The sequence below is a fragment of the Lolium rigidum genome, unplaced genomic scaffold (assembly GCF_022539505.1).
Source record: "Lolium rigidum isolate FL_2022 unplaced genomic scaffold, APGP_CSIRO_Lrig_0.1 contig_28943_1, whole genome shotgun sequence".
NCBI classification, from domain to species: domain Eukaryota; kingdom Viridiplantae; phylum Streptophyta; class Magnoliopsida; order Poales; family Poaceae; genus Lolium; species Lolium rigidum.
Window position 1 is genome coordinate 44,214 of NW_025900101.1, and position 60,948 is coordinate 105,161.

At 44.0% G+C, this 60,948-nt stretch overlaps 5 protein-coding genes across 6 annotated transcripts; 1 reads left to right on the plus strand and 4 right to left on the minus strand.

Moving 5' to 3' along the window:
* Nucleotides 1-12,368: 12,368 nt before the first annotated feature.
* On the minus strand, nt 12,369-24,475 carry LOC124680824 (urease). The gene is made up of 18 exons (XM_047215866.1): nt 24,304-24,475; nt 24,025-24,098; nt 23,228-23,273; nt 22,523-22,628; nt 22,196-22,338; nt 21,242-21,352; nt 20,930-21,093; nt 20,461-20,836; nt 20,266-20,374; nt 19,552-19,691; nt 18,976-19,113; nt 18,481-18,572; nt 17,489-17,618; nt 17,251-17,409; nt 15,391-15,573; nt 14,692-14,826; nt 13,124-13,195; nt 12,369-12,908 (listed from the first exon to the last, which is right to left on the minus strand). The coding sequence occupies exons 1-18, from the start codon at nt 24,427-24,429 to the stop codon at nt 12,687-12,689; spliced, it is 2,526 nt and encodes an 841-aa protein (XP_047071822.1). The 5' UTR covers nt 24,430-24,475; the 3' UTR covers nt 12,369-12,686.
* Nucleotides 24,476-27,661: 3,186 nt separating this feature from the next.
* On the minus strand, nt 27,662-33,235 carry LOC124680815 (short integuments 2, mitochondrial). Its single transcript, XM_047215854.1, has 8 exons — nt 33,074-33,235; nt 32,657-32,761; nt 32,433-32,510; nt 31,702-31,843; nt 31,560-31,630; nt 30,048-30,144; nt 29,647-29,858; nt 27,662-28,123 (listed from the first exon to the last, which is right to left on the minus strand). Exons 1-8 carry the CDS (start codon nt 33,233-33,235, stop codon nt 27,878-27,880), a joined length of 1,113 nt encoding a protein of 370 aa, XP_047071810.1. The 3' UTR covers nt 27,662-27,877.
* A 555-nt stretch (nt 33,236-33,790) lies between these two features.
* On the plus strand, nt 33,791-40,257 carry LOC124680819 (protein KTI12 homolog). Of its 2 annotated transcripts, none has more exons than XM_047215859.1 (10): nt 33,791-33,849; nt 35,534-35,707; nt 35,814-35,917; nt 36,595-36,651; nt 37,260-37,345; nt 37,696-37,781; nt 38,245-38,360; nt 39,061-39,111; nt 39,189-39,272; nt 39,766-40,257. In XM_047215859.1, exons 2-10 carry the CDS (start codon nt 35,554-35,556, stop codon nt 39,928-39,930), a joined length of 903 nt encoding a protein of 300 aa, XP_047071815.1. In that variant the 5' UTR covers nt 33,791-33,849; nt 35,534-35,553; the 3' UTR covers nt 39,931-40,257. The 2 variants fall into 2 exon arrangements, with proteins under 2 accessions (XP_047071815.1, XP_047071816.1); XM_047215860.1 differs by having other exon boundaries at nt 33,829-33,852; nt 35,539-35,707.
* A 222-nt stretch (nt 40,258-40,479) lies between these two features.
* LOC124680822 lies at nt 40,480-43,032 on the minus strand. Its single transcript, XM_047215863.1, has 4 exons — nt 41,518-43,032; nt 41,165-41,369; nt 40,870-41,060; nt 40,480-40,792 (listed from the first exon to the last, which is right to left on the minus strand). The coding sequence occupies exons 1-4, from the start codon at nt 43,007-43,009 to the stop codon at nt 40,689-40,691; spliced, it is 1,992 nt and encodes a 663-aa protein (XP_047071819.1). The 5' UTR covers nt 43,010-43,032; the 3' UTR covers nt 40,480-40,688.
* A 1,322-nt stretch (nt 43,033-44,354) lies between these two features.
* Nucleotides 44,355-46,059, minus strand: LOC124680814 (dnaJ homolog subfamily B member 8). The gene is made up of 4 exons (XM_047215853.1): nt 45,739-46,059; nt 45,437-45,605; nt 44,984-45,078; nt 44,355-44,841 (listed from the first exon to the last, which is right to left on the minus strand). The coding sequence occupies exons 1-4, from the start codon at nt 46,042-46,044 to the stop codon at nt 44,626-44,628; spliced, it is 786 nt and encodes a 261-aa protein (XP_047071809.1). The 5' UTR covers nt 46,045-46,059; the 3' UTR covers nt 44,355-44,625.
* Nucleotides 46,060-60,948: the final 14,889 nt, after the last annotated feature.

The following is a 60,948-nucleotide window of genomic DNA, read 5'->3' on the forward strand; positions in this document are numbered from 1 at the left end:
ACAACGGCGAGTAACTTCACATCCAACGAATTCAAAGATTACCGCAAAGAAGTGGGTATCAAGCTGCACTTTGCGTCGCTTGCACATCCTCAAACCAACGGGCAGGTCGAGAAAGCCAATGGCATTATCCGCAATGGCATCAAGAAACGTCTGTTGGGACCACTAGAAAAAGCTCGACATACCCGGCCCGAAGAACTACCAAGTGTGTTGTGGAGCATCCGAACAACACCAAATACAGCGACACAAGAAACACCGTTTTTTCTCGGTCCATGGCGCGGAGGCAGTACTTCCAATAGAAATAGAGCACGACTCCCCTAGAGTCACAGCATATGATGAAGAAGCGTCAAGGACAGCATTGGAAGACGATGTAGACGCACTCGACGAAGCTCGAGACGAAGTATTATCAAGGGTCACCAAATATCAACAGGACTTGAAGAATTACCACAGTCGATGTTTGCGGCCAAGATCTTTTCAAGTGGGGGACTTAGTTCTTCGGCTCACGCAAAAAAGTCATGAAAAACTCGAGTCACCATGGCTTGGTCCATATATCGTCACGGAAGTAATTGGAGGAGGAGCATACAGGATAAAGGACAAGAAGACAGGGTGGAGGAGCAAAACCCCCGGAACGTGGCGCAACTCAGGCGGTTCTACGCCTAGAGCTAAAATATAGTCCTTGTAAAAACTTCAATGTACCGAAACGCCCACGAGTTTTCGGACGCACTCTTTTCCTTTTTCGGGGCACCGAGTGGGGCCGGGAAAGGTTTTTAATGAGGCGGGCTCGTGGTGCTGCAATATAATAAAGATAGTGGAGATATACTTCTTATTTTTCGACACGCTCGGGGGCTCAACGCCCAAGTCTCAAAATACATACAATATAGATTCACCGAAATATTTCGCCTTGGTACATTAATACCTCGCTAAATATAACAAAATCGAAAGCCAGCAATCATAAATATAGTGTACACATCAAAAATCGTAAGTGCCTTGGTTTAAAAACCTCGCCATATAAATATAGAACTTCGACATCAAAGATACTCGAAGATTGGCAATCCATCCAAGGGACAAACAAGGATGTCTTATTACAACAGAAAAGATAGATTTCAAGGAGGGAAAATAGTGCAACCTTCGCTCAGTTAGGCTCGGGGGCTTCAACAATATAAAGGACCTCAGCAATATACAATAAATTCCTTCGGAAATATAAAAAAAAGAGGAGGGAAAACAAAAAAGAGTGAGATACAAGATTTTCAATATAATACAAGTCAGTTAAATCCCAAGATAGTATCTACGGACAAGCCCCTGGTTGTCTTATGTTCAGCATAAGAACCCTTGGTAAAAAACTCCGAGTCCATCCGAAGAAGTTCATCTATCATCGATTCAGCTACAGGAGCTACCATTGCATCGATTGAGTCAATATCATTTTTCCGACGCGTTTTCTTGGCCAGGCAACCAGCAACAATCTTCGTCAGGTCCAACTTTGGATAACAAATGTTTATCATAATCATGGCAAATCTCGCTCCAGCAGTGAGTTGAGCCCGCACAAAGTTATGGATGCGAGGAGCATCTCCGAATACCTCCAATAATTCGGGAAGAGTTTTTGGAACCTCGTTTCGCGGAAATAGATTCCTATAGACAAGGGTTAATGTCGCCGTGCAAAAGCCGAGAAAATCGCGCACTTGGCAAGCACGATCTTGGAACCTAACAATTTGTTGGGTTCGTTCGAGAGTGGCCCGTAACAAACACCCATGATTAAGGGAGAGATTAACAAGAAGATTTGTCCTCTCATTCACTCTCCGATCTTCGGCGGCAGAATCAAGAACCGAGCCTCGTTAAAAGCGACAGTGGCAAGAAATTGGAAGAAAGGCACAAGCAAGATAAGGAGGAGGCATCAAAAGAAAGCAAAAACGTACCTAGCATATCTCGTGCTAGCTTCCAACGATTAGCTCAAGCATACTATTTTCTCGGGTTGTGGCTCCCTTTGCTTCTAGTACAAGCAAGCATCCCTAGCAGCCATAGCTTCTTTGGCTTGATGAAGAGCAAGTTTTTCTCCTTCAGAGGCTTTCCGAGATTGTTCCATCATGGCCAAAGTTTGTTTCTTCATAGATTGAAGTTGTTGTCGAAGTTCTTGCAAATCTTCCGACAAATGTCCGCTTGATGAACTCTCGAGGAGATTATGGTCGATTAGTACTTTCTTCGAGAAGGAAGATGCAGGCGAAGCAGATGCAGAACAAGGAGGGGTCGAGTAGTTATCAAATATTAACTGGAAAAGAAAGGCCCAGGATCAATGAAAAGCACGAAGAGAAATTTCATTCCTTGCTAGAAAATTTACACAGATATTACAAAAGAAAGTTTTCCAGGGGGACTAAGAGGGTAATTGTCGCCAAAGCTAAAATGGCGACAACAGCAAAAGAAATAGAAAAAGAAACAAGGAGGCATGCAACTAGACCTCCGGCCTCGAGGAGCTAGGAGTCGAAGATGGCTTGATCCCGAGATATGCCAGGATCTTCTTCGTGTTGGGCTTGGCCGCCTTGATCGCTGACTTCCATCTCGACTCGTTCTATTTGATCGCTATCGCCAACCTTCATCCAGTCAAGAGTTTGTTGGCTGTCGGCAACCAGGGCAACAAGTATTCTCGACAGAGAACCTTCATATTCTCATGACGCATCTTCAGTCCAAGGTCTTCCGATGAATTGAAAAGCTTGGCAAGCGCAAGGAAAGTCGAAGGTTCCTCTTTCTTCGGGAAGAAGTAGGGGAACAACGCCGACAAACCTGCACTAGCATTGGCCACGCCTTCACGAATCTCGCGCCCATGGAACTCCGAAGAGAAAGTGCGTCAAGGAGAGGGTCATTGACGGGATTCTCCGGATCAAAATCTTGGTTGGTTTGGGCTGCCACACGAGACAAAACATTAGTCGAAAACCAAGAAACAGGAAGTACAATAAAATAGAGGGGATTGATGATATTACTCAGCGTACGTCGACTTTGCGACTTCAAACGCTTGATGATCCCTTGCTCTCGAGAAGCTTGTGCAGCTTTCTGCTCGTCTAAGGCAGATTCAGCATCTTTGAGCCTTCTCTGCAGTTCCTCGACACTAGCGGCCTTTGCTTTGGCATCATCGGCCTCAGCTCTAGCTTCGCTAGCGGCAAGTTCGGCTTTCTCGCGAGCCGCCTCACTGTGCTCTAGTTTGTGAGCAAGTGCGTCGGCACGCTTGTTGGCCTCCGCAAGTTTCTCTATCAAGATAAAAAAGGGGAAAGAAAGATCAAAAAATAGCGACAAACAAAAAGGAGCAAAATTCAGGAAGGACAGTAAATATAAAAGTTATTACCTTCGGCTCTGCTGGCATACTCGCGGTACCCAATAAATTGGGACCCGATGCGGATAAGATCCTTGATCATAGGCTGTCAAAGAAGAAGAACGAAGGAGAAAACATCGGCATTAAAAAAAAGTAAGGGTCCACAAAAGCAAAATAGAAGAAATATAGACATCGACAAACTTACATCATCCAAGAGCTGCGACGAAGAGCTGCTCAATTGAGGAGGAGGCTCAACGATCATTTCAACCCTTGCCCTTTTTGGCGAAGGGACAAGGGGGCTTGAAGGAGGAGTAGATGTATCAACATTCTGTTGAGGAGGCGACGATTCTTCTCCTTCAACAGGCTTCTCCGATACAACTAAAGTGTGTGACGTGCTCGTCCGAGGAGCTACGTCACGAGGTGGTACTTCTTCCTCGTCATCACTGCGAGTAAGGATCAATAGCATAAAAAGCAAGATAAGAAAAAATTTCGACTACAGAAATAAGAGAAAATCAAGGTAACTTACGAGCTGACGAGGGATGCAACATAAGGATCATAAGTCGCCTTCGGATGGGAAGGAACAACTTCCTCGGCTTTGGATGTGCCGGAATCTTCGACATCGTTCCTCTTCCTTTTCCTTTGTGGGGAAACAGCGGGAGGAGGAGATTGGACTGACGTGGTGTCCTCGGAAGATCCCGCAGACTTTCGAGAATCCACGGGATCATTCACAAAGGACGGAGCTTCTTGATTGTCGTCAGTAACAATGCCCATTTCTTCGACTTCTCCATCCTCAGGAAGAGGAGGAAGGGAAGCCATAGTAGGGTGATTCTACAAGAAAATAGCGACAAAGGGAAAAATAGAGAGATATCAATGCAATGAGATGTAGGGAAAATTCAGACCAAGATAAAATTCGAGAAGACAAAATACCTCGGGGAGAGGATTGGTGGAGCTGTAGGGTTCCACGCGACAAGAGGAAGGAATAGGATCCCTCTTACTCAGCGAGGTAATTCTTCGAATAAGCTTCTCCAAGTCCTTCACAGAAAGATCATTGGAGAGCCTATTGGCGTCATTGGCACCGTAGTACGTCCAAAGGGGATTTTTGCGAGCCCGAAGAGGCTGCACTCTAATCCTAAGAAAATAGGCAGTGATTTGGACACCGGATAACTCTTTGCCTCGAGTATTTTGAAGCCGATGAATACGAGACATAAGAGCTTCGTCACCTTTTTCTCTTCTTCGGAAGCTTCGGCGTCCCGAGAGTAGCGGCGTTGAATTTTTGCATTTCCGTCGAAAGGAACTATGTTGTGTTCCACGGAATTGGCGCTTTCTTCGTGTATATAGAGCCACCTTTTGCGCCATCCTTGGACAGAGTCAGGAAATTTGACGTCGAAATAATCGACATCGGTTCGGACACAGATAACTACGCCACCTATGTTGTAGGTGGCGTTGTGAGCGCCATTGCGGCGAAGGCAGAAAATGCGCTTCCAAAGAGCCCAATTGGGAGCGACTCCAAGAAAGCATTCGCAAAGCGTGATAAAAATAGAAATGTGAAGGATGGAATTGGGGGTCAGCCGGTGCAGCTGAATCCCATAGACAAAGAGAAGACCGCGGAGGAAATCATGGATTGGGGTAGAGAGGCCGCGGATGAGATGATCAACGAAACTAACCCGATACTCCATTGGAGGCTTGGGGTAGCTTTCTTCGCTGGGAAAGCGGATGGCGTCTTCCTTCTTCATCAGGCCGAGCCTCTTCAACATATTGACATCTTGGTTGGAGATTTTGGATCTCTCCCACTCAAGATCTTCAGCGGCCATCTTGGATTCCGGAGTGCTGTGGCGAGTCAGACGCGCACGCGGTGGCATCAACGGCAATGGGCAGAGCAATGTATGCGAGTGCGGAAAATCAGAGAGAGTTGGGCGCAGGGGAAGATTTGCGAAGAGGAACAGGTGAGCGGCGCAAGCGAGGGGATGAACGGAGGTTGAAGACAGGTTTATATAAGAATTGGGCGAAGCAGTGGGCCGTTGGATGAAGAAATCGTGTGGTGAGAATAGATCTTTTAGATACAAGGGCAAAACAGTATTTTTACTGAGATAGGCGTTACCGTACGTGCGCCAGAAAAAGCGGAGGACGTATGTCCCCCACTTGCACGACGTGTCAACGTGGTGGGAACAATGGACCCACAAGGCAGGAAAATTTTGACTATTGACCGAGCTGAAGAGAATTTGACAAAGTAAAATATGTCGGCAAGGAAAATAAAGGAGAATGGCGACAGGAGAAATTATTTGAATACTTCGAGAGCCTTTGGTCAGAAACAAGTTTTTGCCCAAATGCTCGGGGGCTACTTCGATAAAAGTAAAATTTCGACTATGGCAAATATAGAAATTGTGGGAGCCTACAACCAAGCACAAGTTCTTGGCTGTAGCCTCGGGGGCTACTCCCATCGGGAGCGCTGTTCGCGCACCCGATAGATAAAAAAAAGAAGAGAAAGAATGTCGGGAGATAATGGCAATATAGCGACAAGGTGGACTAAAATGATGAGCCTACAACCAAGCACAAGTTCTTGGCTGTAGCCTCGGGGGCTACTCCCATCGGGAACGCTGTTCGCGTGCCCGATGAAATATAAAGAGGAAAAAGAAAGAAAGATAGAACAGCAAGAGAGTATATTTCGAGTTATAATTAACTCTACATATACTCCCATCGGGAGATTAATATAAGTCATATTTGACTCGATAAAATGTGCCATTCCAACAGCCGGAAAAGCACTCGACAATATATTCTCGAACGCCAAGGTTGCGATCAATTTCTGAATGCCGCAAATTTGCGAAGGTAAGACCCCGCATCTATTCTCGCTGGGCGTGGCATCGCCGAAGATCGCGCTCGCTACTTTTATCCGTATCAACGGATACGAAGAAAAATCCTAACGGACGCGTTAGGTACTCAATAAATTTGACCGGGACTCGACGGAATGGTAAGACCTTAAGCGGCACTCGTCGAAGTTTGCACCAAGTATCCCGAGATCATGTCCAGGGACGTGATCTTGAAGTAGGTTTTTGCGGATTGCCACTAGAGCAGTTAACTAGTACCCGATCCGTCGGATGAACTAGCCCCAACTACCAATATCCCCGTACAATATAGAAATTTATATAAAGAAATATAGAAAAGTTTACATTGTGGAATAAGAATAAGCGATGGAGATTTTCCCTGATTCTACGATTCAAGCAAAATCTCGGGGGCTACTGACATAGGCATCCCAAATGGGCCTGCCAAAGATAGTACCCGGGGTTTATCAAAGGCCCACTACCCGAAGAATAAGAAGGTTCGAGAGCCCAAGATATGTTAAGGAAAGTAGAATTGTAATAGGAAGTGTTGTTTGTAAATCGGCGGGATGAGTTAGAAACCGTCCCGGACTCTGTAACTTGCACAAAACGAAACCCTCGGCTCCACCTCTTATATAAAGGGGGAGTCGAGGGACGAGGAGATCATCGAATCATTGTCTACAAACCCTAGTTTTCATAATCGTCGAGTACTTTTCGGCTGAAACCTTCGAGATCTACTTGCCCTCTACTTCTAACTAAACCCTAGCCTACAATCCATAGGCATTGACAAGTTAATCCCTTGTCAACACCACTTCTATTTTCTTTGTTGATTTTACATCATTTTTTGTCTCAAATTTTAAACAAAAAATCATCAAATCAACTACAAGTGAGACGACGACCGGGGGGGGGGGGATCCCACTTGGCACCGTAGACCTAGGTCTCTTCTTTCTTTTCCCTCACTTAGATTAAACTTTAGTGGTAAGGGGAGAGAGATCAAGATTTGGAGATTTAACGATGAAAAATCATCTTAGATTCAAATATTTTCCGAAGTTAAACAATGTATAGCTCCCATGAGTATAAAGTCACAAGGAGTTAAAAACAAAAAAAAAATGCATTTTCTTAGCGGGACGGCCAATAAATTGTTGGCCATATTTTGTTTTGGCTCTATGGCCAGCCAAAGCTAATTCATCCAGGTAAATAATTTTCCATCTTTGGAATTTTGGGCATGCATCATTAAGATTTTATTGTTTCGATTATCCAAACACTCCAGCCACTAAAGAACAGAGATGAGATGCTTATTATTTTTTGTGGACCTACGTAGTTCCAACATGACTGCACAAGGATAATAAAAAATGCACCAAAATCTCCTCTTCCGAGCAATAAAAAAGTTACACAATTATGGTTCTCTCACTTGGTGAAACACAACCCCCTTATATAACTTCTCATAATTTCTAACCATTGTGAGTTTTCTGCCCATCTCCGGAACCTTTGGGGAGGTATGGAGTCCTCAAGAAACTTGGATTACGGGGCCAATCCAGGAGCTTCCTGGACCTACCAAAAATTATTTTTGGAGTATTCGAAATCCACAATCACAAATTGGGGGGGGGGGGGGGGGGGGTTTGATACGTCTCAAACTTATCTATAATATTTTTATGTTCCATGCTTGTTTTACACCAAATTATATATGTTTTGCTCATACTTCGTTGCAATTTTATACTTTTTTCGGCACTAACCTATTAACAAGATGCCATAGTGCCAGTTTCCTGTTTTCTGCTATTTTGTATTTCAAAAAAGTTGTAAAGGAAATATTCTCGAAATTGGACGAAACAAAAGCCGAAGTCAATATTTTTCCGTAGTGAAGACAAAGTCCAGAGGGGGGGGGGGGTCGAAGAGGAGCCACATGGCGGCCACGCCATGCCTTGGCGTGGCCAAGCCTGGGCCCGCGCCAAGGGGTGGTGTGGGCCCCCGTGGCTCCACCGATCGCGCCCTTCCGCCTATTTATTCACGATCTCGGGAAAAACCTAAATACCCGAGCCTCCATCCACGAAAAGTTCTGTCACGGCCGCTATTGCAGAACCCATCTCGGGAGGGTTCCGAACTCTTCCCGGCACCCTGCCGGAGGGGGAAATTATCGCCGAAGGCATCTACATCACCATGTCCGCCTCTGAAGCGATGCGTGAGTAGTTCATCCCTGGACTATGGATCCATAGCAGTAGCTAGATGGTTGTCTTCTCCAATTTGTGCCTCATATTTAGATCTTCTGAGCTGCCATGCATGATCAAGATCATCCTTATGTAATGCTACATGTTGTGTTTGCTGGAATTCGATGAATATTGAATACTATGTTGAGATCGATTATATATACTTGTTATATGTTATTTGTGATCTTGCATGCTCTCCGTTGCTAGTAGATACTCTGGCCAAGTAGATGCTTGTGACTCCAAGAGGGGGTATTTATGCTCGATAGTAGGTTCATGTCTCTAGTTTTCTGGAAGAGTGACAATAACTTCTAAGATTGTAGATGTGTTGTTGCTAATAGGGAGAAAACAAAAATGTTTTATCCAAGGGTAATTCTATTGTTTACTTTACACACATTGCTTAATGCGATAATCTGTTGCTTGCAACTTAATACTGAAAGGGGTTCGGACGATAACCGGAAGGTAGATTATTAGTCATAGACACAGTTGGATTACTGTCTATGTATTATGTTGTAATGCCCAAACAAATCTCATAGTAATCATCTTGTCATGTATGGTCGGTATTCTGTCAATTGCACAGCTATAATTTATTCACCCAGCATATTATTTATCTTTATGGCCGGAGAGACACCTCTAGTGAACTGTGGACCCCGGTCCTTTCCTTTACACTGATAAATTTATATACTGCAATCCTGTTTTGTTTACTTTCTGCAATAATTACTGCAAACACATTTTTCCACTCGATACTTTTAATCCTTTGTGTTCAGCAAACCGGTGAGATTGACAATCTCATTGTAATTTGGGGCAAAGTACTTTGATTATGTTGTGTGCATGTTCCACGTTGTTGCTAACACCGGAAGTGCGCCCTGCCAATAGTCAGCTAGAAACACCTTCAAAAGTCACGCCTTTCTCCTACTGATCGATTAAACATCGATCACACCTTCCTCTTGGGGTTTCCCAACCGCTTCCATCAAGCACCATCACGGGGAGTCTTGGATTTCTATTGGAAATTCATGAGTTTATATCAAATGTGTTAATATGCATTTTCCTTACTCCATTCAAACATCAAACACCCCTTAATAATATTGCTTCCCTATAACTCAAAGGAGAAAAATTTAAATACGGGATTTACAAACATTGTCTTCTTTTTAACCATCTTGTGTAGGGAACTATCAACCATCATGATTCTATCATCACTGGGAACTAAATTCTTACTCTAAAACAACTAGTCCCCTAAATCATTTGGGCATTACCAACAAAATAAACTAAGGGTGAAAATATGTGCTTTCACTTATGTTCATTGTGACATGACTAAGTGTACATATTGAGCATGTTTCCAATATTATGTCATATCCTTCGACTGTATAGTAGCTTGCAATCATTATAGAAGTCTGTTCCATGAATGGAACAATTTGAGTTGATGCAAAAGGCCTTGTTGTACTTTTTCACACCATTGTATACTACAATTTTTCCGGACTTGCATCCATGCTTCAATCCAAATTTATGTCAAAGTAGTTGTTATTGCTACTAGTATCAACAAGAGTTGTATCTCTGTCTCTCTATCATCACAATCAAGAAAACATGTTTTTTGTGTGTAACTATTTCTTTGTACTACATGGACATACAAGTGAACTACCTTTTCATTTTCTACCTCCTTTTCCTGGGTCTACATGATTTCTTCCTCCTCCTCATATTCTAATTTGATCATAACATGTACTTGTCTCTTCATTTTACATTGTAGTGTGTGTCTAGATGAACCATACATTTTTTTTATTTCCTGTAAAGAACTTGAATCTGGGCAGGAACAATTAACTACTTCCCTTGTTATGTGTGATGGCATTGTTAAGTTTTAAAAACTAATAATATATTTTGTATCCCATAGTTGTTTTCTATAAGCTGGTTTATTCCTTTATGTCCCCAATTACAATGATAATTTGTGTTGAAAGGATGAGATATTTACAATCTAACAATCCATTAACCTCCATTTCACGAGTTGAGTCTTTTCATTTTTGTCTAATGTTGCTCATATTCTTGTAGTCCAAAACAAAACGTCTAATGTAGTAACCTTAGTTCTTTGTTGGGATGAATCCTGCTACGCTGGTGGATAGCTACACACCCCTCTGTCAACTTCTAATTCAAGTCATATAAACCTGCTATATATAGCATGTTTTCCTAGTACAACACGAAATTCGAGTGTACAAACGTGGTTTCAGAATTCTAATTTTTTTTATCAAAGTCAACACCGAAACACAAACGTCAACGAAAAGCCAACTATGCATTGACTTTCACCCCAAAAAAATCGAAGCAAAATTTGAGAACACTTTTGTGCACCAGAAATCCGTGTACTGCTAGGAAAACAAGCTAAAACAGGTTTGTATGGCCTGAATTGATGACAAACGCAAAGGTGGGTAAGTACCGTGCATACCAAATCCACTCTCATTCTTTGTTATCTCTCCTCACATGCCTCACCACTGTAAAAAAAAATCAATGTAATCATCTATTGAGCTTGTTTTATTTTCAGAGAACGAAAACATTTGATAACATCATGCTCAATTTTTTCAGCAAATATTTCTATAGTTCCTTTTAGCATAAACTATACCAAGGAGAAAACCATCTATTTCAATTTCCGCACTTTCCAACCATGTGTCATCCTTGCTAGTGGAATATAAAATTTGTATTTCCATCAATGTTCCTCTTTACTTGTGACATTTTGAAATATTTTTCTGCTTTCATGATCCATGCACTAGTGTGAATGCCATCTTACATGGGAAATTCATACTTGGCCTAACTATGCTGCTCTAGAGCCTAGACTAGCTGCAAGTCCGATGCAAAGAGGTGCACTAGCTTGTCCATGAATAATGGACCAATGAGTTGAAGGTTCTCCAATTTCCCATGTGATTACCAAGCACAAACTCCGTATAAGTGATGTGATTTTCTAACTGATCAAAATCCATCCCAAATTCCTCCTTAACACCAGTCTATTGCGTAGACAGTCCCACATGCCCTTTTGCAAAGTCCTCAATTTTCTTTTCTCCCCGCCAAATTGACCCAATTCTCCTTGGTCACAGAGGTAGAATCACTATCACCATCGCCTTCTGATTGTTTATTCTTCCGCATTGCCCAAAAGGACCCGAGACTCCAAATGTTTGGATTCTACAAGAAAAGCGAAAGAGCTTTCCCAACGAACAATTCATATCTAGGATCCAACGCCTCCCACAATACCCCTAGTTTAGATTCAGTTCTAGCTGGCTACGGAGTTTTACGAGAAAACTAGATCGAAAATCCTTGCCAGTACAACTCTACGATCAAGAACTAAGGCCGAGAACGTGGCTCTAATACCAACTTGTGATGATCTAGTTAACTGAAACCGGACACTAGCCGAGTCATATGTAATCTTCAAATATCGTGGTGAGAAAGCAAAGCAAGAGATGAGTGAACATAAGTTGGATGAGAAATAGGGCTAGTCCACTAGCGCCAACAACAAGGGTTAGTGCTTTGCATAAACTGAGTGATATAAGAGTTTGATTACAACCACATCTGGCTTTATATGGACGCTCAACATCAACTGACAAGTAGATGGGAGAATATTAATTGCAACAATATCGGCTATTCGGATCCATCCGATAACTTAACTGAGATCATTGTTGAATTCTTGAGTTAAATTTAGAAATATTCAAGATCATGGTAGTGTATCGTTTTCAAAACAGAAGCTACATACGGAGTACTAAAATGTTAAAAAAAAAATCACAATTTTGGTTGTCCATGCAAACATTAGTGAAGGACCTGACTTTATACCATATTAATGCAGTTGCCCCATGCAACTGTGCTAAAATGTCTACCACACGAAATTATTAATATTTCTACAAACAATTTTTGTATCGTACAACTAAAATAGTAACATGGTATTAATGCCACAAAGAATATTGGCAATAATATCATGGTCACAGACATCTGAACTGAGAAGAGAATCCAGAATCAAAGCTAGGAAGAGCATCATCCATCAAGTACAACTCAATTTTGTTTTGATAAATGGAACAAGGCAGGTATAATTCAAAAAATAATTGAAAATGGCACAAGAAAATGAATATATATAACTCACAAAAAATTTAAGGATAATCATACATGTGATCCTGTGGCGTGAGAGGCCGGTCTCCTAGAGCGCCCATTATTGATGTCCCAAATAACAACCAACTTCCCTAATTCATATGTACTTTGATGAAAGTTCTCTAGACCAAAAGGTTTAGTACTACAAAATGAACAAGTATACGTGTTGTGCTATTACAAGGGAGATGCACCTACGTGAGTGCGCCTTGCGCCATCGCCTTGGATAGCAAGAATGCAGAGTAATGAGTTTTGAGCTTCAAGAGTTGCTCGAGCAATGTTGCTCTAGAAAAGAAAGTAATTCCGAGATAATGGTACTGTGGCTGCTGGCTGGCAGCTCAGAACCTCTCCATCAGCAGTAACGGTGTAGGTTTCAGGGTCTACATTTATTTCTGGAAGTGCGTCATTGAGTTGCATGTCCAATTTTGTTAAACCGCGAACACCACCAACAGCTTCCACCCTCTTTGCTAGTTTGTACTCTGATGCAACACCAGCTTCTTTAGCAGCCTGCGATCATTCATCACAAGATCAACATACTTATTTCACCAAAGGTATCACTACAAATATCTATATTAAGCTCGTCTATAATAACGGAATGTAATGGTGAAAGTTGTATCCAGTTGAGCTAAGTAAACCGTGACACTTTTTCTTGACTGTAGGTGCTATAACCGGATATTACACATCATCCTAAATTTGTTAGAAGAGTTAGTAGTTAGCCTAACCTTGCTCACAAATGCAATCGAGTTAGAACTTCCAGCCTTTCCATATGCGCCAAACATAGGCCGCATCATAACCTGCATCAAGAATGCACCATTCTGCACTGTAAATTTTCAAGCACAACAAACTTGAGTAGGAGAGACATCAACAACAGAGGGAAAATGCATGAGTCTCGTCCGCACATTTCGGTTTCTGCAAATATACATACATAGTTTAATTTTTTTTTTTGGTTTACCACTATACCATCATAATTTAACAACGACAGACCAGACGTCGACATGACCATCTCTACTACCAACCAGAAAGCAGCCTGTGAGCTGACAGGACCTGTGCACCCGCTGACAAAGATCCCATTTTTTTAGGTCATTCAGGTTGTAAATCTTATGGAGTCCAATCTGAACACTTGGCCACAGTAGGGTGTACATTTCTTGGAATATGCCTATAGGGTAACTTAAGTTACATTTTGGTAACTTACCATGGCCATGGAGTTAGTTATCATAGGACACTTGAATTGAGTTCTTTTCTCTTTTTGTGGAGTCACTTAAATTTGCTAAACTAGTTACCCCAGCTGGCCAGCTGTACGATACCTTGTTGCTTTCATAAATAAATTGAGTCCCTCCTCTAAACAGAACACTTGAATCATCAACTTTTTTTTTAACTTAACCACTGACTGGTTAACTTGCTTCACATTCATCTCTCTTAATTTCTAAAATTATTCAGTGGTGTTTCCCTTTAACCATGGACGCTAACCTAGATAGCAACATAGAAATCTGCAAACAAGTTTATTATTTAGTGCAAAATCTGAGACCTAATTAGGAACTATCCAATTAGTACAAGAATTAAAACCTAGCGAAATAGTAGGACTGCAGTAGGACGAACTAAGAAGCAGGAAAGGATAAAATAAGCAGAAGAGAGGAGAGGGAGATGCAGAGGGAGACAGAGATTGCAGTTGTTGTCTGCCTACTGCTAGATAGGTACATGTTTGCAGATCAACCAATGTACAAAGGAACTACGAATGAGGTCCAAGTCCAGGCCATGTTTCTATGAAAAGCAGTGGATAATAAAGAAGTTTTCATTTTATTGAGAAGGCCGCCAGTGTTTGCAGGTATTTGGGGCTATCAAGTTAACCCCCTTGTTCTATAAATCTTTTTCTTGCAAAAAGAGCTTATTTGAATCGCAACTTTTTTCTTGCACCAACATGTGATGCTCTGACAAAAAATGTTTGTCATTGCCAACTTGCTCATAACTAAAATCTGGCTATTTAGATGTAGGCTTAATCATTCTAGCCCCCCAGACATGATAAGTATGGTGGCATCACCTGCTGCCACAAGTTGCCGTCATTTCCTCTTTTGGTCTTTGTAGTTTTTCCTTTCTCTTCTCTGTTTTATACAGATGTGTCTGTCTTTGTTTTGTTGGGATTTTGGTTGCAGTTTCTTGGCATTTGTTACTCTAAGACACAGTGATGCACTTTTTTATGCGTTCATGGAAAAGTGATGTAGGCTAAATAGAAACATCAGGGTAGAATTAGAATAAAGTGTCATATCAAAAGGATCTCAGAGAATGAAGTCCATACAGGTTCAGGTGTTGGAATGCTAGCATTCGGATCACCCATGTTAGCCCACGCAACTGCACCACCTTTTATAATCAGTTCTGGTTTTGCACCAAAGAACGCAGGTTTCCAAAGAACTAGATCAGCTAACTTCCCCACCTGCCAAAGCATGTACTGATAAATATTAAAATGGAAAATAAGAAAAAAATAAGGATAATTTAGCCCTCCTATTGAGATATTCAGAAAAAAAAAATCCTTAGCCAGAAGGATGTCAATGGGGGCGACAGCCCGAAGAATCTCAATGGCACCATGGGTGTGATAGCAATTTTTTTTAAAAAATCTACTCTATTTTACTGTAGAAAAATTTGCATATGTATACATCATAACAAATCCGGAAACAACAATATTGTGTGCTGCCATGGCACAGGGCATTTGTCAGTAGCTATAGTAAATACATATGTTGTTGGAATCAATACTGGCAAAACTATCCAGCAAAGTAATTTCCCTATATTACATGAATCTATCAGGCATACTAACAAATTAGATGCTATTACATTCTAATATCCTCAACTTATATCAAGCATATTAAAGAAAGCAGATAATCATTTTCCTTTAGATGTATAATTTCACAAGTGAGTGGACGGTCTTCTCTACCTTATGTTGTCTACTGAATATGAAGCAATTAATGGAAGAAGATTGAAAGTGGTCAGAAGAGGTTCATACCTCCACAGAACCAACAAAATCCGAAAAACCGTTTACTATAGCAGGATTTATGGTGTACTTTGCTATGTATCTTCTTATGCGGAAGTTGTCATTATCCTTGGGAGGATCAGAGCCACCAGACCCAGGTAAGCTACCTCTTTGGACTTTCATTTTGTTTGCAGTTTGCCATGTTCGGATTATCACCTGAAAATTAATTATTTCAACAAATGCATATAAGTAAATCAAGTTTAAAATCGGCTGCTGGTTACTAGAGCTTACATGCAAAAACTAAAGGTACAAGTATATCTGTTCAAGTCTCTCGAATAACTCTTTTTTCTATCATGGCTTATCTGGGAAAGACAAAGGCTGTATTTCATTAAAAATTTAAAAACAATTACCCTATGATACATCGACAGATCAAACCAGTGAACAAGCTCAAACAATGTTTGGTGTAATGCAAGCAGCATAAAATAGTTGCTCTCAACTGACTTGTTTTATTTGGCTTGCCTTGACACTATATCTGAAATAAACCGATATTATTTCCCCCAGAATTTCATGATAATACAGAAATTACCACATTTCCTAGTTACATTCAAATGAATTGGCACATAAAATGAAGATAGAATCAGGTGTAAGTATAAGATGGACTGTCTTAAAATAATTTACTGAAACTCAAAACAGAATCAAATGATGACTTGTAACCTGTAAGTGGTATTTGAATCTGCACTCGGTTATTAATAACAGAATTTTAAGTGCACTTCATGCGACAGAGGAAATGCACCAGCTGTTGGATCAGCCAGTGCAGATACAAGCAAAGCAACAATTATTCTTATGCCTTGTCCTGCTTAAGGTTAACCCAGAGATATTCATCGATAATATTGCCACCCATAATGCAGGATTACTGCACTGTCCTACCATTTGTTTAAGCATCGTAAGTAGTCTGCACTTTAAAAAATTCAGCCTGTACAGTGGTTCCATCAAACTGTTCTCTTCCTGATAAATGTTGAGTTGACACAGGCAAAACCTTTAGCTACTCTCACGTGTAATAGAAGTTGTTGAGCAACAAGCGGGGCTCTTTATTTTTTTGGGTGGAACCAGCTAGACGCTAAGACGTGCTCTATCTCAGCTCTAATTTATAGTATATTTTGGAATTGAGACTGGGGTCATCTATTAATGCCCCTTTCATCTTCTAAAAGAAAAATACATTGCGAGCTTCCCTCTGAGAGATGGAAGGATAACTCTGCTCATACTTTATTTTTTTTGTTTTGCTAAGTAGCTTCTTCATTTGTTGTACCATCGTGCATTGCAAATAAACATGATCACTATATCATCAGCAAATTCACCTGCATTGCTGGCGTTCTCCTGTTCAAGAGGAACACAAGCTGATGTAGCAGGCATCAGATTAACTGAATTCATGTAACTCTGAGACTGAAAAAGTGATGTTTGCCCATCAATGCCTGTCGATCACCCACTAGACTGATATTGTTATTAAATCAACAGCCTTGATTTTCGTATTCAAGAGAAAAACAGCTTTGGTAGATGGCCCTATGTAACTTTTCTCGCATTAATCACCAGCTAGACAACTAGTTGCTCATTGTATTTTCACCTGACAGGCACCACATATATGAATGTTTTCTATATACAACCAATTCAATAAACATCACGTTATGAGCCAGCCAACCACATACCTATGAAGGCTGCAGCTGTGGTTTCTACTTCACCGTTTAACTATTTTATGGTTTGTATGGGCAAGAATGCAGGATGCAAGTCACAACTTTGAATACATGTTATGAAGATCCTCAGCACCAACTCACCAATCTTTCCAACCAAAGTACCATTTGTTCACCATGAATAAAAAAGGATAAGGATAATGTAACAGACCTCTCCAATGCGACCCATAGCCTGTGAATCAGACGATATGATACTGATAGCTCCCATGTCATGCAAGATGTCCTCAGCCGCAATTGTTTCTGCTCGAATTCTTGACTCGGCAAATGCTACATCTTCCGGGATGTTTTTATCAAGGTGGTGGCAAACCATCTATAGGAGAACCATAAATATATGACGACCAAATTTTCAAGAAATACTCATAGCATCGGCACAAGATAATTGTTTTTACCAGCATATCAAGGTGCTCATCAACAGTGTTTGAAGTAAACGGCCGTGTTGGGTTTGTCGAAGAAGGTAACACATTCTTTACCCCACATACTTTAATGATGTCTGGGGCATGACCACCACCAGCACCTTCGCTGTTTATTATAAGATAATAAGAGCACCACTAAATATTTCCTGCTATAATTTAGGCACACCCAAAAGATTTCATTTCTACAACATGACCGAAGAATACTTTGGAACCAGGCGGTGGGTTATAATCCTTAAAAGGCTGACTCATTTTCAATGTTCATTTTTCTATGAAAAGAACATGGTCAACCTTTTCAGTTGGGGTAGGCCTTGACACTCAACAGGGCCAGAAATATTTTAAAACCCGAGAAAGTATTTCATGCACTAAGATCTCAGGTTAACAATCCAACCACTGAAAATATGTCCAATACAAGTTTGTCTCCTTCCTCTGAACACAGGAAACAAGAAACCTTCCAATCATTCAGATGCAAATTAAACCTCGACCAACATGCTAGTGGATGATCTATTGGAATGGGAACTCCAAAACTCACTATCTCGAAAATTTCTTTTTTGGAAGAAGAAAAAACCAGAGATTAACCTGATCTGAGCTTGTTGAAATTTCAAGATCTAACCCAATCCAGAAAAGCATATTACATAACAAACATTGAAGAAAGCTGAAGGAATACAGGTATGTTTTTGTGGTGCCTGTCTGGTACAGCTCCTTCTCCGTTTTCTCTTGCCCGGGGCAGATGAGGATCTGGAACTCTACCAAGCAGACTCTATATTCTTTGTTTCACTTGATCGAGATTCCAGGTTTAGTTAGATCATACATTTTGGCTATGCTGATCCACAGTAGATAAACTTATAAATTCAATAATTATTTTAACAGTACTTTCTAGGACACACAGAAATCTGAGCTTTTCTCTGCATACAACCATATATAAATAACGGTGGATAATATGTCATGCTTAAATACCGCAAGCTCCATACCTGTGATATGTATGTATGGTCCTATCTTTAAAAGCTGCAATTGTATGCTCCACACAACCTGCTTCATTTAAGGTATCTGTGTGGATATTGACCTGCCCAATTTAGATGAGCATCACCATACTAAAAATCTGTAGGTATAAGAGCATCTCCAACAGTCGCTGTATCCAAAAAAGTGACTAGTTTAGCGCGCGAGAGGCGCAAATTGATACTCCAACAGATGCTGCAACCGGTGCTGTAAAGTGGAGCGCGCTACAAAAGCGCTATCTCGTGCACTATATCTACCGCGCCGGAAAGAGCGCGTGGTACAAATCGCCGCAGAAGCAACTACCCAGTTTTACAGCTCCAAAATTTAGAGCTTCTGTTGGAGATGAATATGGCCTCATGCACGAAACACGGATGGAGCGCGTTGCAAAGTGCTTTTACAGCGCCAAAATTTAGCGCGACTGTTGGAGATGCTCTAACAGCATGATATGATGATAATACAAGACAGCTTACTTGGATATCAAAAGCCTCTCCAACAGATAAGCAGTTGTCTATTGCAGCTGGGGTGCTTCCCCAATCTTCATGCAGCTTCAAACCCATTGCTCCTGCCTTGATGATCTCAGATAATCCATCAGGTTTTGCAGTATTTCCCTGCACAGTTTCTCGATGGGAATAAATATTCAGATTTTGAACAATAATAGTCACTTTCCTGTATTCACTTTCGACACTGAGGCCTACATTGGGATACATTCTAAATAATAAATTTGAGTTCCCACAATGTATAGAAACCATTCAACAATACTAGTGTCACCAGTTCAGGTTATCCAACACCCTCTTTTTTTGCCTTTTTAGTTAAAGATACTTCAATAGCAATCTCCATTGTCTTCTGACTTTCTCTACGTATCTTACAAATAACATGTAGGAAATGCTAACAATGAAGCTCTGAAATGCTAGAATTTAAAATCTTGATATAGTATTGTTAGCTGTATTATTCCACCTAGAAACCTCCTATTTAGTTCACAACTACAAAAATCTGGTACGAAGCTAAACTATTTAGTCTTTGTAATTAATGTTCGTAACATATATTACCTTTCCCGTGAATCCCACGTTGATTGGAAATTCATCGGTGGACTGCAACATTAGTTTCATTTGAGATGGTGCAGGGGTACAAGTTGTGGCACAAGTTCCATGTGCTGGTCCTGTTCCACCTCCCACCAATGTTGTTATGCCTACAAAAAAATGTGGAGATGATTTTGCGACCTCGTGATTTAATACTGATTAATCATTATCACATGGTATACAAGACAAATGAGCCATCTTGTCATGTATGAAAATAGATTTCAATGCCACTGTCTCCAGCACCACCTCCACTGTGTCCTATGTGACCAGGAGCTGGAGATGATGTACCACATGCTAGTCACTTGCCCCTTCTCGAGTAACTCTATTCAATCATCAAGTATACTTATGGAAAACGCAAGCTCTGCCAGACTGCTTTGTTAATGTCTGCACCCATACTATTTAGGAAATGCTATGAAATATTAAGGATAGTCCAAACTCACAAAAAAATGTTTTTGGCCCACTTTGACTTCACTTACAACATTCAGATATAAATGATTGACATATATGATACAGAAAAATATGCTACTGTGGATTAGAGCTGGTATCATGGAGGTCTGGGTTTGAATCTCCCTTTCTGATCTTTTCTTTTCCAAATTTCTTCTTCACAAAATTCAATTTTTAACTCATTTTTGTTAGTACCGATAATATTTTCCTTGGTAACAAGCGAAAGACTAAAAACCTTACCACTTGCAATCGCCTCGTTTACCAGCTGAGGGCATATAAAGTGAACATGGCAATCTATACCGCCAGCAGTTACAATCATGCCTTCAGCAGCAATGACTTCTGTATTCACCTGCAAATTATTTAAATGTAAAATTTCTTTATATTGTACTCCTTTTCTCTAATAAATCATTCTATAAAGTGCAGGTATGTTGTTACCCCCACTATCATGTTGCTATGCACACCATCCATGACATCAGGGTTTCCAGCTTTCCCAATGGCAATAATAAGTCCATCCCTTATACCAATATCAGCCTTGTAAATTCCTGTATAGTCAATCACGACAGCATTTGTTACAACTGTATCTAGGCAGGCAGACGCTGGATACCCTGCGGATTGTCCCATCCCATCGCGTAGAACTTTTCCACCTCCAAATATGCACTCATCACCATAAACAGCAAAGTCCTTTTCAATCTCGGCAAAAAGATCGGTATCACCAAGCCTAATCTTATCACCAGTTGTAGGTCCATACATGCTAGAATATTTCTCGTGATCAATACTGCAGTCCAATGTACCATCACCAATAAGACCTTCGCTGCAACCAAAGTTCAAAGGTAAACATCCAAGCCATAATAAATGCAGCAAATGGATTTCTCCTCTGGCATTAGTTAAATGTGAAGGGAACAACCTTGCATCCGGATAATCTTCATGTCCAAAACCATTCTCGGTAACTCTTCGTATTACCTCATTAAGCTGAGAACTGTCAACAGCACCATCAGCAATGCCATTTCCACCTCTGATTACTTTGTGACCACCGATGCTTACAAGGGTAACCCTTTTAGCATCCCCGGGCTGAAACAAATAAATAACAAACCAGATTATAGAGGATTTTAGAAGATGTGCAGAATGTTTGTGAGGTTAAGTAGGATCCCTAGTACTTGAAATGTATTGTTAGATTATACTGAGCGCAAACTGCCAAATGATGAATCGAGTAAACAACCTCAAACCGAACAGCTGTTCCAGCAGGTATATTCAGTCTCATGCCATAGGCTCTTTGTCTATCAAAAACCAGATATGGATTGGCCTCTATGAAGTGGTAATGGCTCCCGATCTGCAACGTAAAAACACAAATGGAACTTCTCTCATGAGTTACAGCTTGTAATAGCACCAGAATTTAAAAGGGTGGTATGGTATAGCTCCCATCAAAATCGTGAATTGTTGAATGGGATGCAAATTGAACTTATTATGCAGAGGCTGTGGATACTATTACACATGTATTTACAGTGCATAGAAAAGGCAATTGGATCAGAATGACAGTGAGAAAACATATGTAAAAGGGAGAAAATGTAACTTTAACATGCAAAGATAATGAAAATATTGATGCAAACTCGAGAAAGGGAACAGCAACATTAGACAGCCGTTTCAACAAGGGTAACAGCTTGCACACACTAAGATCAACAAGCCTAAAAGAATGCAGAGACCAGGGCTAATAAAGCTTTCATTGCCTAAAAAAGCAAAAGAATTAAGTAACTGAAATTTATTTCCAAAAAAGGACTTTAGGAGCATAATTCATAGTGTTAAGAGCTAGGGATACAAGTTTGGATCAAGACGACCCATTGATCCAGCTTAGTCCTTGGTTAATAATGTGAAGGGCATGGTCTACAGGTCACTGCCTTTAGTAATGTTGCACAGCATTATTACACTGATGCTGTTCAGCACCCTGTCATGTCACACATGGATCAAATGCTATGTCATTATCCAGGGATGACAAGAGTGATCTTGTTAAATGAATAAGACACACGCAGTTGCACCACAAGCAAAGGCAGTAAAGCATAGGTCCAATTGTGAAATTAAGTTGGGTGCAAAGCTCCATCAAATGAAATTCTATAGAATAAGAAGTTATTTTAAATTTGCAGCCAGGACCTCAAATGAAAAACATTCACACATTCTTTACCTGAATAGGCCTGTCTGCTTTGTTAACAACCTTCAGAGTTAAAGCCCTACGATGAAGGTTGAGGATTATGCGTCCAGAGCAGAAATGTACTTCACCAGGAGAGTCTTTATCATCACTCCCAGAAAACTTTTCAAGTGAAGGTACTGCGACAATTAAATAATTTATCCACAGTTACTATTTCCACTTCCTAACTTTCCTCAAACAACTGATAACTGAAATAAACTTTCTAGAAGAGGTACATTACCACAAAATCCATAAATACAGTATTTTAAGAGTTGTACAAGCAAGCAATTTATTAAACCAAGTGTGTTGGTTAGCATTTACAACCTGGGAGATATGAGCCATGCAGAGCTAGTTCCAAGTTTCCATCATCAGAAGAAATAGGGTCATGTACAGTAATTAGTTTTGTTCCATCCATAAATGTTCCTTCAACCTAGAAAAAATGTTATAATTGAGTTTATTTGGAATATAATAGTAACACCATGATTTTCAAGCCATCTGTTGCAACATTAATATCCGTGTCTAATTAGAACCCTATAAATAACAAATGTGATCTTTGTGAGTATGGATAGGCCATAACAAGTGTTCGGCACATCCTTATCTCTGTTCCACATCACATATCAGATAAGTTAAGCTCTCATTGCCATGTAGATTCTATTATGGAAACATGTCATCATATTGGTTGTTGCAAACATGATAACTGTGATCACTGGAGATTGTACTAATAAGGAAAGAAATCAACTGGCGGGGGCTGGTTTTTCCTCAAGGAGAAGCTGTACAGCAGGATGCCGAAGTTGATGCACTTCGTCTGGTGGGCAATAACCTCACTGCCTATGTACTTGAGTAGTACATGTGCAAGCCAGAGTAGAATTGTGGCATTTTTTAACTGGACGGGTTTTTCTCAACTTGTGCAGGCCTAGTTTTATTTTAGCACTATACATACAATTATTTCCCGAATCATTACATCATCACAACCAAGGTTCTAGATTGAGGAAATTGATCGATATTGTTTAGCATGAGCAAAGAAATAACCTGTACAGTGTACAAAAGGTGTGGAACAGCTGCAAGAACTTGTCTCCTGATAGGCAAGAAAAAAAACATGAGCTGAAGGTTATAGAACAAGAAGGACGTCAACAGACGAAGAATTGAAGGCAGTAACTGGTCATCATTATTTGCAGTACAACACAATAATTAATTTTTCCGTGGAAGATCAGCACAGTTACTAAATCAACAATGTATCCGTTCACATGTAAAATGGTTTCCAGAATACAGAAGCCTTAGACAACAGATACAATGGATGAAGTAACAAATCTACCATAGACTAACCAAATCTTCTACTACCTCTGTCCATAAATAGATGCCAAAAGTTTGTTTAAATTTGAATGTATCTAGCCATGATTTAGTGTATAGATACATCCAAATTTGAACAAATCTTTGGCATCTATTTATGGACGGAGGGAGTATATTACAAGCAAGATGTGAGAAACTACTAATTTACGCAGGGGTGAACAAGTGGCACCAGCTTTTCCATAGGTTATGCATTTGAAATAAAAAATAAGGATAATCTTCTACCCACTCTTCGATGAGGAAAAGTCCTACTAGCATTCTGTTGTGCTTACTATAAATTAGCGCATCTTCGGCAAAGTCAGATTCCATTGCATCATCCAGAGAATTAGTCTAAGAGATCGTGAATTCAGATCACTGAAGCCAACATCATGCTTTTCTATTATCTGTCTAGGCAGTTCAAAATGTCTACATCCTTTTGAGATAAGCACGAAAGTGAAATGTGAAGTTTTTAAACAGGGTTCAAAAGATCAGCACAAACGAACCTGCCCAGCATCTGTTTTCCCAAGTCCATCAAGTCCGTTACAGTTTTGTCTCCATCGCGGACAAACTCGAGAATCTGTGTCAGGAAGCACGAGAAATGTTTAGCTTCAACCACGTGTCCATGTTAGCCCAAAACGGGGTCAGCAAATATGAGTCACGCAACAACATGGTCTTCAGTCCCAAAACAAATTGAGCACTTCGTTTGTGCTCAAACTAGATGCATATAAATCAACTTTTCGCAGCACAGAATCACAATCAGATGATCACGATCTCATCCTCACCTGGGCGGCGATGAGTGCGACAGCCTCTGTGTAGTTGAGGCGGAGCCCGCGGGCGAGGCGCTTCTGCGCGAGGAACCCGGCATTGTGCAGCGCCAACTTCTCCACTTCCCTCGGCACCAGCTTCATCCCTGAGAACCAGGGGCGGGCTCAGAGCTGAAAACCTTGGGAAAGCGAGCTGCAGCCAGAATTCATAGAAACTAAATCAAAACCCACAACCAACGGGATGTCTGGATGATCGGAATGCCTACGAAAAGGAATGGATATAGCGATTCGATTCCTCCCACCGGAAGAAGAAGGCACGATACAAATACAATCCAATGCGTTGTCAGGTTATCATTTGTCAGCAGCAGAAATAAAGTCAACCTGAGCGGGTGGGTCTCCCGTCCGCGCCGGAGCAGCGGGAGGAAGGCGGCGCCGCTTGCCTCGCTGGGACGAGGTGCGGGGGAGTTCTTCTGCGGCGCCGGCGAGGAGATGGCTCGGCGGCTGCGCCGGAGCTGGGGGCGAGACGGTGGAAAAGAGAGCAGAGTATGGTGGGGGAGAAGGGAGGTCGCCGCTATATCTGGAGTGGATTTGATTGGGGGCCGAGGAGGAGAGCAGTTCAGTTGGAATCTTTCATTGATGATTCCGTTGCCGTCCGTGGGCCCACCGCCGTCAGGTTCGGGAATATGGAATCAAGCAAGTGGATCCAGAACGCAGCGAATTTGGTACAGGAGTGGTGACGTCTGACGTCATCATGTGCTGATTTAGTTTTCAAAAATTTGTGAAATATCTCTGAAACTTGTGAAAATTTATTTACTGTTCAAAGTATGTTTCACAAAGTTTCACATATGTTTCTCGCGTGTTTCTGAAACTTGTGAAACATTTTATACTTTTCAAATTTGTTTTAGTTATGTTTCAGCTTTGTTAAAAAGGGAACAAGTAATCTCACCAATCTTAAAGCATAATCTGTGGTGGATGACACTCCGATACATACCGTTGCCGGTAAAAAAGGAGTTTTCGAGTAGATCCACTTCTAACACTGAGTTGGAGAAGCCAATGGTGTGATGGCCGAAGGGAATTATTGTACTCCCTCCGACAAGTTAACTGAGTCAGCAAATTAAAACACTCTTTCTCACTCCCTCCCTTTATAATTAATTTGCATTTTGGGTTTAGTTAAAGTTAAAATTTGTAATGTTTGACTAAATATGTACAAAATATCTACAATATAAAAGTTATAGTGTTTGAATTATGATAAGCTATATTTTTATAATAAATGCATTTGGTATCATAGTTGTTGATACCGATTGACTTTAAAATAGCTAGAATGCAAAGTAATAATAAACGGAGGGCGTATAGCTGGAAAAATAGGGTGATGTTTAGTCTCTACTTAGGTTGTCATGTTAGATTTTTATTTACTTAGAGAAGAAATTGAAGTAAGATAAGCCTGCCATTTGTCGTATGCATTTATAGCCATTGCATCCTAAGTAACCACTGTGATGATCGTGCTACTCTGATCCTTCACAATTAAATATAGGATCCGAAAAACTGTTTTTTTAATATATACTCCCTCCATCCAAAAATGTAAGGCGTCTAAGGACTGGTCAAAAGTCAAACTTTGCTAACTTTGATCAAATATTTAGAAAAATATACTTACATCTACAATATCGAATGCACATATTAAGAAAATATATTTTATGATGAATCTATTCATGTTGATTCAGTACTGTAAATATTTATATTTTTATGTATAAACTTGGTCAAACTTAAAAAACGTTGACTTTTGACTAATCCTTAGACGCCTTACATTTTGGAACGGAGGGAGTATATATATATAGAAAGAACTGAGCCGAGACAGTGAGATTCCAGCGTATTTGATCATCCTCATTGGAAAGGTTTACACCCTACAATTTGATCCACACCTGAGCTGAACCTCTGCCCTCTCATGCATTTATCATTCACCATGCGCCATGTTCAACCAAAAGTTTATTAACCACAAAACGCCTCTTTTAATTTCTTCAGGTTGAACAAGTTTGGCGCCATCTCAGCCGGAGCAGCCCCATCTTGAAGTCCAGAGCATGGTGATTTTAGTGCAAGCTCAAAGAGGGAAGAGTCGATTTGATCAGACGACGATCCATGGTATGGATACTCATACCACTTCCATCTCATCCGGAGGCTCGGCTGCACCGGCCGGGGTGGGGAGCAAGCAGCCAAGCACCCCAGATGGCGACATCAAGTAGGAGCGGACGTTGCGCTTGAGCAGCTGCAGTTCCGGGGTCACCTCGACCGCCATGAGAGTGAGAGCGAAGCGTGGCGGGTTGGTGTTCTCCACGAGGGTGAGCCTGGAGATGCAGAAGCGGCCGCCTCCGAAGTAGGCCAGCTCGGCGGGGTCATGGTACAGCATGTATCCGGTGCGCATGTCCTTGCGGTGGTCCTGCTCCCACTCCCGCAGGATCACCGGCGGCCTGGCCTCCACGTCGACGGCGCAGAAGCGGAACGCATTGGAGCAGAAGCCGAAGAGCAGCTGCCGGCCGCCGCCCATGAAGTCCGGGACCAAGATCGCCCGGCCCTTCACGGGCAGCGACCAGGCGCCCTCCTTGCGCCACAGGCGGCGCGCCGTGTCCAAGGAGAAGGTGCCCTCCGAGTGCAAGGACACCCAGACGCGCGTGCCGGCGACGAAGTAGCCAGTCGCCGCACAGCAGGGGGCGCGTCGGGGGCCGGTCCGGACCGGCGGCTCCCGGAGGGCGCGCCAGGCCCAGCGCCGGGGGCCGGTGGTACGGACGAGAGCCTCGTAGTGGATGCCCGGGTGGTCGAATCTCCACGTGTGCTCGGACATGGCGAAGAACATGTCGTCGCCGACGGGGAGCAGTACTGGCCGGCACTTTTCGCCGTGCATGTCCGGGCCGGAGGAGGCGGAGTTGGAGTCGGTGTTGTGGAACGTAGTCCGGCGGTCGCCTGAAGCGGCGACGATGACGTCGGTGCCGGAGGGGGCCAGGGCAAGGAGGTTTAGGCTGGGGACCGGGAAGCGGGCGATGGGGCACGGGAAGCAGAGCAGCTGTGTGGCGAGTTCTTCGTCGTCGTCCTTGCCAGAGAAGAGATGCTTGAGATTCAGCCTGTAGACGAGGTACCCCTCCTTGGAGTCATGGACCATGACCAAGGCCCGAAGGCGCTGCCGCTGCCCGGCGGCGGCCATCGACTCTGAACGGATCGAACGGACGGGCAGTAACAATAGACATCCTTTTAAATTGGAACCAACGGAATAAGTTTGGAATTCCAACTCTCTGTTTCCTTCCACGATTTACCCGAATTCGAAACCAGATTGAACGATAAGGAAACAATTTTGGCTAGTTTCCTTTTCTTTCCAACACATCTTGAACCGACATTCATTTCACACAAATATAGGAAAACTGAGTGCACGAATCTCTGATTCTAAAACAGAAAGAGAAACCAATCCGACAAGTTCTACCCAGCGACAGAAGCCAACATTTTACAACACCAGAGACTACTGCCTGCATTATCCATGAGTAGCACTGAATAGTTTTGTGATATATCGCATTACTGCCCAAGAACTCTTATAGGCAAGTGAATCTTGGCTCCTTCACTGCTGGCCTGGAAGGTCGTCGAGGATGAACGGGCCGAGTTTCCCTGACCTGAAAAGAGTCAGCAGCTTCTTGGAGACCGCCCCGTGTGATTCATCGAGTGGTTTGTGGGGTATCCTGAACACCTTCCGAAGCGCGACGAGCTGCACGTCGATCAGACTCTCCAGCTCGTTATCTTCGTCGAGGTTGCCTGTGAATTCCATGGTTGTACTGCACAACGTTCTCTGAACCTCCATCACCATGTCCTGTAACAAAAGGCAGGACGAGGCTGGTAACTACTTCAGGAAATACATGACTTGGAAGGAAAAACAAATGAGATCACAAGTTATCAACTGCCATGACCCTAAATTAGTTCAGGAAACACAAAATTATCATCTATTGACATTATTTCCCTACAACTTTGAAAGAAACTAGGCCAGAATACTAAATGCTTGAGCGAACAAAGGCCTGAAGCTATGAAAAGTGGCAGATAAAAACTTGATAATCTAGCACACTCTCCCGCAAAGAAAATACAAATAATCTAGCATACTGTATACCAAGTTACCAACATCGAAAATGCAGACAAAAGATATCCCATGGCGAATTCTTATCCCTGAGTAAATTCTCCATCAAAATTTCTAGCTAGCATAGCCACAAAATGTGCTGAAATCCAATTTTGCACCTGCGCACGCATGCACACAAGCATATTTTTGAGCAAACCTCGGCGCTCATAGTTTAATTTGCAGTGAGTTAAAGATCGCAGCTTCAAAATTATCAACTTCTGCCACAGTATTAAACTAGTTTACACAGGAGCAAAGTTATCACTATTCCTTACAATTTTGCAAGACAGAATACTGCAGCAAAAAAATGTCTGAAGCTATAAAAGGTACATAAAACATCAACGTCTAGCATTATTGTATACCAACATAAGACATGGCAGCACAAAATATTCTAAGAAGTCGTTTGGAAGCCAGGCTTTCATTTCATTTCTAGCATTTTGAAATGAATACATGTATTCATTTCATTTACATTGTTATTCCAAAAATGGACACTTGTTTGGTTGCCACAGGAATTGCAAATAACAGCACAATTCAATATTGAATTTGTAAATGGCTTCCATAGAGAAACGCGAATGACAGGTCTCAGCTCGGAATTGTGTTTACCCATGGCGTCATTTTGCTGGATTTCCTAAATGAAATGACGGCCCAATTCTATGGCAACCAAACATCCCACCTATAGAATTCCAAAATGAATTCCAGGATTCCAGGCCCAAATGATGGATACCAAACGACTTCTAAGATGAATAGTTTATTTTTGTGAATAAATTTACTGTTGGATTATTGCTAGCAAAACCACACAAAATCCACTGAAATCCAGCTTTGCCCTACACACAATGTGAGCAAGCTAATGTGCCAGCTACTGACACTTAAAATGTATACCTAGAAGATTAGTAATATCTAAAAAGCGGCGCTTAAAAATTACTTTGGAACTAATGTGCCAGCTACTGACACTTGCACTCTATGCAGCTAGCTGCGTAGAGTAGAAAAATAAAATTGAAGGAGAGCATCTAATGCAAAAATCAATTATTTGCAAATCTCCACGGGATTATCATTTATTTCAAAATGATCATCCATGTGATCCTCTAACCTATATAAATCTAATCCATCAAAATGTCAGCTGATGGCCTTCAAGAAAAGTGTGCTTGATAGCACCTGGATATGGGTTTGCACTAGACATGTCACTTAATAATGACAACTAATGTAGTGCATCTTCCGGTAAGAGTCACTACCTGAACATACACGGCATCCGAGTTGTTAATAGGATTCCTCCTCCGCAGTGAATCTCTAGATCCTTTTACAGAACTGCCACATGGCTCTTCATCAAATTCACCTCTTCTGTGAAGCAACCGCTCCCAATGTAGAGGGGTTTTTCTAATATTCAGAAGAGATAATAAATATTTGGCTATACGCTCCTCTCCAACCACCGAATCTTTGACAGCTCCTGCAGATAAACATAAAAGATAATATTATAATGTGGCAGTACAAGTATGTGAAAGTTCCAGTTTCACTGGAGAGTATAACTAGTAAATACAGCGTCATGATCATTATGAAGAAGGCATACAAATTATGTTGCTTTTTCAGATAAGTTGTTGGCTTATAGAGAAAGAACAGCATAAACTAAGAATCTAACCTGTCAGTGCAAGTTTCAGACCCGTTTCCATGTCTGGAATGCTTGGCACTAGAACACCCGGTGTATCAAGCACGTAAATGCTCGGCTGGCTTGAAATCTATCCAAAACACATCTTACTGTTAAATGTATTCAGTTCATCACAACACAAGAGACAAACAACAAGGTGCCGTCCCTAGAAATGGCTTGCACTGCTACAAATGCACTGAGTTGAAAAAAGGCTCATTGTCAGTTTGTCACAGTGGTGTCATGTGTGGACAGTTGAAATTTATTGAGCTGTCGTGGAAAAGAGTGAATTCAGGGTTAATAAGTACCAGCGACAAGGCCACATATGCCATATGCTGGGCTGGCATGTGCTAGGTATATTCGCTTTGTAACCACACTTTGCCAAATGTTAGGCAGCCAAGTTACGCAAGTGTTTGGTTGCAGCCACGGTTGTGGCGTTCTAATTACCCCATTTGTCATAGTCATTTTCTAGCCGACTTCTGTCACAAGTGTGGCAAACTGGCAACCAATTTGGCAGCCACAAAAACTGTGGCTAGCTATGCTCATGGCACAAAAGTAAGGTAGAGTGTGGAAGCCAACCAAACATGCTCTAAATGAAACATACTGGGTCTTGGGTTGAATGCCCAAATGGCCCATCGCATGAAATATGTTTAAATCGTAAGCAGAACGAAAGGTCGATGAAAATTGAGATAAAAAATGAAGCAAGGCAATTCCTGGCATGTTTTTCTCATGCACCTTTGTTCTTATGTTCTCCACATATTATAGTTAAAGTTGCAGCATGGAGAAGACTCATACGGGCATGTACAATTGTAGACGCTAATATAGGCGTTTAAGTGCAAAAAGAAAATCAGCATCAAATTAGATTATCTCCTAAGTGCCCGAGCTTGCAACAGTGGGCGCTTATTTGGGTCGCTTCCGTTGGCCATCAGATGCTCCTGCTTTTCATGCCATGAGCCTAAAAAAGGCCAAGCCCCATACGTAAAGTTTTGTATCGACCCTATAGCCAAGGCTGGGATTGAGCATGGTAACTGCCGATAGTCCAGGATTTGGATCCTAGTGTCTGCTTTTAAGCGCCTCATTGTACATGCGTTAAGTGTCCTGACTAAGATCTTATTCTGTGAACTTCTAGGCCCGTAGGTAGCTAATTTAGTTGCCACATGGAGCTACAAAGCAAGATCTGCCAATATATATAGAAGAAATAGTTTTTATCTTCCCATATTATAAAGAAAAAGGAAAAATATATTCCAGCAGTTAGTTCATAGAAATGGGTGTGTTCCTATTTGTTTTATACAATACATCTAGTGTTGAATATGCAAAACTAACACGTGACAAACAAAAATGTACTCCCTGGGCAGACATTCACATGCATAATACAACTGACAAAACAGTCAGGTTAACATGGGTTATCTGGAGTTTTTCTTGGTATCTAGTGCTATAACAAAGAACACCTGGAAAAGATCCATTCAGAAGTTCAGTCGTGTTGAGAAAACAGTGACTTTAGAGCTCCACCTTATATCCTGCAATGTCTTGAGTAACTCCAGGAAGTGGTCCTACCCTAGCCCGCTTTATCTTATCATTCTCTGGGATTAGCGAAACAACAAACGTGGATTATCAATGAAACAAAACAATGTTTCTATTATAATGGACATACCTGGAAATCGAGAAATGGCAATTCTATGAATGGCATTTATGAGTGCAGACTTTCCAACGTTGGGGACACCAACTACCATAACAAGAAGTGTGGGCTCCTTCATGATTGCTTCCCTTAGTTTCAACTCTACAAGCCCAAGCAGCTGTTAATTACCGAAGCAAACATTAGATGAGTTAAAGCTACACTGAGAACTAAAGAAAGCAAAGTATCATTTGATCAAGAAAAAACTGGAACCAGTGCAGTTATAATACTACAAAGCTTAAAGGCCGATCAATCAAATGAAACGATGAAGAATCCATACAATAGCATTCAAGACACAGTTCCATGAGTCTGAATCCTAGCAGAAGCCTACTCAAAGCGATATTCCTATTGATTGTGGGGTGGGGTAGGGGATAGCTACTACTATGAAGGTTCAGTGTGTGTCCTATTAAGTTAATGCAGTTCATGTCATCGCAGGTTAAGTCTAGAATCCTAGTAGACTACCTAGTAGTGGAAGGTTCTGTCTGTAACCAATCTTTACCAGTGCATAGTATAGAATTTCAGCAAGTGGTCTAGCGGCCATTCACCCTTACAATTGATAATTAGGTACATGAACTCCACTCTCAAAGTTGCAACAAGTTTCAGAGCTTAACACCTGACCTAACTGATACTTTCAGTATAACATACAGATATCCTGTGAGGCTTACAAAAGAAAAATGGATAAATGATCATGAAATCAAAAGTGAGCCAACCTGATTAATAGAGTTGCTGCTGTGTGCATTTATTGAGATGCAATCCTGCTTGCGTGATTCGAAATGATCAAGCCACATCTGCACAATTGTGTAAACACGGCCTAATGAGTATCACCATTTATATCTCATTGTATCCAAAAAAAAAACAGGATGAACTCTGGGAAATTCACATCAAATTATGTGTTGAAGAGCCTGACCTAACTACAGAGGTGCATACTGCTTACATTCATTATATTGGGATTCGCTAGATCTTTCTTGTTCAGAGCAAGGATGCGCTTCTTAGCTCCAAGCACCGGCTGAAGGTCCTCGTTCGCCGATGACAATGGGATCTGGTCATAAGTTACATTAGTTGCAAGCAAGTGATCAGAGAACACAACAAGCAAACAGAATCATATTTCGCCATCTTATAGAAGCTACTTTCTCCTCAATCGTAACACACCCAGAACCTACGCTCTATTTTGAAAATGTGTTTCAGAAATCACGTTCCATTTGTTTGTTAAGGTCGCATGTAAGAAAGGCATTTCATCGAACATCGTCTGAGCACCAGGAGCCGCCGGCCAGTCACACAGTCAACAACGCGACACTTCCCATACATGATAGTAGTAAGTAAATGAGGGGAGAAGTGGACGGGAGGAACTTACACGGGAGTCTCGGACCTCGATGACGAGGTCGGCAAGCTTGAGGCGGTCGCGGATGGCGCGCGAGGCGGCAGCCATGTGGCCGGGGAACCAGTTGATGGCTCCGCCGCCAGCGTTGAGGGCCATCTCGCCGGCACGCTTCCCCGCCCGCGTCAGACCCCGCATCCTGGCTGCGCTGCCCCCGGATTACTCGGCGAAGGTGCACGCCCGTTGTTGCGAACAGCTTTACGAGCTGAGAGAAGAGAGAACGGCCACCCGGGGCGGGCTGGAGTAGCTGACGCCGCGCGGGCGAGCAGCGTCGGGGTGGCTGAGAGGGAAGGGTGCCGAGGCCGGCGGCCGGAATGCTGGGGGACGGGACGTGGCACCGGCGGCGGAGGCCGGGAGAATAGGCGGCGTTGAGGGGAAGAAGCGGCTACGAGGCCCATAGCCCATCTGTAGATTTAAAGATTTGGTCTGGGCTCCAGAAAGCCCAACAAGAATCTGTTTTCTGGCCCATCAATCAATTGTCCAAGTCCAACACGTGCGTGCGAGCAGAGGAACGAATCGATCCCCGAACCCTGCTCTGCTCCTTCTCGCTGCCCCTGTGTCGCCGTCGCAGGACGCGCGCGCCGCAACTCCATCGTCGGCGAGCCGCCACGTCCCCCGCCGTAGCGCTGCCTTCGCCGCGGTGGACCGCGTCCGCCTCTGCCCTCTGCTGGACTGCTCGCTACGCCGACTCTATTGGCTGTGACAGCGAGCTGCTGATCCCCCCGTTGCTTCTTGCGACTAAGCCCTAAGGGCAGGTAATTTCTGTTCCTCCATTATTATATGCAATCTGTATGTCTTGAAGACTTGATTTGAACCATTGGTGATGAAATTTGTTAGTATCAGATTCACGTTTTGGAATAAGATGATACCAATTGATCTCAGTACCCAAACCAATCAGCAACTCCCCAACCCAAAGCAACTCAACAAACTAAAAAACAAATCTCCAAATTGAACCTTCAAGTCAAGCAAGCTGCAACATTGCCAACTCTCGTGCTTCAACTCAGTCCGAATACTATTGTTGTGGATCCTGATTTTCGGGCACCTATTGGGGACTTGGATCCGGACATTAGCGATGCTGCTAGAAACGAGTGTATTGATCTGGTTCCACGCCAACCATTCTTGATATCTCGAAGGTGTCGGTTGGTTCTTCTTCTTCTTCTTCTTCTTCTTCTACTGTTGATGTGGTCATGGGAGGCTCAGCTCAACCAAATCATTGATTTGGTGATATCTTTTGTCTCCCTGTAATATTGTTTCTAGTTTCTTTTTCATGTCTTATGTACTTTCTTAGATCGTTAGAAGTCAAGTTTAAATTACAGATTGTAGTTAGTGGGTCTCGGATAAGGTACAATGTTCTAGTCAGTATTGGCTCTTGAGTATTGGTTTGTGAATACTTACGGCCTGTTCAGAGTGCAGGATTAGAAAACAGAGGAATGTGTGGAAAGAGAGGAATAGGAATGGAACAATAGTGTAAAACTAAGGAACACAAAACTGTAGGAAAATCCTATGAGTGGTTGTTCGGATAGAACACTCAAACGTACAGGAAAAAATCCTAGAGTCTTGCAGCTCCTAGACTATTTTATGCTTGCAAGGAACAGGTGTCAGGTTTCTCATCAGGCTACGCGGTCATTGCTCATGCTTTTCACCTTATGTACAAGGATGGATTGAATTTTCTATTCGATTCACCCGTCTATCAGCCATATCGAGTGACGCCTGCCTCGGGCTGCCGCCCATAATATGATCTCCGGGCAGATTTTTTCAATCCTATGGAATCGGTATGAACCAGCGACTTTTCCTCTGGAATACTCTTCATGTTTCCCTTGTCCCGAGCACTCCCAAAAGGAAAAGATTCCATGGGAATGCAATCCTACGGAAATCCTGCAAAATTCTTTGAACCTAATGCAGCCTTAGAAATAAAATGACATTCACAAATTTTCAGCACACCATCCCGTTCTGCCCCTGGTTCTAATAACCAATTAATCACCCAGTCTACCAACTTTTTTTTAGATTCAAAGAATAGAGCTCTCCCCTGTTCCATTTCACTGAAACTAAACGTGATCTGACCATCTCATCATCCTAGTTGAAGTACCTTATTATCAGTAAGACCAAAAGATCTCTAAACTTTTGCATACATGCAACGAATTGACTGTGCGCCCTACTAACTGAAATTTTAGTAGTGCCCACTTACGAGGTGTGAGGGTGGTGGGGAATCTCTTCTCTATAATATTTTTGAGAAAGACTTGCATGCATTTAAGGAAATAAACAATATAGAGAATACTATAGTGAATTACTCTAGAATAACTTCTTCGGACCGAGGAATAAGGCAGAGAGCAATCTTTGCACAGAGTGATAAAACCTTTCCAAAGTTTTTTTTCCTTCTTAAGTTTAGCTTGGCTAAAGATGATAACCATGTTCTCATGCTTTTGTTCTTTCCATCTACTAAGGTTTCTACATTTTCAATGGCACTTGTGGTGATGTGTGGCCAGCCATGCAGCGGCAAGTCAGAGGCTGCAGCTTGTCTCACTGCCGCTCTTCGCTCCTCCATGACCGACATCACTGTCCGCGTCATTGACGAGTCATCTCTTCATCTTGGGCGCAATGATAGCTACAAAGGTATTGTCGATTTTTAGTCCACATGTTTTCTCTATGCTATTATTAATTTTTTTTCTTCTTCCATCCACTCATTTCCTTCTACCAATTTTCTATGTTTATTCCTTAGATATGGTTGTGGAGAAAAACTTAAGAGGAGTTCTGAGATCAGAAGTTGATAGGTCTGTGTCACGGGACAGCATAATCATCGTGGATTCTTTGAACAATATTAAGGTGAGGCCAATACCAAGTCTTTTATTCTTTTGTTGCAACTTGCACTCACTACTTCGTTCTCAATTAGTAATATAAGATAGAAGTAGTATTGTATGGTCATCATATTTATGTATGTCATGGTTGCACTTTGTATAGTGTGATCAGTGAAAAAAACTTAATGAAATCATGGTGGCCACCTCCCTGTGCTATGTTCTTCCAGCCCACAAAAATAATTCAATTTCCAAGTCAAGTTCACTGTCTTTCAGTGTCCAACTTATCTGTCTAATACTGGCCAAAAGGTGTGTGCAAATGCTATCACTTTTGTTTTTGGTTCAACAAAGCAGAAAATGTTTTTCTTTTCTTGTGTGATAGTTACCTTTTTCAAGCTAGTACATGAAAGCAAACCATGTAGGCTATATGAGCCTTTTTTTTCTTGCCCAGTGCTTCAGTTTTACACTCAAGCTTCAATAAATGATGGTCATTGAGAATTCTGTATGCATGCATTCAGATAGGCACTACATAGATCAGTGATACAATAATGTAACTTCTAAACGCATGCAGCTTATATAACTGACTTCTGTTGTCATCAGTGCACCTATGTGCTGTATGAATTCTAATGTAACATGTATGAAGTAGATTCTGCAATATGTGCTGTTTCTTCTAATACAAGCATGGTGTTTTTTGCCTATAATATGCAGGGTTACCGATATGAGTTGTGGTGTCTTGCACGTGCTTCGGGAATAAGATATTGTGTGGTAATCAGATGTCTTATTCACTATTACTTTCATTTTGCCATAATAGTTTTGCACTACTTTTAGCATAACATAATGAAAACATTCATGATGTGTAGATGACATTATGTGTTCTGAAAGTATTGTGTTTGGTTAGCAGCAGAAGTCATGTACGATAGCAATCTAGAGACAATAAGATAATCATTAATGTGCTAATGGCACATAAAATGAAACATGAGTAACTTGATGTGATTCATGACAGGTGATTGGTGAAGACCCACTAACATTGGAGTGTCAGTTCAGAAATTAAGTAAATATAAGAAATTGGAGCGCAGGGAACTGACATCTGACCTGGATTCAGTTCTGTCTAGTGATTACCATGTGTTAGCGTATATTAGTTTCTCTACATGAGAAACGACTTTTCAAAAAAAAATTAAGATAGCATTACCAAATGGAAGCTTCTAAAGTATTTTTGATACATAATTTGCAAACCATGATTATGTTCTACATGGAGGATCCTTTTGGAAAGAGCGCATGTAGAAACCATTGGCGAGTTTATGCTTTTGCACCATTAAATATTGTAATGTACAATCACAAGTGATTTTGTTCATACTCCATCTTTTATGTTTCAGTTCTTTTGTGATACAGAAGTGGACCATTGTAGGGAATGGAATGTCAAGCGTCAGGAGAAAGGAGAACCCTCATATGATAGTAATATGTAAGCAAGATATTTTGTCTTCTGGATCTTGTCGACCTGTTGTTTGGAAAATGTATTACTCCCTCCGTTCACTAATGTAAGACCTTTTAGCTAGCTAAATTAGCTTGCTAAAAGGTCTTACATTAGTGAACAGAGGAAGTACCTCTTATGAATGAGGTAGATGCTGCAGTTACTTTTTTTAATCTGATTTCAAATTGCACATATGTTATATAGCTTCGCATTATTATTTCAAGGCTATGGAAGCCTTTTTTACTATATTGGATTTATGGGGAAATAATGGATTATTTGTCTCTATTCATTTACCAAGCAGGCAGGTGCCATTGCTCTCATGATTTATTTTGGTTTGACAGATTTGAAGATCTGGCGAGGAGATTTGAGAGGCCTGATAGGCGTAGCCGCTGGGATTCTCCTCTCTTTGAATTATTTCCATCTAGAGGTAATCAAATCGTTCTTGTTTTGTATGATTAGTTTATTTTCATGGTATGCGTGATCTGAATCAGAACTAATCTACTGTTCAAGTTATGTCTAATTTTATCCAATTAGTATCACATATGTCTAGTGGCTTATGCACTAGCCACCATAGTAAATGTTCTGTCATTTTGCGATTTGGTTGAACCTCAAAATTTACCGCTTTTTATTGTTTAACACTCACTCATAGAAGGTCATGCACATGTGATTGGTTCGATGGGTAACTTTTTTAGTAGATTACTTAATTATTGTAAGGCAGAAAATTGCTAGCTTCTTTTCACAATCCTTCCTATCCAGTTTTGTATTGGTTACACAGATAACTTATTACGAATTAGTACCATCCAGCAAATGGTTACTTTACTTGCCTAGTGCTCGCCCCCTATTTTCATCATCCCATTTGATTCATCTGTTTTGTCTACTATTTTTATTAGAGGGGATTGTGGAATCGTCCCCTGTTATTGCTGAGGCTGTGTCATATTTGACTAAGAAGGTGGATTCAAAAACAAGAGACGTGAAAGTACTCCAGCCTACAATAGCCACTCAGTCGGTAAGTATAAAATATTTTTCTACCCAAGAAATTCTTGAATATATCATTGGTTGACTGCAACTGCATGTTCTTCTAATTCATACGTAGTATGTTCCAGAACTATTTGCTAATCTGTTAATACCTGCATAAATTTGGCACTGAACCATAATATTGCAGCCGATACAAAAACATATTAGGCAAATGGTTGTGTTTAGTTCCTATGCTTTTTTCAACGTTACACTATGGGTGCATTTGGTTCTTAGCTAAGCTAAAAGCTCCTTGGGCTGTTTGCTTCAATCTCAATAATCCACACTCTTGGAGGTTAGTTACATTTCCTAGAGTAGTAGTTAACAAAGTGCTGTCTGTGCATGCAATTCTTGCACACAAGAGCTAGTTGATTCGTCGCTCCTCATGCAGCTAGTTTTCTAGCCATCACAGGGGCTAGGCTCACTGATATGTCAAACAGATTCTGCTATTCTGAATCCCCGATGGTGCGAATGCAAAAAAAACATTTTCGGTTGCTCCAAATGCGGAATCATGCGGGGCTAGGCTCGGTGATATGTCAAACAGATCCGCTATTCTAAATACCTGATGGTGTGAATGTAAAAAAACATTTTAAAAAAATATTTTGGAAATACTGTGATTGTCCAACTGCAAATACTGTTCCATTCATAGTAGTTCCTGTAGATTTGAACAAATCCTGAGTTTGATAATATCGTAGGTACGGACTACTGAGGCCAATTCCCTCTATGAGATGGACAAAGCAACACAGGTAATGGCAGTTTTCTTTGTTCATGATATTTTTTTTAGAAGAAACTGCAAACCTGTGATATGAACTGTATTTTGCAGGAGGTAGTCAGTGCAATTGTTGAGGCGCAGTCTGGTCTTGGGCTTGCCATGAATAAGATTTATCTTGGGCCTAACTTGCCAACTATATCCTTTACTGTTTGAGGAAATATATAGAAAATTATATTACTGCAAAAGTTATAAGTAGAAATATCGATCTTTGTGAATTGCAAAAATTATAAATAAAAATATATGTCTTTGTGCGTCTGTAGATTCTTTTCTATATAAACCTGTAGCATGGAGATCTAGTAATCATAACAACTTCCCCAATCAAAACCTTCTGATAGCATACACGTAATGCTTTCTGTGCATAGGTGTCATATATATGTGCATATGACTTGTTTTTTGAACTTGCAAATGACTTCAAAAAATCAAGCAGGCCAAAACTATGCAGGTAGAGTAGTTTTCTATCCACATGGTCTCTGTCTAGAATTGAATTCACTTTTTTTTTTGCCATAAGATGAATATCTAAACTTAGGGGATGCCTTCATTCAACCCCAACTGATGTGCTCAAGAGAAGAAAACTTTCGAAATCTTCGGATGCTTTTCTTGTGTTGCGAGATCCTTAACTGACTGTTACATTAATCTTCAAAGATCGGTTGGCCTGCCTGAGCTACGGAGCCTCCGGCGCACTTTCATCAAGCTGGCAGGGCAGTACAGCTTGAGTGGACCACCCCCACCAACAGATGCTGATAGCGCAAAGAGGATGTTTGTCAACTATTTGAACCGAGAAATTGGTGTGTGATGGTTCTCTCATATCTGACGAGTTAGTCCTGCATTTGATGTACATCCAATGGACAAAATACTTGAGCAAAAAAGGTGATTGGTGACATGATCTTCATCAGGCTTCTTTCAGGGCGGGTAAAGATATAGTTAGCCTTGCCTGAACTTCGCCTCAAGTATTCTCATCCTGGAATGTTACCAGGCTGTGCTACCTCTTGTACCATTTAGTAGTTTTGGCCAGCGTGACAACATGTAAACTACATAGTTGGGTAATACTACCAAATAATTTATGCGATTGTTTAAGACTTGTGACAACATATCTGAAAATTGGCTACAGATTATGTGTCCACTGCCCTGGTTTGTTATCTTTTTTTTTTCTCTAAAACATCTCCATCCATTCGTACGTATTCTTCTCCCATACTGGGATGTTTCAGCCTTCGTGTAAAAACTTAAAACGTTGATTTTGTCACTGCAGAAAGAATGAACAAGAACCAAATCTGTTTCGAACTGGCTGGATAAGGGGCAACAGCTGGGTCATGGATTTTAGAGCATTGATGGGCCAGGGAAGATGTTTAAGATTGCAAAACTCTAAGTATGTCAACATCGAAGTATACATTACATCCTAAATTACACAACAAGAAATGTACATATCCATTTGGCTACTTGGAAAGGATCTTTTTTCCTCTCGAATAAATCCTACTTGGAAGGTTGTACCAGGCAAAGCTAGGTCTCGTCCATGGGCCATCCGTTTACAGGTTATCCAAGAACCAACTTGTTCACCTATAGGCATGGTTCATCCTTGGAGTTGTCATCATCGTCGTCCTCATCGTCGTCATCATCCTGGTTTCCTTGGGAAGCACCTTGGACCATTTCATCAGCAATTCCTTCAAAACAAAATTTGAAATTTAACATTCAACATTCAACATCACCCACAAATAAACTGGAAGAAAGGAGGATGTACCTTCAATGAAGGACTCGAATTCATCACTCAGTCCTGCTGTCTCAACCCAGTTGAATGGTTGATTAATGTCCATCCAATTACGCTGATCGGTTGGTCCCGAAGACAGTGCAGATCTATCCACTAACCAGTCATCAACTATGTCTATGTTGTCTACTGAGATAGGATCAAATGCCTTCGCCTTATATTGTTGCCTGTGATATAAACCAAATCACTTGTTGCATCCATTGCTTTTCTAGTATTTTTTCTTCAAATTATCAATCAGTGGTAACCTTCAATATAACGAGACTTTCCTTACCTGTGTTGTAGCCGTAGGTTGCACTGCACAAAGGTAAGATGACACATTCGTTGACGTTCAAAGTTATTCATTCTTTGGTCATGGATTTGTTCAAAAGGAATGTGTGTCCGATCAAACCCTTTAGCACTGCAGGTTTGACTGAGGATACGTACTGCTAAACGTGTTAAATTCGGACAAGCTCCGCCATATGTATACCACCATTCAGCTGCAAGATAATGTAAAACAAGAATATCATCAAGCAAAGTTGATGTTTCAACATCCTAGGTCAGAGCGGCACAATATCTTGTGCAAGGCTGGTATATAAACCTGAGAAATGTAAAGTAAGTTCAAGAAAATCTGTGTATAGTACTAACCAGGGGGTAAAGTACGCCGGGCTCGGATAGCTATTTGCCTACGAAAATCACCTACTGCGTCTTTCCGATACATATTGAGCTCCTTCTGAATTTTATCCTGGATTTTGACATCAGAGACCAGTCTTTCTATGCAGTCTAGCATTCCCGAGAAAATCTGATTCGAGATATCACCTCGGATGCCATCAAAAAACAGTGGATTTAGGAAGAAACCCGCTGAATGAAGTGGCCGTGGCATTTGCTTGTCCCATCTCTGGTCAATAATATTCCAATAAGGCATGTAGTCGCTCTTCCTTACCAGCTCTTTCTTGATTGCAGCTTTGGCCTGGTATAATCCAGCATAAACATACCCCATAGCAGGCCTCTTGTCGCTGCCGACTAGCTTAAGTAGATGCACAAGTGGTTCAGTGGCACGAACGACTACAGCCCAAGAAGACCAAACTTGCAAATTATTAACAATATTGCTCGTTTCTACCCCTCCAGGATTCTTTGGCAGCACGCAGAGGCTGTAAATCCATTCATCTGAATTGACCATGGCTAGCAGATCCTCCTTCAGACTGTACATGTTTTTCAGCGTCACGAAGTTCATGGCAGCGCGGGTCTCTGCAGGAACTATCAGATCCTTCCCATGCAGATATTTCTTCATCAAACTCAATGCAACCGCATTGTTGTAGATAAACCCTGTGATGGCCTTCGCATGGCCTATGATATCGCTAACTGCCTTCACCTTGCTGAAATCCTCGAGCATGCCATCGATGCACAGGAAAGAGCACGGAGACCAGAACAGTGTAGGAAATGTCTCTCCTAGCATTCTTCCTGCCGCTGCATGAACCTCGGAGTTCTTCGTGATCACTTGGACAACGTTTATCTCTCCGACCTCCTCAACAACACTCTTCAGCAGCTCATACAGCGTGTCTGATGACGTGACGATTTCTGTTGCATCGACCGATTTCAGAAACATGGTACCTTCCGGGCAGTACACCGAAAAGTTCATCAGGGTTCTGCCCTTGTCAGTCGTCCACTCGTCGGCCAGCACAGAGCACCCTGTCCGGGTCCATGACCCCTTGTAGAACTCGAGCTGAGCCGTCACTTCGTCCAGCGACTTCTTCAGAATGGAGCCGCGCAAGTCGTGGTAGGAGAGCACCTCAGGCGGCATCCCTTTTGCTGACGCAATAGCGTCGATCATCGGCTGGAAGTGAACGGAGTTCACCGCCTCCAGTGGCACGCCGGCGTCGTACAAGAACCTCCCGACTGTCATGCACGCCTTCTCCTTGTCCGAGCCAGCCGCATCTGCGTCGAGCGCCGCCATGACAGTTTGGTGCTGAGGAGCAGGCTGCTGCTGGAACTGAGGAGTGAGAGGAGTAGCAGGGGCGCGCCTCACAGCCAGCGCCTTCTTCCTCCTTTTGGTAGCAGTAGCAGTATCAGCACTCCACCCCATCTCGGACGGCGGTGTCTCCACGGCGCGCGGGTCGAGCACCTGGTTGAGCGGGACCATGTGGATGGGGCTGGCCACATCGACCTGGGCCGCCGCGCCGTTGGAGGAGGGGGAAGGCGCGGTGGTGTAAGACAGCGGCATGGCGGCGGCGAGTGACCTCTTGCGCATCTTCTTGGCTGCGACCTCGTCGAGGCTGCGGTGCATGACGGCCTCGACGTCGGCGGGCACGCTGGGGCAGCAGCAGGCGTTCCCGGGGCGGCGCGCGAGGTGCTCCTTGAAGCGGTGGATGCCGCCGCCGAGGAAGTGCTTGCCGCAGTAGGCGCACTTGAGGCGCACCCGCCCCGCCGACCGCACCATGAGGCAGTGCTTCCACGCCGGGTCGTGCTTCTGCGCCCCGATCGGCACGATCTCCTCCGGCCCCTCGGCGGCGGCCTCCTCGCCCTCGTCCTCCTCGGCCGGCACCTCCGGCTCCGCCTCCGGGGTCGCCGCCATCCCGCGCTGCATCAACCATCGCCACTACCAGGTGTGAGTGGCAGCTCAATCCGAGAAGATTATGGTTCCGAGGGATTACTCCCCAATTAGCCGGATTAAACCAGGCGGGAGAGGGGAGAGGACGCGAAAACTCACCGGTTTTTTTTCTTTGAATCGGCCGCCACGGAATCGGCGGAAGAAATCGTGGGCGGGGCGGGGTGAGATGCGGGGGAGAAGAAAACCAGGGGCGGAGGAGACGACGTCGGAGCGGTTCGGTTCCGATGGAGGGCCTAGGGTTCTCGCGGTGGTTCGGCCATCCATCTACCGGGCTAGGTGGGCCGATTTGGCGAACAGCGTCTACGTTGGGCCGGTTCGTGAACAAAATATCCCGGTTTTCTGTAGTATCTCTTTCTCTCACGCGTGTGCACCTCGGCTGTCTACCGTTCCCTAATTTAAGTTTCAGATTATTTTTTTTGCGAAAGTTTCAGAAGATTTTGAGTTAAAAATAAGTTGCAGAAGTTTTCTGAATCAAACCCGATGTAGTTGGGTTGATAAAACCTAGTTTTATCTTGCCTTGTCTCACGAAAAGGTGTAACTATTGTTTGACAAAGTGTGTCATGATGTCTTTCCCTGATAAATAAGTTTCAGAATGTAGGCTGTCATAGAAAAAGTTTCAGAATGTATCTATAGTCCCATTTGGTTTGCTGAAAATGGGACTATTTTGGATGAAACGGGGACTATTGTGGAGTACCCGATTTTCAACATAATATTTTTTGCCCAAACCAAACTATTTTCTGTAAAGTTCACACGTTCTGAGTATCCCATCACGATTCTGTCAAAATTGAACCTGTTTTCTTACGGAAAAACAGGAATACCAAATACCGTGGATAGAAGAAAAAAAAAAGGAGCAACACCAAATATCCACGTAGTGCTATACCGGGATATGTTATCCCTCTCCTCAAAATTTCAAATACAAACTAGCAATTCCTCTCGTCTTTCCAAAAGTAATAAAGTGCTGCCCTAGAAAACCAGGAACAATACATTCTGCAAAATCCTCGATGGTGAACCAACGAGCTCTGTCAGCTAAATTACAATACCCAGTAACTATTACCGCCATCGGTGAGAACATCCGTTAAGGAAACACCTTCATATGAACACCAGTTAGTAGCAAACTGCAATAGGCAGTGGGCAAACAGTGAAACGGTTTAGCTCAGCCCAAGCTCCTTCTTCAGCTGCTCAAGAACTGCCTCTATGTCAGACACGCCATCATCGGATCTATTTGGTTTTGCATTGTCACGCTGAGAATTTCTGCCGCTTCCTCCAAACTGCGTGTATTGGTTGTTCCCGTCGTCTTCCTCGGTACTTGAGTCATCGATATTCAGTTCATTCTCCAGGAACTCAACGAATTCCTCACCGATCGCCTAATTGAGCAGAATGCAAGAGAGAGCTCAGATAAGTGTTCACCATAGGTCATAGTCAGAGGTTGCACGTTATCTGCATTGTTCTACCATATGGCTATTTGCCATCCTTTTCTACAACAAGTAACAGTGGTTGTTAACTTACTGATAGTTCTTCCCACAGGCTTTCGGGTTTCTGGTCTGAATTCAGGCCGGCTTCCCAGTTCTGAAATTCGGTTTGCAGATCTTTAAGGAAATCACCTGCAAAACCAGAACCAAAGTGGTGTCAACAAAATGGATACATTGCGATCAATTACACTTCATATATTTGCATCACAATCATATGTACAGGCAGATTTTAAGAAAAGTGGAATCTTAAAATCTCTTTCGTGTCGGTTAAAAATTGATGAGTCATAAATCTGGAGTTAGTTTCCTGACAGAAAACTGCAATGGGATCTCACTGGCGCCACCAAAGTGTACCACCGCATAAATGATTCAAACGCTGATCAGACATCCATTTCACCGACTAGCACAGAATTCACAGCCCCATAATATAGCTTGTTAGAGAATGAGAGAGGGGATATTTTCTCTGAATGGTGAAGAGAGAAGATATTAGTACCAAACCCATAGAATTGCTCTTCTGAGTCTGCTGATTTTCTGCTTCCAGCAGCCCACGAAGAATCAGGGCTGCTGCCGCTGCTGCTGCTTGCGTACTTGGACCGGCTCTCCGAATTCATCAGCGTATTGTACGCGTGCTTGATCCGCAGAAACTTCTCTTGAGCATTCGCCTGCATTTTATACCAGGAGTTGCAAGCCGTCAGATACCCGAATGTTGACAAATCCTCACAAGTGTAACCGTATCGAAGCTACAGTCGCTGAATCCTGCTGCTTGAATGAATGGGGAGGCGGGTACAAGCGCACCTCCTTGTTGACGTCCGGGTGGAACTTGAGCGCGAGGCGGCGGTACGCGCGCTTGATCTCGGCGGGCGCGGCCGAGGGCGGCACGCCGAGCACCTCGTACGGGGACTCCCTCCGCCGCCCGCCGCCGGCGCCCGCGCGGACCCGCACGCTCGCCCGCCGAGGCGCAAGCGCGCGAGGGGAGTGGAAGGAGGCGACGGCGCGGATGTGGAGGGGGTGAGGAGGCGCCGGAGCAGCGCGGCTGGGTGAGAGAGGGAGGAGGAGGCGCGGAGTGGCGGCCGCGGCAGCGGCTTGCACCGACAGCGCCATTGCGGATGGGGGTTCCGGTGACTCGCGGCCGCTTCCAGTGGTTCGCGACGATCAGCGTCCCCCGCCGTTGAGATCAGCCGGCGCAGAGACAGGGAGAGGATCGGACGGCCGTGCTTTTCGATGATTACTACTCCTGATCTGCAGAGGCAGGGAGAGGGAGAGCATACTTTTTTTTTTCGAAACATAATACAATCATAGATGCGCACATACACTCACATACATGAACGCACGCACTTTACCTTTATGAGTACCTTCAAAAAAAATTGATCCGACGAGTTTTGAAATTGACGAAGTCATCATAAGCACATCGTTATCGACGGAAACGTCGCTTCCCACTGAAGAATATTCAGTATTTATGAGACACCAAAGTGTCAAATCTAGAATTTAAACTCTGGTGTGCTAGAAGTGTCACTGTCCTCCTAACCATCCAGCATGCTACTCTCTGGTTTATTTTGTATCATTAGGTAATTGACTGGTTTGAACTATTTATCTGATGTTTCGTTTATTGCAGGTTAAATATGATTCTACCATTATTTGTGTCAACGAATCACATCAATGGCACAAGACACTCTTCCACCCATAGTGAAAGATACTTATAGGGTGTTCATATCCTTCGAGGTAAGATACCAATCCCCCATGCAATACAAAAAAAATTCTAGCTTTCAATTCTGGTTTTTTCTTTTACTCAAGCTTAAAGCTGATTATTTATTCCCATTACCTTCACGTGAAGGACTTTGTAAGCCTAGATGAGCTTCACTATGTTGGGAGTCAAGAGATGCAAATTCTGATGGTAATTGATACGTAACCCTTCAATTTCTAAATGCATTTCATGCTACATCTTTAATGTTCTTAATTATTTGAAAAATGACAAGATAAGGGGGGCTTTGGGCCCCCACCCCCTTCTCATGGCTCTTGAATGTCCCTCATCAACTATTTATTTGATGTTTCGTTTATTGAAGGTTAAATATGATTCTCCCATTATTTGTGTCGACGAATCACATCAATGGCACTAAGACAAGAATATTTTACCTTTTTTGGACTATGACGGAACTATTCCACCCATAGTGAGAGAGTGAAGGACTTTGTAAGCCAAGATGAGCTTCACTATGTTGGGAGTCACGAGATGCAAATTCTGATGGTAACTGATATGTAACCCTTGAATTTCTAAATCCATTCCATGCTACCTCTTTAATGTTTTTAATTGTTTGAAAAATGACAAGATAAATAGAGAATAGGTTAATATAAGAGGGAGGGGCTTTGACCCCCCACCCCATGACTCTTGAATGTCTGTCGACATTAACTAGTTGAATATATCACTCAAAGTGTCACAATAGTAAATGTCATGATAAAGATTGTAAATCCCAATTATAACACATTTTCTCATAGTCACATTCACAACATTTGTCGTTTGTCATGATAGACGGAATGTAGCACCCCTACCTTGTTAGAATTCCTGGTTAGTGCATCCATTAAGATTACAACCTAATGATCTATGAATATGTAACTTCTAAGAGAGAGAAAATGACACCATGTTGCCTCCTTACTATTTTATTGTTCCCTTTTAATTCCTAAATGTACTCCATGTTGCGTCTTTAACAACTTGTATTTCCCATTGAGTTTCTAAATGCACTCCATGTTGCCTCTTTAATTTTTATTTTTAAAAATATGCTAGTTGTCTTAGAAAGAGAGAATATGACCCCGATATATGATAGTCCCGTAGCTATGTAGTAAGATCATGGATGAGATACTAAAAACAATACGATCTCAAAGCATATGCCAGCCTTGTACAAGCAAAACACTTGTATCAACCACATAACTTCTATTCGGTTAAAATCCCTTAGGCGGGTGTATTAGAGTGGATTGGATTCAGAGGTATTTTAACTTGCTAGAGATTTAAACCACCTCAATACACCTGAATCTCCCTCAAATCAGATGAAACCGGACAAGCCCTAACTAAGCAGTAGTACAAGGGGCATAAAAAGCTACAGAGTTATAATATGCTTAAAACTATCATGGGTCCACACAACATACTTAGTTGACTTTGACAAGTGCAATTGTACGTGGACGACACATAAGAGTGCAACTACATGTTGGCTATCTTGCACAAAATCAGTTACCACCTAAAAGTGCTGTCAAAAAAATACGATGTATTACACAGAAACTAAACAATCCCATATTGCAGATATAGAAATATGTTGCTGATGCTTAACTAAATTGTTGTTGAGAAGTTTTATATTTTTGAATGAAGGCACCACTAGTGGAAAACAGGGCTTCCGTGGGAGCCTTTTGTCGCGGGCGCGCCTGAACCCGCGACAAATGGCCTGGCCACGTCGCCTCGAAACCATGTGGAGCGCGCGGAGGCTTTTGTCGCGGCCTTTTGTCGCGGGCCGTATTACGACCCGCGACAAAAGGGGTAGGAGCGACGTGGCCACCCCTTTTGTCGCGGGTCGTAATACGGCCCGCGACAAAATGTCCCCGCCCTATATATAGAAGCAGCCAGCCACCCCCCCACCTCATTTTTTCCTTGGTGGTGAAGGTGGAGGTGTATGCTAGCTCATTTTTTCTACATGTGCACAAGAGGTGTTTGATGGAATGCTTGTGAGAGGGATGCCACTTGGTTTATTTGATAAGATTTCTCCTCTTTTTGATCCAAAAAGGTTAGCAACTATTTTCTCGACTATATATATATATGCATAGTCCGTACAATACTAATTTTAGCAAGGTGATTGCATCTGATACATATATAATTGTGCTTATGATGCGGATGAGTCATCCATGGATGTACGGTAACCGATGTGCTCCCGCTTTCGGAGAGGGCGTGAATTCTTTCTTGCTTGTGGCCGAGGCCAACAAGTCGAAGCAAGGTTTTATGTGCTGTCCATGTCTAAAATGTAAGAACGAGAAGGATTACTCTTGCTCAAGAGATATTAAGAGCCACACGCTTCGGTTTGGGTTCATGTCCAGTTATAATGTTTGGACCAAGCACGGAGAAGAAGGGATTATGATGGAAGACGGCGATGAGGAAGAAGATAATGATGAGAAGTACTATCGATCTATGTTCTCCGAATGCTTTGATACCGCAATGGACGACAATGAAGAAGAAGGAGGTGAAGAACGGGCATCGGATGATCCCGTTGATGATGATCTTCGTCGGGCCATTTCGATGCAAGAAGAGAGCGTGACACGGATAAGGAGAGGTTGCGGTTCGACAAGATGTTAGAGGACCACCACAAATTGTTGTACCCAGGTTGTGAAGATGGGCATAGAAAGTCTGGGTAGCATATTGGAATTGCTGAAATGGAAGGCGAGAGGTCGGTGTGACTGACTCGGGATTTGAGAAATTGATGATAATATTAAAGAAGTCTGTTTCCAAGAAATAATGAATTGCCCGTCGGTACATATGAAGCAAAGAAGCTTGTCTGCCCTCTAGGATTAGATGTGCGAGAAGATACATGCATGCATTAATGATCTGTATCCTCTACCGCGGTGAGAAGTACGAGAATTTGAATAAATGCCCGATATGTGGTGCATTGCGGTATAAGATCAGAAAAGATGACCCTGGTGATGTTGAGGGCGAGCCACCCGGGAAGAGGGTTCTGCGAAGGTGATGTGGTATGCTCCAATAATACCACGGTTGAAACGTTTGTTCGGAAACAAAGAGCATGCCAAGTTGTTGCGATGGCACATGGAAGAACGTAAGAAAGACGCGATGTTGAGGCACCCCGCTGATGGTCGGCGGTGGAGAAACATCGGGAGAGAGTTCCCGGATTTTGCGGGTGAGGCAAGGAACTTATACTTTGGTCTAAGTACGGATGGCATGAATCCTTTTGGGGAGCAGAGCTGCGGTCACAGCACACGGCCCGTGACTCTATGTATCTACAACCTTCCTCCTTGGTTGTGCATGAAGCGGAAGTTCATTATGATGCCAGTGCTTATCCAAGGCCCAAAGCAACCGGGCAACGACATTGATGTGTACCTAAGGCCATTAGTCGATGAACTTTTGGAGTTGTGGGCCAAACAAGGTGTACGTGTGTGGGATGAGCACACGGAGCAAGAATTTGACCTACGAGCGTTGCTATTCGTAACCATCAATGATTGGCCTGCTCTCAGTAACATTTCAGGACGGACGAACAAAGGATACAATGCATGCACACACTTGTTTAGATGAGACCGAAAGTAAATATTTGGGAAAAAGCGAGAAAAGTTGTGTACCCGTTCAATCGTCGTTTCCTTCCGCGCAAGCATCCCTTAAGGAAAAAAGGCAAGCATTTCGATGGCGAGGCGGACCGCCGTCCGAAGCCTGTCCCCCGTAGTGGTGCTGATATATTTGACATGGTCAAGGATTTAAATGTTATCTTTGGAAAGGGTCCAGGCGGTCGACCTGTTCCGAAAGACGATGACGGACACGCGCCCATGTGGAAGAAGAAATCTATTTTCTGGGAGCTAGAATATTGGAAAGTCCTGGAAGTCCGCTCTGCAATCGACGTGATGCACCTGACCAAGAATCTTTGTGTGAATATTCTAGGTTTTCTGGGCGTGTATGGAAAGACAAAAGATACAACGAAGCACGGGAGGACCGAGGAACTTCATAAAGGACGAAACGGCAATCATCCGGGGCAGTTTGTAGGGCCTGCCAGCTATGCTCTTACCAAACAAGAGAAGGAGATCTTTTTTGAAGCCCTATTCGGTATCAAGGTTCCGTCTGGTTTCTCGTCGAATATAAAGGGGATAGTAAATATGAAGGAGAAAAAATTCCAGAACCCGAAGTCCCATGACTTGTCACGTGCTTATGACACAATTGCTTCCGATTGCATTGAGGGGACTTCTACCGAGAAAATGTTCGACTAGCCATTGTGAAGATATGTGCATTCCTGAACGCAATTTCTCGGAAGGTAATGGATCCGAAACTTTGTCGGGATTACGGGAAGATGTGGTCCAATGTCTTGTCGGCTTCGAGTTGTTGTTCCCACCATCCTTCTTCAATATTATGACGCACCTCCTCGTTCACCTAGTTGAAGAGATTAGAATTCTCGGTCCTGTATTTCTACACAATATGTTCCCCTTCGAGAGGTTCATGGGAGTCTTAAAGAAATATGTTCATAACCGAGCTAGGCCGGAAGGAAGTATCTCAAAGGGCTACGGAACCGAGGAGGTCATTGAGTTTTGTGTTGACTTTCTTCCCGACCTTAAGCCGATTGGTGTTCCTGAATCTCGGTATGAGGGGAGGCTGACTGGAAAAGGCACACTAGGAAGGAAAGCAACGGTGTGGAGGGACAAGATTTCTTTCAATCAAGCGCACTACACAGTTCTATACAATTCCAGCTTGGTGGCACCGTACATCGAGAAACATAAGAATGTTTTACGAGAAATAAACCCGGGCCAGCCCGAGTCCTTGATTACACGTCAACACATGAATACCTTCGGCAGTTGGTTGCAAAGACATCTCATTAATGACCCATCTGCGGTGGAGCAGCTGTACTTGTTGGCCAGGTTACCATCTTCAAACATATGTACATTCCAAGGGTACGAGATAAATGGGAATACATTTTACACGATCGACCAAGATAAAAAGAGCACCAACCAAAACAGCGGTGTCCGCTTCGATGCAACAGACGAGAATGGGCAGACCACCACATATTATGGATACATAGAGGAGATATGGGAACTTGACTATGGTCCCACTTTTAAGGTCCCTTTGTTTCGGTGCAAATGGGTGAAGCTCAGCGCTATACATATTGACGATAAGTACGGTATGATAACGGTGGATCCCAACAATCTTGCGTACCTGGACGAGCCTTTTGTCCTAGCCGGCGAGGTGGCTCAAGTTTTCTACGTGAAGGACATGTCTAGCAAATCAAGAAAAAGAAATCAACAAAAGAATACATCAATCGAGGAGCCAAAGCGCCACATAGTTCTTTCGGGGAAAAGAAACATCGTGGGAGTGGATGACAAGACGGACATGTCGGAAGATTATAATAAGTTTAAAGAAATTCCGCCCTTCACGGTGAAAATTGACCCAAGCATCTTGCTAAATGATGAAGATTCTCCATGGCTACGGCGTAGAAGATCACAACACTAGATGGCGATGTAATAATGTATTCTTCATATATAGTTCCCAAGACAATCTCTACATTTATGTAATAATGAAGATTAAAGCGTGCTTGGCTTGTTGATCCGCTTGGCAAGGCGTATCGATGCTCCTTTTATAGGCACGGCACCGCTTCTACTTTGTCTTATTCCTTCGACGAGGCCGTCGTGCGCTACATGCTTTATCTCATCGAGCGAGTGCGTCCACCCACGCGTCCTTATCCTGCCGACACCTTTAGTCGCGGTTGCAGCCACCAACCGTGACAAAAGGTTACCGACACATCCTTATCCTCGCCGACAGCTTTAGTCGCGGTTGCAGCCACCAACCGTGACAAAAGGCCCTCGTAGATAAGCCTCCCCCGATCTTTTGTCGCGGTTTGAGCCTCCACCCGGGATGAAAGTTTCGCGCGCCACTTCGTTCCCGCCTATTTTCTTCCCGCATTCCCGCCATTTTTCCACTATATATATGTAGGCTTGGACTCTCATATCCGCAAACCTCATCACTCTCTCCCATGGCTTCCATCGTATGTCTAACACCCCGGGAGGCGGAGGCGCTTTGCGCCTCGAACTACCCCTGCCCGCCCGGCTACCGCGTCCCGACCGGCTGGTTGCCGAGCGTCGGAGGCGTACCGGTCCCTCCTATCCCTGTAGGTGTGCCACGCGAGATGGCCATCACGAACCACTACTATTTCGAGCTCACGCCCGAGCAGCGGAGGAATCCCCGGTGGCATCCCGACTACAGCCCGACTTGGGACAGCTTCTTCATCAATCGGCGTGAGAGGGCGGTTGCCAGGTACGAGGAGGACGGCCCTCCTCCTTCGAACTTCAACGAGGCCGGCCGTCGGATGTGGTGGCGCGGCCGGACTCTCCAGAGCGTCCTGGCCTATCGTGGCCCCCGCCTGCGCTACCCTCAATCCCAGCCCGGGCGTGGTCATCCGCCGAGGTTCGACAACCGCGACCCCGATGCTAGCGACGATGACGTCGGCGACTTTGATGACTACAGTGGCGACGTGTATAGGACTAGGCACGACTATGATTGAATGGCTCCAACATTCGAATCTGGCCATGTATCTTAATTTTCAGTTGAGCTCTGTACTTTAATTTCGGTTCAATCGTAATAAATTTCGTGTCAACCACTTTATTGAACAAAAACAACCGACAACGACTTTATAAACTAAATTTAAACTAATATAACCGACAACGACTTTATTGAAATTACAATAAAATAGATAAATTACTAGTCTAGTCTCTACTCGTCGTCGGAGGTTGTCTCCGTCCAAAGGTCATCCCACCGAGGGTCGTTTTCGGTCCAAGTTGTATTCGAGTTCTCGAGCTCGAAGGCGGCGACGGCCCGACGGTGCCGCCTGTTGGACCTGCGTTGTGCCCTAAGGTTAGCAAAGAACGCGTCGGGGGACCGCGCCCTCCACCGGCGCATCAACCGCTCGTCGCGCTCGGCGATGGCGATCCTGCGCTGCACCCGGCGATGCCGGCGACGGTCCTCGTCGGTGACGAGGCACGGCAGTGGCGCGAGGAACTCCGCCTCCTCTAGCGATTCAACATCCGGGAAGTTCATGTCGTGCCCCGGCCGCCGAAAGCGCCACGCCGCCGCGTCGTAAGCGCGCGCCGCCTCTTCCGGCGTGTTGTACGTGCCGAGGGTGAGGCGGAAGCCACCGGCGCGTATCTCGGCGGTGAACCTACCGCTCGGATGCACTCGAACGCCACGGAAACCGGACGCCCCTCGACGACATGGAGGCATCCCGGAGATGAATGAGCGGAGGCGGTGGCGACGTGTGGTTGCGCCCGCACTCGTCGCTCTATATAGTGCACGCGGGGCATGGCACGTGTCAGCGGTGGCTACACGTCGCACGCCGGCGTCGGCGGGGTGCGGCACGTGTCAGCGGTGGCTACACGTCGCACGCCGGCAGCGACGGAGCGAGGCGCGTGGAAGAGGCGGCGACACGTGGAAGAGGCGGCGACGCGTGGAAGATGCAACTAGTTATATGGATGTCATATTCATGTTCATTGTATTTTTCCGACAAATTTTCATATATAACACTTTTCTATTTGATTTACCATTTAAAAGTTATTGAAATAACAAAAACAAAAAAGGAAAAAAAGAAAAAGAAAAAAAACAGAGCTGATCCGTGTCCAACTGCTCCAGGCCGTTGGATTCAAACGGCCGGAGCCGTTGGATGCGGAGTGCCACGGATCGGCCAAAAGGGCCTTTAGTCGCGGGCGGTGGCTCAACCCGCGACAAAAGACCCCCCCTTTTGTCGCGGGTGGTAGCTCAACCCGCGATTAAAGGGGGGCCTTTTGTCGCGGGTTGAGCCACCACCCGCGACAAAAGGGGTGGAGGTATATAACTGACGCGTCGCGGGCGGGCCGCCCACCCGCAACACCCGGAGGCCAAACCCTAGCGACTTAGCGCCGCCAGGCTGCCGAATTTTCGCGCCGCGCCTCCGCCGCCGCCGGCCGTCTTCCCCGCCGCCGTGCCTCGCCCTCGGCCGTCGCCGCGCCTCGCCCTAGGCCACCGCCGCGCCTCGCGTCGCGCCGCCGCCGCGCCTCGCGTCGCGCCGCGCCTCGCGTCGCGCCGCGCCTCCGCCGCGCGCCGCCGGCCATCTCCTCGCCGCCTCCGCCGCCGCCGGCGCCGTCTCCCGGTGCCTCTGCGCCGCGCCTCGCCCTCGGCCTCCGCCGCCGCGCCTCGGGCCGCCGCCGCGCCAGCTACAGGTAGCGCCCGCGCGCCGGCCGCAAAGGAACACATTTTTTTTCTTTTTTTTAATTACTGTAATTGTTTTTAATTTAGTTTTTACATTTCTGTAATTGTTTTAGTTTTTAGGTTTTTGTAATTTAGTTTTTAATTTTCTGTAATTGTTTTAGTTTTTAGGTTTAATTAGTTAATTAGTTAATGTATTTAGTAGTTAGTTTTTAGGTTTAGTTTGTTAGTTGTTTTAGTTAATTTGTTAGTTGTTTTAGTTTTTATGTAATTAGTACTTAGTTTAATAGTTAATTTGTTAGTTTTTATGTAATGTGTGATAGTGCAACTTTAAAATGATGAAGAACATTGTTATTCGATGGTATCGCTTAACCGCGAACGATTAGTCACTCCCTTCTAGCTAGCGTCGCCGACACCCTCCACCGACACCCTCTCTCGCAAACTAGCTAGCGTCGCCGACACCCTCCACCGACACCCTCTCTCGCAAACTAGCTAGCGTCGCCGACACCCTCCACCGACACCCTCTCTCGCAAACTAGCTAGCGTCGCCGACACCCTCTCTCTCTCTCTCTCGCAAACACGCGTCGCCGACACCCTCTCTCTCTCTCGCAAACACGCGTCGCCGACACCCTCTCTCCCTCTCTCGCAAACACGCGTCACCGACACCCTCTCCCTCTCGCAAACACGCGCCGACACCCCTCTCCCTCTCGCAAACACGCGTCGCCGACACCCCTCTCCCTCTCGCAAACACGTGTCGCCGATTAGGGTTAGGGTTTGGTTTGTGTTTGATTAGGGTTAGGGTTTGGTTTGTGTTTGAACATTTACTTATCGATTTAATTCTTTTGCGAAACAATGGATCAATTCGAACGGGACTTGGAACAGGAAGACATATTCGCGGACATAATCCGCGATGGTACAGAAGCCGACCGAGCCGGCTCCGGTGATGGAGAACCCGACGGCTCCGGTCATGGAGAACCCGACGGCTCCGGTGATGGAGAAGCCAACGGCTCCGGTGACGGAGAAGCCGACGACGGCTCCGGTGACGAGGTATTAATGGATTTCTATATGTACATATGTATTGAGGCATTAGTATAGAGGCATTAATGCAATTCTATATGTATTCTCTTAGGCCTCCGAAGATAAGATAGAGAAACGAGGCCCGGCAAAGAAGTTGACCAAGAAAGACCACTTCACAATTGAAGCTATATCACCGGAAGGCCAACCGGTGGTACCCGAGAATGTCGGAGTGAAGTTCAAAAATCAGTGCGGAGTTGTGGTTAGAGATCGTGTCCCGATCACCGTCGAGAGAATGGAACAAGACGAAGAATGTGTCCGAAAATCAGGTTGCCGATAGGTACAAGGACACACTTTTCGGAGACCTCATGGCACATTTCACTTTGCCGGATTTGGGATCGGAGTCTGAGAATGCTAAGCAGCGAGAGCTAGTGAAGAAATGGGCTCTTAAGAAGATGGGGGAACTTTTCCGGGCGTATAAGAACCGGTTATGGAAAAATTATAAGAAAGACAAGAAGCCTCCAGTATTCGAGAACTACCTAGCGAAGCGAGAGCATAAGCGGGAAGAATTTGTGAGGTACAAAGAATCGGAGGAGGCTGTGAACTCGTCGGCGAAAAACAAGAAGAATGCAAGCGAGAAGAAATATCACCATCATACGGGGCGAGGGGGCTACGGAAGAGCCATGCCTAAGTGGGATGCACAAGAGGCTGAGATGGAGCTGAACGGGATCACTCCGGAACCCACGCGAGAAGGATGGGACACAAGGGCTCGAAATTGGTTCCTCGCGCATGGCTGTGAGTATGACATGAAGACGGGGAACATTGTTGAAAGTGACACCGGGGTTAGGGTACCCAGGCAAAAATGGATTGAAGTGACGACAGATATAAAGGCGGGAAAACTAAAGTTTGCTCCCGATAGAGAGAAAGACTTGCGACGCTTGTCCTCGGTAATCCCGAGAAGGGAGGACGAACAAGAGGCTTCGGCCCTAGTGTTCCGTGGTCGCTTGGGTTTCCGGCCGACGCGGAGACTTATAGAAGCCGAGCGAGAGCTAAACAACGCCAGCTGGAGGTGCGGAATGACCGGATGGCCGAGTTCCAACGCCGACTTGACCAGCAGCAGCGGGAGCTTCAGCGAGCAGCAGCGGGAGATAAATGAACTAAAAGGACGGCGCCCGCCGGATAATACCGCTGAAATATCTCGGCGACGAGACAGACAGCGTGGCCGACTCGGAGGCCCCTCCTACACGGATGATGATAGATGCCGGTCCTGGCGACCCCTTGGATGGAATCAAGGAGACAACACCTTGTGATCTCCATGAGGTGTTCGGGAAGGTTTCGTTAAGGTGGCGGTCGGCTATGTCTTACCGGCATTTGGACCTGAAGGTGAGCCGGCAACATGGCATGGCAATCCGATTCCAGCTGGCTATGCTCGTGTCGGGGTGGATTCAGTTGTCCCGCAGTGGGAGACATTGGAGCTCCATATCCCTGGAGGTGATGGGGGGCTTACACTCGGAGAGGTGCTCGGGAGAAATCATTCTCTGGGAAAAGAAGAACACCAGGCTGCCAGTGCTGGGTAGCACCTAGTACCGGTCGTCCCCGCAGGTCACCATCACCTCCTCCAGGTGATCGCAGGCCGCCATCACCTCCTCCTACCGATCACATGTCGACACCATCACCCCGTGGGTACGACGTCGACCACGACATCGGTACTCCATCTCCATCTCCAGCGCCGCCGCCTCCGCCCAAAAAGACTCGGAATGCACCCAGCCGGAAGCGTTTCAAGAGTCCTCGTCCCCAAGAGGTCGCCCCTCCCAAAAGTACCAAAGGTTCCTCCCCCCGTCCTTGGGATCTTACTCGTCGAGGAAAATGCGGCCGCTGTTGCGAAACACAACTATGATCATTTCCATAAGCCAAAACCTCCAGCGCCGAGCCATACACAGAGAAGCAAATAGCATATGCTACTAGTTTTCCGAACACACCATCGCGAGTATGACTTACACGAGAAGAAGGATGACTATACACGCACTCTTGCGAAGGTAATTGACACAAAGAAGGCTGAAAAGGCTAAGGAGAAGGACATTGCCGGCACGAGCAAATCATCGGCTAGAAGTGCAACCGAGAATAAGTCAACTTCAACAAGTGCACCCCTCAAGGCCAAGCAAACGACAAAAGGCAAAAAGAGAAAGGAAGTTCCCCTCCTCGGTGCTCAGCCCAAACAATCGATCCCACCACTCAAAGTGCTTAATGTTCCCAAGGTGTACGAGGAACATGGTGGTGGTTTCGATATGGAAGAAGCTGCAAAGCTAGCGGCTGCACTGTGACGTTACCGTGGAGGAATTGCTGTCTGCAGCAGATGCTGCAGTACCCACTGCTGATATAGCTCCTAAATTTGTCTACGGGGCCGACTTGATCAGCAGAGAGCAGCTGCATAAACTGCCAACACATATGCGGAATTTGCATCAGTGGTACCTTGATGCATGCAAGGAGAACATAAGGTTCATCGTGGCGAGTATACCATGGGAATATTACTACCGAGAGGAGGAGATCCATATTGAGATGAATGAACTCCGGCGGTTATTCAATCTAGATGCCCTCGACAAATCTCTCATGAGTTGCTATTGCTTGTAAGTTGTTAACTACATATAAGTTCATTTTCATTCAGTTCATGTTCGTTTTCATTGCATATATATACTCATTATATCTTATGTGTTCTCTTTTGCGGACCGAAGATCAGTTGAGTGCAAAAGTAATAATATTATCAATGTTGGGTTTGTTGACCCGGATAAAATACATGTTGAAACGGTGAAGCATAAACGCGAAGATACGGGGGAAACCTACTAAGGTTTTTGGGGCAGCAATATTTCTGTGATTCAATATTGTTTCCTTACAACTACGAGTGAGAGTCTTAATGATCTTTTATGCACATTCAATTTTTCTTACTCGATGTTAAGTGTAATTCCTGACGTATATGCATAACATGTGCAGCTTCCACTCGGATTCTACTAGACATTCAACCTGATAAGGGAGTAGTTGAAGTAAGAGACCCATCGAGTAGAGGCCTGGACGGGTTCCGGGACTTGCGAAGTTGCTCCAAGTGTAATTTCCTTCATCGCCGCGCTTTATCTTTCGTGAGATATCAATTAATTATCCACTCATTCAATCATTCTTTTGCATGGCAGGGCTTGGCAAGCTTTGAAGAATGTTCATAAGGACATTACCTTTGCAACGAAGCTAACATTTACTCCTGTAGCGTGCCCCCAGCAGCCACAAGGGACGAATCTATGTGGATACTACGTTTGCGAGTCCATTCGCATGTTAACCACTGAGAAGCAGAACAGAAATAAATTCGAAGTAAGCAATAACATTCACAACTTTATTTATTATCATCAATATTTCGTTATCAAGACTGATATAGTCATACTCATCTCATTATCGTATATAGGTCGACTTCATGCGGGACAGACTCCAACCAAAGGAACACGCACTAGGAATCGCGGAGGAACTGGCGGGACTTTTGGTTAGAGAAGTAATAAACAAGAAAGGCTTGTTTAGTCCAAATAGTTGTTCTACCTCCAAATAGACGGTCGTTAGTACCGTTTGTCGATCGTGAGCTCCATGTATATATGTAGGGAACCTACGAATATGTGTAAGGGGAATCGACTTCTGCTTCCAATATTTGTTTGATCGATCTATATATATATATAATGAATGAATGTGTACAACTTCTAGTAGCGTACAAATATATGCAACTTTTATTTTCGAACGAAAAAAATGAAATAACAGGCGGTCGGTGGCGGGGGGGGGAGGGGTGCTGCACCCCTCAAACCCTAAAGCAGAAGCGTTGTGCGCGCGCCACGTAGAAGGCCTTTTGTCGCGGGTGGTAATACCGCCCGCGACAAAAGGTCCTGTGCCCTGCGCGCCCCGCGGCTGCCACGTGGTGGACCTTATGTCGCGGGTCGTAAGTGACCCGGGATAAAAGGCCACCCTTTTATCGCGCCTTGCTTGTCGCGGCTGGCCGCCCGCGACAAAAGGCCCTAACCACCCGGATCAAAAGGCCTGTTTTCCACTAGTGCACTTATTATGTTACGTACAATAAATTAGTTACAGCAATTAAGCCTGGTGGAATCGCTGGCTTGTGAGGCCTTGCCGCTCCGCCCGGACGTATGACTCTCTGCTGATGGGCTAGTACACGATCGTTTATCAGACTCCAAGTTAAAAAAAAAGAATGACAAATTCATCCGCCCAGCGTCCCACCCTTGCTATAGTTTGCAGCGCTTCTCCAACTCCTACCCCATCCACTTCTCTCTCCTGGCCAGCCGCGTCGGGAACTAGCGCTCTGGGAGGGCTCGCCGCGCTAGCCGCCTTGACTGCCACCGGAGGGGAGGTAGCTGGTGGATCTGTCCTCCACGACGAGTGTCAGGACGACGACGTGGGTGGCAGCCGTGAAGCGATGGAACCGCCGCCCGCCGTGCCATTCCTTCTCTCCTTCATCTCCGGTAGAACCGCACACTTCCCTGGTTCCAACTCCTTGAACCAGCTGGAGCAAGGCTCAAGGACACGAACCAAGGCGGTGCAGAACCTCTAGAGCTTCATGCTCAGGAACAAAGAGAAGACCACCCTTCTTCTTCCTGTCTTTCCCGAGTAAGTACACATCTGCTCGCGGCCGTCGTAACTTATGATTTCTTATATATTTCTTCCATTGCCGATCCTTTCCAATATTTCATTTCAATTGCATGAGTTGAGCAGGGACAAATACTGCACACTCATCATCCTTTGCCCGAAGTGGTCACTAGCCCAGTATTTCGACTCGCCGAATACGACGACGACGAAAGACTACAACATAATAGAGGGTGTTCTCGATGAGGCTATCCTTGGCTACTCCAAAAATGGAGGAACCTGTCGAAGAGGGAATTTATCAGGCCGGACACTGGAAAGCTCGGGTTCAAGCATGTGATCAACTTCCCTTGCATCAAGCAGCCAGCTGGCAGCATGAAGGAGGCCTTCTATGTCCTCCATCACCTTAAAGGGTTTGTCGCGGATGCAGACATGACGAGTCTGCCACCTAGTATGCGAGACTCCCATAAAATGGCG

Bases quoted from the DNA above. Each gene is read 5' to 3' on its own strand.
- LOC124680824 (XM_047215866.1), bottom strand. From the start codon at position 24,429: ATGAAGCTGGTGCCGAGGGAAGTGGAGAAGTTGGCGCTGCACAATGCC. The intron at 21,094-21,241 runs GTTGTTTACTCG...TATTTGTTTCAG, and splicing joins GAACAGCTGTTCGGTTTGAG to CCCGGGGATGCTAAAAGGGT. The intron at 15,574-17,250 runs GTCTGTTACATT...ATTAATTTTCAG, and splicing joins CTATGGGTCGCATTGGAGAG to GTGATAATCCGAACATGGCA.
- LOC124680822 (XM_047215863.1), bottom strand. From the start codon at position 43,009: ATGGTCCCGCTCAACCAGGTGCTCGACCCGCGCGCCGTGGAGACACCG. The intron at 41,061-41,164 runs GTAAGGAAAGTC...TTTATATCACAG, and splicing joins AACCTACGGCTACAACACAG to GCAACAATATAAGGCGAAGG. The intron at 40,793-40,869 runs GTACATCCTCCT...TTTGTTTTGAAG, and splicing joins ATTCGAGTCCTTCATTGAAG to GAATTGCTGATGAAATGGTC.
- LOC124680814 (XM_047215853.1), bottom strand. From the start codon at position 46,044: ATGGCGCTGTCGGTGCAAGCCGCTGCCGCGGCCGCCACTCCGCGCCTC. The intron at 45,606-45,738 runs GTGCGCTTGTAC...TATAAAATGCAG, and splicing joins ACCCGGACGTCAACAAGGAG to GCGAATGCTCAAGAGAAGTT. The intron at 45,079-45,436 runs GTACTAATATCT...CTGGTTTTGCAG, and splicing joins AGAGCAATTCTATGGGTTTG to GTGATTTCCTTAAAGATCTG.
- LOC124680815 (XM_047215854.1), bottom strand. From the start codon at position 33,235: ATGCGGGGTCTGACGCGGGCGGGGAAGCGTGCCGGCGAGATGGCCCTC. The intron at 31,631-31,701 runs GTATGTCCATTA...CGCTAATCCCAG, and splicing joins TGCCATTTCTCGATTTCCAG to AGAATGATAAGATAAAGCGG. The intron at 29,859-30,047 runs GTTAGATTCTTA...GTTTATCTGCAG, and splicing joins TCTGAAACTTGCACTGACAG to GAGCTGTCAAAGATTCGGTG.
- LOC124680819 (XM_047215859.1), top strand. From the start codon at position 35,554: ATGGCACTTGTGGTGATGTGTGGCCAGCCATGCAGCGGCAAGTCAGAG. The intron at 35,708-35,813 runs GTATTGTCGATT...TTTATTCCTTAG, and splicing joins GCGCAATGATAGCTACAAAG to ATATGGTTGTGGAGAAAAAC. The intron at 36,652-37,259 runs GTAATCAGATGT...TTTATGTTTCAG, and splicing joins CGGGAATAAGATATTGTGTG to TTCTTTTGTGATACAGAAGT.